The 70,885-nt window shown below is 47.8% G+C and overlaps 2 protein-coding genes across 3 annotated transcripts; one reads left to right on the forward strand and one right to left on the reverse strand.

Annotated features, from left to right (window-relative positions):
* Nucleotides 1–332: 332 nt before the first annotated feature.
* Nucleotides 333–30,866, reverse strand: ZFP91 (ZFP91 zinc finger protein, atypical E3 ubiquitin ligase). Of its 2 annotated transcripts, none has more exons than XM_054025859.1 (11): nucleotides 29,850–30,866; nucleotides 28,768–28,793; nucleotides 14,881–15,096; nucleotides 14,547–14,583; nucleotides 12,015–12,107; nucleotides 10,980–11,108; nucleotides 6,153–6,203; nucleotides 5,593–5,671; nucleotides 4,897–5,011; nucleotides 4,190–4,289; nucleotides 333–3,979 (listed from the first exon to the last, which is right to left on the reverse strand). In XM_054025859.1, the coding sequence occupies exons 1-11, from the start codon at nucleotides 30,200–30,202 to the stop codon at nucleotides 3,469–3,471; spliced, it is 1,710 nt and encodes a 569-aa protein (XP_053881834.1). In that variant the 5' UTR covers nucleotides 30,203–30,866; the 3' UTR covers nucleotides 333–3,468. The 2 variants fall into 2 exon arrangements, with proteins under 2 accessions (XP_053881834.1, XP_053881835.1); XM_054025860.1 differs by having other exon boundaries at nucleotides 12,015–12,104; nucleotides 29,850–30,865.
* A 13,468-nt stretch (nucleotides 30,867–44,334) lies between these two features.
* On the forward strand, nucleotides 44,335–57,267 carry LPXN (leupaxin). Its single transcript, XM_054026696.1, has 9 exons — nucleotides 44,335–44,421; nucleotides 47,732–47,886; nucleotides 48,238–48,293; nucleotides 50,105–50,207; nucleotides 50,725–50,907; nucleotides 51,257–51,430; nucleotides 51,574–51,655; nucleotides 56,029–56,177; nucleotides 56,537–57,267. Exons 1-9 carry the CDS (start codon nucleotides 44,409–44,411, stop codon nucleotides 56,801–56,803), a joined length of 1,182 nt encoding a protein of 393 aa, XP_053882671.1. The 5' UTR covers nucleotides 44,335–44,408; the 3' UTR covers nucleotides 56,804–57,267.
* The last annotated feature ends 13,618 nt before the right edge of the window (nucleotides 57,268–70,885 follow it).

The raw sequence follows: 70,885 nt of genomic DNA on the forward strand, positions 1-70,885 counted from the left end.
TGTCCAGCCAGCTTTCAGGAAGCATCAATGCCAGATGGAGCGGCAGCAGAGTGACACAGTGGGCGGCTGATGCCCCATGCACAAAGCAAAAGCCCCTCTGCACAACTCCCATGCAAGCTTAACCTGGATGGTGGGACGCGAAGAGGCAACTCCAACTGCGGAGAATGCAGCTTACATGGGGAGTTCCCACCCTGAACACTAAAAGGAAGGGGTGGGGAGTGATGTTAAGTCAGTCACCACAAACCAGCCTACGTGAAAGGGGAATAGGAAGCACCCTAAGCCCAGCTCCCCAATGTGCTCCCGCCGCCGGAGAAAAAAATAAATACATGGGGGGAAAAAAATACAAAAATGTTTATTGCAAACGACTACAATAATTTATTGAAGCAAACTGCATGCGAGTGGTGGGAGAGACACGGAGGGGGAGAAGCAGCAGGAAGGCATTGAGTGTCAGTTTTAGCTTTTTAAACCCGAGGCTGGAAGTTACACAGGTCTCTCCTGCCCTGGAGGTTAGAAGGCTGTGTTTAAGGACAGAAACAATTGGATGAGACCAAAGGGGGGAGGGAGGAAGGAAGGTTAAACCAGAAGAGTGTGTGGGACGACGGCAAGGAAGTGACAGGGATAGGAAGGACTTCAGAGCCGAATTACCCACTCATTGCTGCCTGCTGGAAATGGGAGAAACTTTCCCTCTACTGGAGAAGTTGAACAGCCCACATCCTTATTTCCCAGGCGAGGTGACTGGGCTGCATCACTCTGCAGGCAAGTCATGGGGCAGTCTCGCTATTGCACCACCCCAGAGTGAGATTTCCACCCAATAGCATTTTAGTGCCATCCTTAGAAATAAAAGGAAATTGATAAGGCAAAGTTCTCCTTTTAGTGTTCCCTGGAAGGCCCGGTCTGCATCACACTTCAAACCACGTGACGGAGGGTTTCCACAGAGCTCCCACAGAACTGGTCTGGAGCAGCGTCTGGCTGGCTGACCAGCCAGCCAAAACGAACCTGCATCACAATCGCTTTTAATCATGCAAAGTCAGGACCTAGCCTAGAAGAGTTTTAAACACAGGTGTCAGGAGATGGCCACAGCCGTCCTGGCCAGCAAAACCACATATCTAGGGCTAGTTGAAAGCTTTCCAGCAAAACTGGTTTTGAGCAAATTTTATTTAATTCAATTATCTGCAGAACATTTCAGCTTCCTGCCCCAAAGCCAAAATCTTCCATTTGGAAATGTTAAACCGGTTTTGATGTTTGTAAGTGAAACGAGACATTTCAACATTCCAAATGAAAGTCAGTTGTGTCTCATTTCGACATTAAAGCAAATCTTCCTGAGCTGCTGCTGCTGGGAATTGTAGCTCCGATGCCTTAAGACCCCATTCCATTCTTAACAACTTATGTTCTCAGCTGGACTACATCTCCCATGATGCACCACAACCACGTGACTACATGAGACAACCAATCTATCAGAAAGAGGGAAGAACATGGTGCATCCTGGGAGATGCAGTCTGACCAGGGAGCCCACCCCATAGGGTGACCTGCAGCAGCTCAGGTAAACACAGTTTAATGTTGAACTGATCCAAACTGAAGTGAATTGTTTCACAATATGTTTGACAAATGTGGGTCGACCTGACCAGAAACAAGACATTTTGCTGTGATTTTTCCCGAAAGATTTCAGCGGTCAGCCTGTTTCCAGTTTTTAGACCACGTTAAAACATTCTGTGGTAAATTTCCAATGAAAATGACATTCTTCTAGTTTGTCAAACTTTTCTGCAGAAAAATTCCATTTTCCAACCAGCTCTACAACAAACAAGTTTTGCTGGCTCGGTGTTTAAACAGGGTATTGTAACTGCCTCCTGAACCACATGGACACGAGCAAACAGATTATTCCTCGCTTTTTCCAAAAAGCAAACAAATGTAAGGTCACTGCATGAAGTTTCTGACAATGGACAGAGCAAAGATCTGCGCTCAAGACTTAAGATACATTATGTCCTAAACCTTTCTGAGATGTCTTAATTACGAAGCTATGCATGCCCATCTCTCGCTCTCAGGCAAAACCACACCATGTCTCACAGAAACTAGGAACGTTTGCGAAAGCTGGCCTTGTAAGGAGCATGTGTAGGGGAAACACACCCCATGCTCTGTCCCCAGGGGTGTCCGTGCAGGGAGAGAAGTTGCCATTTCCGCAACCAGATGTCAGTCTGCCTGCCTCTATTCAAATCATGAGCCCAGTCTCTTCCCCCCATAGCTGTCTCTCTTTCAGGAAAGGAGAGGCAGAATTGGATGGGGAACGTGATATCCTGCGCCACTTAGTTATACATCTGTCACAAGACTGGAACAAGTTCCTTGGCTATCAGTGCTAATCCTTCCAATGGCAGGGAGTGAGGATGAATCAGTGAGAAAAAAAAGGGTTAATGCAAGGAGCTTGGAATAAACTGGGGAGGGAGAGAGAACACTATAGAAGTTGTTTCTGCAGTTCAGAGCCCTAAACTAAGCTACCCATCCCCCACTGCCTACCCCACCCCAAAGCAAACAATTGCTCCAAAACTCCACAATGCAAATGGAGTTCCTCCCATGGGGCCTGTCACACTGCCCTGTTTACAAACAACTCCTCAGCTTCCGTAGTGCTTTCTTCACCCTGATTCTCTTTGTGGTGGGGATCAGTCCTAGCAGCTGCTGCTCCAGCACGGCTAACCCCGAGGAGTTCCACTGATGTCAAGGAGCCAACCCCCCGCAAATGTCATTAAAAACACCAGACCCTCTGATCAATAAATAAGGACTTTTGTTACCACCACACAAAAACGCAACATGTTCAAAGTGCAAATGACTGTCACCAATCGGAGCCTTCTCACTGCCTCTCCCACACAGGGCTCTCGTACAGAGCCAAGCCCCAGCATCTCAGCAAGCGAGCACCATCTGAGCGCCAGGTCGTGCCCTCTACTTCCCATCAGTGACAGAGGGGAAGGGTGCGAGAGGGGGGACAGGTGCTGTTTTACAGCTCACCCTGCTGAGGGGCCCTAAAGTGCCAAGCCAAACTCCCAGACCCAGGAGGAAGAAGACAAGACTGCAAGGAGCAGAATGCAGCAATGCATAGACGTTGGGCAGAGGGAGTCTTAAGAACGAGAAGCTGGTCCAGAGCCCAAACTCTTTCAAGTTTGCAAACAGGGATTTGTTGAGGAGCAGGGAAGGCGCCTGGGTTTGGGGTGAGTGAGGGCCTCTGGCTGCTTCCCTTCACTCGGAGAATTCCTTTGCTCCGTCTCGCTCTAGTAACTGCAGCATCCCCTTTCTGAAAAGGGGCAGTAGGACAGAGAAGGGGTCAGGAAGCGGGGGGTGCTGTGATCCACGCTGGAGGGGAGCAGGCCCTTCGTTTATTTACTAGTATTTTAAATTTGTTTAACTTCTCTCTTTAATAAGTTTCTCCATTTTTTTCTTTTAAATACAAAGTCCGAGCTGTCCCAACAACCACGTGCTCCCTGCCTGCTAAGGTCCAGTAGAGTCAGAATCTTCAATCAGAACCTCTGTGGTGGCTCCCAGAATCTCCGTGTTCATGACCAGCCCTTCCGTGCTCCCGCTGCTACCGCCGCCAACGAAGATCTTGCCATCGGCCATCAGGCTCATGCGCTCAGCCCCACTGCAGTACGCCTTTGGCATCCCGTCAGGGTTCAGCAGTAGGCACTCGCCAGGGGCAGTGCTTCCCAGGGGGTCAGGGAGGAGGGGAAGGCCCTGGCCATCGGTGGGTGGGGCAATGGACTCTGGACTAGTGCCCAGGATGTCGGTGCTGGTGATTAGGGCGCCTGCATTGGCAGCTAGTGCTTCAGCAATAAGCACCTCTGGGTGGCTCTTGGCCTTATGTGCCACCACGCTGTCCTTCTTCTCAAACTTCTTGCCACAAATGTTGCAGGAGAACTGGTAGAAAGAGTCTGCGTCATGCTTTTTCATGTGCCAGTTCAGAGAGGCCTTCTGCCGGCAGGTGAAGCCGCAGATCTCACACCTGGGGAGTGGGAGGGGAAAAAAGAGGTTAGTAGGGGAACATGGACACAAATAAGGCGATGCAACAGAGAATGCAGGCATATGAAGGCCAGACACAGAATCGCAGACAGGTGCACGAGGCAGAGTCAGCTGTGGCCAGGGAAATGTGGCCAGTTGAAGGAGGTAGAGGCATATTTCAAAAGGCAATGCACGGCAAAGCAGGAGTACTCACTGTAAAGGCTTCTCGCCTGTGTGGATCATTCGGTGCACTGCCAAGTTGTGGGAACTCTTAAATGCCCGGGCACAGTATTCACAGATATAATCCCTTTGATCTGTAAAGCAGCAGACACATCTCAGCTTAACACCTACATCTGGATCAGAACCACATTCTTGGGTTGAAAGTCCCACTCATCTGAAAGTTGCCCTAAGACCCCACTTTTAATTTTGAAGGTTCCTGGGTGAAGCTTCCTGAAAGCAAGGCAGCAATTTAAGAGTTAAGAACTGTCTGATCCCACCAGGACTAATGAAGAAGGAAGCATCTCCGGATGCTCAACAGCAAGCCCTGTGGATTATTGAAGGTAGAGCAGATGGGCTCGAAAGGGAATCCTGACCAATCCCACATGCTTGACAAGGTGAAGCCTGACAAGAGCATCTTAAATGTGGAGAAAACAGGATGACACTGTTGCAAAAAGGCAACCTATGTGCCAAATAAAATAATGCTACAGTACAAACCCAAAGGCTTATTTCCACCTACTCGCACTGTCTAATGGGAGTGCGTGAGCAATTAGGCAGTAGTCCCAGCAGGAAGGGAATAACCACCAGTCATCTGCGCTACCTAGGTTAGACTCTTCCTCACCTCAGGAGAGGTGAGTGTTTTCCCCTCTCCAACCATCCATGGGATGATGGGTTGGATTCAAGTCTCCCCACCTCCCCCAGTACCTGTGTGGTGTTTGGCATGCCGTAGCAGCTGCTTCTGGAGCCGGAAGAGCCGTCCACAGGAGGGATGGGGACACACATATTTCTTCTTCAGCAGATGCTGGTATTTGATGTGATGCTAGGAAAGATGACGAAAAAGTTACAACCTTCTCTCTGTCTGACTAAAGGAACTGCTGAAAATCAGATCCCAGGTGACAAGTTAAGCAACGTGACAGACCATAAGGGCTACAATCAACCTCCTTGTGCATTGCAGGAGAGCTAACAGGATGCAATTATACCAGACTCTGAGATCTGATGAAAAGCAGAAATACAGGTGAAGAGGCACATATGGTACAGTTACAACAGGGCTGGGCTTAGCTTCATTACTTGTTACTGGCTAGTAATAACACCTAGCTTTTCTTTAGTGCTTTTCATCAGTAGATCTCAAAGCACTTTACAAAAGGAGGTCAGCATATTATCCCCATTTTACAGATGGGGAAACAGACACAGGGAGGGAAAGTGACTTGCCCAAGGTCACCCAGTGGGCCTCTTCCAGAGCTAGGAACAGAACTCAAAACTCCTGCGTCCCAGTCCAGTGCACCACCTTCTAAACCAGTGCCTCCCTTACCAAACTGCATTCAAAAGGAATACTGCAGTGAAAGGTGAAAGAGTGGCAGCTCCTTGACCCCAGATCCAAATGAATGGAAGAGCCTGACTGACCTGCAAATAGCGAGGGTGGGCGAGGACTGTGCCACAGCCTTCCATCTCACAGCGTACATACTGTATTGGAGGCTTCTTCCTAAGAAGTACATGGGACAGTAATGCAGAGAGAGGTTAGATGGAAAATATGAAGTAGATGCAGTATAGATTAAACAAGAAAGCCATTGCAGCTCACCAATAATGTGGAAGTGACGAGGTCACCAGATCAACTGTCTTGTGAGTCAGTACATTTCAACTTGTGCTCTCCCCTTTAGCTCTCCACCCCTAGGACTGCTCATGGGTTTTAGCCACGTGTGCTCATCACCCAAGAGATGACAGTGACAGAGCACCTGTAGCCTTATCATTGGCTTCTGCCATGCTACCGACCAACTCAAAAATGACCTGACTGCAAGAATCCATCATGGTGGTTTTAGAGTGAGCTACAATGATTTCTAAACTATGCCCAATAAAATCATGTATGAAGTAGCTGGTTCTTAGGGGATTAAGCTTCTCCATACAAGAAATGGAAAGGATGAAAATCTACAGTAAGGAAGGTGGAGAAAAAGGTAAGTCACACTCACCTTCTTTTAGGCAGCCGTGGGCTCTTGTCATCTTTTCTCCTCCTTCCCCTCCTGTGATAGGATAACAGATAGGATTAAAAATTATGCTCCTTTGCAAGGCATAAGGGCACAACTGAGATGGAATAGGGAAGCCTTCTCCACATGAGCAATCCAGAGCACAGCTCTGGGTCATGGGAGAAATCCACCATTTCAAAGCCTGAGAAAGTCCCAGGCGGGGGGAGCAGGGAATAGCTTCCACAGACCTGATCTAAAGCCCACGAAGGTCAATGAGAGTCTCTGCACTTACCTCCATAGCCTTTGGATCAGGGTCATATAGAGTACATGACCTCAGATAACCAGCATCCATCCAAACGTTAATACACATGTTGCAGCCCCCAGCATGCTACACTAGAGGAACTCCAAGTGACGGGGGGTTTTTCTTTCAGTGGGAATGTGCCACTCACATAGGGATGTTCCTCCATAAGAACTATTAACAAGAATTTTGGTTTTTGTATTCTTATGCCACAAGAGGGTGCCAAACCCACTAATCCAGCTATGCTCAGTCTGTGTAGCTCGCTTCTGTACCCACTGCTCTGGATCTCAAGCAGAATGAAGGGTTGAAAAATCAAAAAAGGTCCTCAGGAAATTGTGCTTTTTCATCTACTGTTTTTCCCTGCAGCCAAGTATTCATGTCATATAGATCAATTATTTGTGTAGCATATCCAGAGGCCATCAAGATGTTAAACACCGTACAAACACAGACAAAAGACTTTGCTTGTACCAAAGAGCTCACAGAGAATCTTTAAAACATATACTAGTAGTCACAAAACATTTCTGTATAGTGAAAAAATGACACTCATAGGGTTGGAAGGGACCTCAGGAGGTCATCTAGTCCAACCCCCTGCTCAAAGCAGGCCCAATCCCCAGACAGATTTTTACCCCAGTTCCTTAAATGGCCCCCTCAAGGATTGAACTCACAACCCTGGGTTTAGCAGACCAATGCTCAAACCACTGACCTATCCCTGTTAACACCCAAGCACCACAGAGAACCAAAGAAAGCAGAGCCCGCACTGACAGCGATGAGGGGTATGGCTTAATAGAAGAGGTCGCTCTGATGTGACAGTACCTGGGACAGTCAAGCTTCTCAATGACACTATCAAGTTTGCTCAGTTTACAGGCCGTGTTTTTGACTGTCTAGAAAACAAGTTGGGATCGGAAAGTTAAGTTGGGTCCCTTTTGGCTCACATATAAGCACAGGAACTTCTGCACTCAGTGAATGTTAATAGTCAAGCTAATATAGAAGCCAGCTCACTCTCCATTGCTATCTGCTCTGCTCAGCTAACAGGCATAACAAAAATAGCAAAAACCTCATGTCAGAAAAGCAGTCAGGTATGACCCGGACACACGAAGATTTGGAGTAAGACAGCTCTTTTGTTAAAAAGATCTATTAAAGGATTGATGTGATGCATGTCATAAGAATCTTTTCAACTCTAATGGTGTTTTGTTGCTTCTCTCAGCGCTCTCTAGTTTGCAACATCGAGCACGCAAGAATTGAACACCGTAGCCCATGTGATTGTCCAACTGTGACAAAGTAGGTTTTATTCACCTTGTTATGTTGTATGTGAGTCTTACTGTCCTATACTAATACCATGTGTACCTTAGTTTCCCTGTGTACTGCACTGATACTTCAGCGGTGGGAATTGGGTGTGTGTGATTTTCGCTGAGCCCCTCAGGGCAGGTGAGGCTGCCCAGCTGTTTGCACCTAGGTAACCTGAGACCCAGGAGGGGGGATGCAACCAGGTGACATCTTTTGCCCAGGAAGTGAGAAAGAAGGAGGAGGAGCAACAAGGGGGGGGTGTTGGGAGGTCGGATCGCTGGAAGCTGGTAGTCTGCATGGGGGGACTGGAAGAGGGGGAGTCCAGGGTGTCTGGCCCAGGATTCCCAAGATGAACTTGGCTGAAAGTCACTGATTTCTGTAATAGCATGCTCTGTTCTATGCTGTGTTCCTGTCGAGTAATAAACCTTCTGTTTTACCAGCTGGCTGAGAGCCATGTCTGACTGCAGAGTTGGGGTGCAGGGCCCTCTAGCTTCCCCAGGAACCCCGCCTGTGCAGACTCGCTGCGGGAAGCGCACGGTGTGGAAGGGGATGCTGAATGCTCTGAGGTCAGACCCAGGAGACAGTATGTTCAGAGACTGGCTTCATACGGAGTAGTTCCAGAGCACTGACCTGGTGACTCCGTGACACCAACACACATCCAGACACAAAAAGCTTTAAGTGTGGTTCTGCTCGGAAGAATAATTGTATAAAAAAAAAAAAAAAAAAAACTTATGCAACAGACCTGCCTAAAGTAACTTGTTACTTCTGTTAACACTGCAACACAAATACATTTATAGCAGAGAGATGGATCCTTTCCTGGCTCACAAAGCAGAATCGTTAACAACACTATTTGCTGAATTTTTATTGTTGGCGATATGTGAGCTAGTAAGAACCCACAGGGACTCTTAGATCTCAAAATGAGCTCACAGGAATGGCATAATTTTAATTCCTCAAACTGAGCATGTTTGATCTGGAGTCACTGAAGACATCAGGGAGCCCCACAAAGCCAGGGTTTAGAAGAGTTACTTTTCTGAGGACTACTGTGCTTTAATATTAGAGTTGCAGAAATATAATCAACTACAGCTGAAGAACAGATACCACAGTTGGGGACTGAACTCCACATACAGCTGATTTTTTGGCAGTGCAGTCCAGCAGAGCGAGACCTGCTCTTCTCCCTCTCCCATCCAGAAGTTCTCTCGAGATTAAAATGCCCCTTTTTACCTCATGCTAGAGTGAGGCCTTGACTTAGACCAGCAGATCCCAAACTTTATTGGTTCGTGCACCACCTTCTTAAATTGTTGGGAAGTGAACTGATGGAACACTATGATCGCATACCTCCAGTGGCAAATGCACCCCAGTTTGGAAACCCCTGAACCTAGATCAGAGGTTTTCAACCTGTGGTCTGTGGACCCCTGGGAGGCTGCAGACTATGTCAAGTTCTAAAGGGGTCTGCACTTCCATTCGACATTTTTTAGGGGGTCTGCAAATGAAAAAAGGTTGAAAACCACAGCCCTAGATGCATCCCAGCTGATTTATCTCCGTTGCTAAAGAGAAGAGCTTAATGTTTAGCTCAAGAAGCCACAGGGCAATGAAAACAATTCTTGAAGCTTTTGAGGTTCCACACAGAATGCCTGCAAGTTACTTTTATGTTTGCTTTTTTTTTTTTTAAACAGGATCCTGCCTGCTTGTTGCAAAATTTTATTTGCCTCAAGACAATTTGGAAAAGTCTAGACAAACAGTGCGTGGCAAGAAGGGGTGTAAATCTACAGCGTACCAGCCTTCTGAGTACTAACTGGCCATAAAGACCCAGCTGCCATGTACTAAAAGTTCCCTAGTGCATTCTGATTTACCCCACTTTGAAACTGGAGTCAATCAAAGTGCACTAGAACTGTTAGTTCATTGCAGCAGGGTCTGTACAGCTGACTAGTGCAAAGGAGATTTATGCCCTAGCTTGATGCGAACTATTTGTTTGTCTAGGGCAGTGGTTTTCAATCTTTTTTCCATTTGAGGACCCCTAAAAAATGTAGACCATGAATACTGCGTGCAGTTCTGATTGCCCCAATTTGAAAATGATACATTAGAAATGGAAAAGGTGCAGAGAAAAGCAACAAAAATGATTAAGGGTATGGCACAGCTTCTGTGTGAAGAAAATTTAAAAAGACTGGGACTATTCAGCTATGAGAGAGGTCTGTGAAACCATGGTGTGGAGAAAGTGAGTAAGGAAACGTTATTTACCCCTTCACAAGAACCAGGGATCACCTAATGAAATTCATAGACAGCAGGTATAAAACAAACAAAAGGAAGCATTTCACATAACACACCATCAACCTGTGGAACTTGTTGCCGGGGATGTTGTGAAGGCCAAAAGTATAACTGGATTAAAAAAAATTAGATAAGTTCATGGAGGACGGATCCATCGATGGCTATTAGCCATGATGGTCAGGGATACAGCCGCATGCTCTGTGTCCCTCTAAGTCTCGGACTGCCTGATGCTGGGACTGGATGACAAAGGATGGATCACCTGATGATTGCCCTGTTCTATTCATTCCCTTTGAAGCACCTGGCATTGGCCACTGTTGGAAGATAGGATACTGGGCTAGATGGACCATTGCTCTGACCCAGTACGGTCATTCTTATGTTCTCTGTTTTCCCACATCCAAGCATGCCTGCCTCAGATATGAAAGAGGGGCACCTCTCCCATGGCAGTGTGTAAACAATACTCATGTCTTCCTGGATGCACGTTACAGAGAAAAATCTGACTCTTCCAGACTAGTTTCTTTAGGCAGTCTCTTCTGCATTGGGCTTAAAAATGAGCACTGTGAATAACTGCTCCATCTAACAAGGCTTCTAATATAGTTTAGATGACCAGCAAAGATGGGGCCAATAGAAATGTGTTTAAAAACCATACACCTTAAAAAAACAATAAGCCATTTTTCACACTATGCTGCCTCATCCAGATTGGCTGGCCACGCCATGTTACAAGACAATTTAGCTTGAACCATACTGAAATAGTGTTCTTTAATGTCTCCTTGCCCAGTAGAGACAGGACCTTAGAAGAGGTGATCTCCAACCAGGGTAAGGAATTTTGATCCTTTCAGCCTACTGATTTCAAATCACTTTTCAGGTGAAGAAGGGGAAAGAACCACTCCTGCCTCCCACAAAAGTGCGAGGGGAAAGCATAAGACACTGTCCAGGATGCCTATGCAAAAACATACATGGAGGAATAGCTGTGCCTGGAATCTTTTACTCACTTCCTGGGTGGCTCCTCATCTCCCCGAAACTCACTTTCTTCTTTCACCTCCACCTCCACTTTAATCTCCTTCTGTTTCTCTTTTTCTTCCTTCCCCTTGCCAGCTTTCCTCCTTGGCTTTGGAGTGTCCCTGCAAAGATACAGATATGATACACTCTAGTACTCAGCAGAAATCCTCCATCTGTCATAGTGCCCTCTGCATTTACACTGCAACACCACTGCTCTCCCCCTCGCCACACATGAGCAATCCCTGGGAACTGCACAACTCTAGTAAAAACAACGAGGAGTCCAGTGGCACCTTAAAGATTAACAGATTTATTTGGGCATAAGCTTTCGTGGGTAAAAAACATGGAATGAAAATTACAGATACAGGCATAAATAGATATTGGCACATCAAGAGAAGGGAGTTACCTTACAAGTAGAGAACCAATGTTGAAGGCCAATTTAGTCAGGGTGGATGTAGTCTACTCCCAATAATTGATGAGGTGTCAATACCAAGAGCGGGGGGGGGGGGGGGGGAGAGAGATTGCTTTTGTAGTGAGCCAGCCATTCCCAGTCCCTATTCAAGCCCAAATTGATGGTGTTATGTTTGCAAATGAATTGTTGTAACCATCCTTACTGCCTCCCCATCATGTTCCTTCTGACCTATGCTTTTAATTAAGGATGATGAGGGGAGGGAGTTCAATAGGCAACTTTGGACTCCTATACAAATGTTACATACACCTCCCTGCAGAGGCAGGGATAGCTCAAACCAAGGTTCAGGGAGAAGCTGGTAGTCAGTGGCACTCAAACCCAAGTCATCTGAGCTGTTAGATAATTGTCCTGTTAGCTCCAAGCAGTGGAGACTCATCAATCTTGACTAATAGAGAACCATGTTTCTTTCAAAATATATGCTATTGCTCAAACAAAGTTCTAGACTTGATGCAGATGCTATGTGGTGAGGTTCTTTGGCCTGTTTTCTGCAGGAGGTCAGAGTAGATGATCATAATGCTCCCTTCTGGTCTTGCAAGCTATGCATGTATATAATCCAGCATACCTTTCTAAGTGGGGCTTGTAGGTTTCGTCTCTTGGGTCATCTTTGAAGGGAATCTCTTCTTCACTGATCAGCATCTCCTCCTCTTCATCACTGCTATGACGGAGAAGGCAAAAAAAAGAGGTAGTAGAACTGCTTATATATCAGTGGTTCTCAAACTTTTGCACTGGTGACCCCTTTCACACAGCAAGCCTCTGAGTGCGACACCCCCCCCAAATTAAAAACACATTTTTGTATATTTAACACCATTATAAATGCTGGAGGCAAAATAGGGTTTGGGGTGAAGGCTGACAGCTGGTGACCCCCTGAGGGATACTGACCCCCAGTTTGAGAACCCTGATATATATGAAATAAGTCACTGCATGACACTCCCTGGAATGGGGAGGATATCCTTCAGCCAAGACTGTTTAGGGAAAATGAACAGACTATACAGAATAAGGAACGGGACATGTGACAGATATGACAATTTCCTCCTATATCCTGGCCAAACCTTATGGAATTAAGTTGAACCATACTGAATTAGGTTTAAGTATTTTAGGAGTTCACAGTGTTGAAAATGCACCTGTTTCTGTATTATTATGGAACGTCTCTAGGGGGGTGAGCCTGACTACTGAAAGCTCTGGGAGGGGTTCTGAGCTTCAAAGGACTATCTGAAATAATGCGCATTTTTTAACGTGGGTTTCCCAGAAGTCTCTAGGGGGAGGTGTGTGCAACTGTAAACTCCTCTGGAGATGCACCGAACTCAGCCTTTGAAGCTTGCTGAGGAGGAGGTGGCCTTTTGTCTGCTGACCACTTGTTATGTGAGGACAGATTAAAAGGCCCCAAAGTGGATAAGAGAATGACTCTTAGATTCATGGGAGTACTTGTTCTGAGTCAATGCGGTTATGAACTTGTAACCGCAGGGAAAAAAAATCCTGGTGAAAAACTGCCAGAGCCCTTGTTGGGGTTGAGGAATCTCTGGTAAGCTTGTTAGCATGCATATAGGTTCTCCTATTGTGTTCATGTTCTAGGTAATGCTTTTACCTGAAGAATGTATGTGGTTGCTTAGAAAGAGCAATGTGGTAACTTAACTCTGGCAGTGACATTGCTTACAGCCTCTGAAGAGAAGGCCAAGAAGGCCTGCTAAGGCAGCCTGCCTTTGGGGAAATTCAGTGTAGTCAGGGAACCGTGCAGCCTGGGAGGGAAAGCAATGTGGGTCTCCTGCAGGAGACAGGACAGATGGGGAGGCAGAAGCCTGAGTGCATGTCCTTGCTGGACCATGGAGGGGGACTAGAGATGCAGTTGCCCTGAACTGTGACAGTATGCATCAGAGACAGCTTCAAAAAAGACCCTCTAGGTACCGCACAGCAGACTCTGACTAACAGCCTCATGGGAACACGACCCTGCTTTACCTTGTCAAGCTTTACTAGGCTCTAGCAACAATGGGCCACCAAGCAACCTGATTATAGGTTCTATTGAAGGAGCCCCATTGCTATGTAATAAGCCTGGATACAATCCACACTGTACTATTTACATTCCCACACCTCTACATCAGTGGTTTTCAAACTGCGGGTCGTGACCTAGTACTGGGTCACAGAATGTAAGGCACTGGGTCATGGCAGCTTTGGTCAGCACCGCCGACCGGGCCTTTAAAAGTCCCGGTCGGTGGTGCTGCCAGGCTAAGGCAGGCTAGTCCCTACCTGTTCTGACACCGTGCTGTGCCCCAGAAGTAGCCAGAAGCAGGTGCGGCTCCTAGGTGGGAGGACCACAGGGCTCCGTGCGCTGCACCGAGCTGGGGGGTGGGGGGAGGAGTGCCTGCGGGCGAGAGCTGCGCGGAGCCGCTTGCGCACCTCCACCTAGAAGCCAGACCTGCTGCTGCTGGAAGCGGCCAGCATTCCAGGGCACAGCATGGTCCGCAGTGCCAGTATTGGTAAGAAGCCTGCCTTAGAACCCCCATGTGCCGCTGACCAGGAGCCACCCAAGGTAACCTCTCCCCACAACCCCATGCCCCAATCCCCTTCCCCAACCCTGAGCTCCACCCCCCAACCTGGAGCCCCTTCCTGCACCCCAAACCCCTCATTCCTGGCCCCATCCTAGAGCCTGCACCCCCAGCCCAGAGCCATGACCCCTTCCTGCAACCCAACCCCTTGCCCCAGCCCAAAGCCCCCTCCCACACCCTGAACCCCTCATTCCCGGCCCCACCCCACAGCCCTCGCCCCCACACCCCAACCCTCTGTCCCAGTCCTGAGCCACTCCCACACCCCAAACCCCTCATCCCCAGCTCCATTGGGTCACAGGCATCAATAATTTTCTCCAACTGGGTTGCCAGACGAAAAGTTTGAAACCCACTGCTCTACATTGTAAGAGGTCACCTCCAATGCATGGCAGGGAGGAAAGACCCAAAACTGAATGAAAATGGAAACTGAACTGGTCCTTCCATGGCAAGCTAGGGATCCATTAGATTGAAGAGTTAACTTTGGAACCATTCCAAGTGATACCACATCTCTTCCCATGGCCCCAACCAAAAAGAAAAAGGCCCAAACCAGAGCTTCCTACCTGATTCCAGTTGGAGACTGACGCTCTTCTGTGACCTCTGAAAAGAAAAGCCACCATTAGGTTTTTAATCACTGTTCCCAAGGGACACAGACCAGACTGCAATGTGCATATCTGGGTGGAAGTATTTCTGCCAATGTTCAGCACTAGGATGTGCTGCAGTTGAGGAGAATATGCTCAGAACAGCGAGGCACCATGCTTTTTGCCAGTGGTCTCTAGCAGATTGTTGGTGTTTTGGCACCAGTCTCCCACACCTAAATTATCAGCCTCAAACTGTTCTGCTGGCATTGTTCACACTTTAATCCCAATATTTCCCACTCCCCTAATTGCTACATACCATACTCAAGCTGATCTGTGTTTGGTTCTGACTTGCAGATGAGCTGCAGGGATCCAGTCTTGGACCTGGAGCTGCGCGAATTTTCTGTGTCACGTTGGCGAGCAGCAGCAGCCGTCCTGCTGCTGCGCCAGCCTCGTCCGGGCCTGGTTGTACTGACAGGAGACCCGTGGGTGAGAATGGTGGAAACCTCTTCCTCCTCCCTCTCTTCTTTGGGATCTATGAGGGAAACACGCAAAGCAATTCCTAGGTTAACAATGAACACAAACCCATCTCTACACTTTGCTGGCCATATCTCCACCAGTGTGTTGCTTATTCAATAATGGAGATGTCCCTCTATGTTCAATAAGTGGGTGGAGGGCTGTGGACCTGGACTATAACACTGCAAAGTGATACAGATAGGCTACAGGCCAGATCCTTCACCTCACAGAGAAGAGCTCTTGGTACAGCATATAAACAGAGTCTTATCACACTTTTACCCATGTATTTTTTCTGGAAGCCATCCTGATCTCTGTAACTCAGACTAAAGATAACAAAATAATCTGATGTTTTTAAAAATTAAAGTTTCTCAGGTGAAGTCTCACATGAAATGGACTTAAAAACACAAACTGCTACACTGGGTCAATAAAATCATCTATCTAGCCTAGTATCCTGTCTCTGACAGTACCAGAGCTTCAAGGCGAGCGTACAGAACAGGGCAATTTTGGAGAGATCCAACCATCTCCCACTCACAGCTTCTGGCAGTCAGAGAGGGTCACCCAAAGCATAGGGTTGGGTACCTGACCATCTTGGCTAATATCCATTGATGGACCTATCCTCCATGAACTTACCTAGTTCTTTTTTTAATCCAGTTATACATTTTGGCCACCACAACATATCCTGGTAATGAGTTCCACAGGGTAACTGTGCATTGTATGAAAAGTACCTCCTCCTGTTTGTATTAAAACCACTGCCTATTAATTTTATTGAGAGACCCGTGGTTTTTGTATTGAGGGAAAGGGTAAACAAAACATCTCTATTCACTTTTTCAACACCATTCTGATGTTAGAAACCTCTATCATATGCCCCCTTAGTTGTGTCTTTTCTAACCTGAACAGCCTTAATATTTTTAGTTTCTCCTCGTATGGAAGCCATTCCATGCCCGTGATCATCTTTGTTGCCCTTTGTCCCCAACCAACCATCATTGTCCTATAACTTATTATAAAGCACCGAAACAGATTTCGGTAAGCAAGTTTTATGAAAGATCTGCAAAAGTTTGGCCCACATTGAATATCTTGTTCATAGAATCGCCAAACACTGCTGTTTAAACTGAAATTTACACATTGCAAAAATCCTGAAGAATCTGAGCTGAGACTTGCTGGTTTCTATGCAAAAGCAAGCAACACAATCACCTGTAACAATTTTAACAAGCCCTTGCATTCTTAACCTGCATTTTCACTTCTTTGTAACTACTAGACGTTGTTCCTTTTGGGCTGATGCATTTCAGATTGATCCCCACGTGTAAATGTTTGGGAAGTCAATAAAACTTCGTGGGAGCAACTTTCAGAAAAATCTTTTGTGCCCCAGTAATGCCAAGATTCCCCCCCCCCCCCCATTTCCCACTTGCCATCAGATTAGCCCTAATGAAGCCAAGTGCTTCTTCACATTTAGTGAATCCTGGTGTGCAGAAGAAACGAATTGTTGGCTATGCTCAGGGATTTTGTTACTGTTTTAGAACAAAGTGCAGCTCTAGGAAAGTCTGGCAAAGCAAGAAAATAACCTAGCTAAGTAAGCATATTAGTTGCCCAACTGTAAATACCTAGAAGAGTTTTTCATTTGGACCTGCAGAAGAGGCAGTCCTAGTTTTGGAAGAATAGGCTGAGACATAGCTATTAAGTGCATCTCTCCGACAGTCACCCTCTCTTGATATTAGGGCTGAATTCTAATAAGAAAACAGCAGCCCAAATGCATGTGGGTGTGAAAACCATCCAAAGCACCATTCTGATACCTTAATTCAGAGTCCCAGAATTAATAAAGTCTGATGGGCAAAGTGAACAAAATCTCATATCATGGTCCCCCCACCTATCATGTATCTTCAATATATTCATGTTCTTCTGCGCTGCTACTGATTGGTTCAATAATTCAAGAGAGCCAAGTCTCCTGTGAGAAACCTGCGTTCCATCAACACCAGCTGGGATTTCTACCAGGATGCAGTCTCTGGAGTCCCTATGTAAGGTCCATCTGTTATATCAGCCTCTGGCTAAGAACGGTCTGATAAAACTTGAAGCTCTACTCCTCTCCAGATATTTGAAAAAGGCACTTACTGATTTCTCCTATTCCAGGGCCTCCTTGTTGTAGAGGAGGTCTGTAGGAGTATTTCTCTACTCTACTAATTTCTCAGTCTCCTTTTTGGAGTCATTCACAGTTACTAGCTCAAATGCTTGCCTCTACTGCTACTCAAAGCTTTCTTGGCAACAGCAGTACTGTGAAAATGACATGATTCTTGACAGTTTCACTGCAGTCCAGAGGTAGGGAATAGCAACTGTGAAACAGACAAGAGGTGGTAATTTTACTCTACTGCTGTTCAAAGTTTAAGCAGCAACACAATGGTTCCCTCTGCAGCCTTAGGATACAGCCCCACAGAGAGTCATATTCAAAAGTCCCCACCTAGCTACCCAAACATAAGGATGAGAAATCATCCTTTTAAGAAAAAAAAAAATTGTAAGATTTGGATTCTGCAGAAATCGTGGCTTAGCACTTCCACCCCAACCAGGCAAAGTTTCCCTTTATCTCTGGTAAGTGGATTTTTCAAGCCCAGCCGCCAATGGTTAGAGTAAGTAATCAATAACTGGGGCTTAGATCTGTATGAAGTATTGCAAGTTCACTGTGAAACACTGAACAAGATTTATCTATGGTTTTACATATATTGAGTAAGCTTTAATTTCAGAGCATGACCTACCCCATTTCCCTGCTGCCCAGTTTACGTTAAGATCTCTAGCCGTATTCTGCTTTACCTCTGTCTCAATTCACACCACACTCATTTGGGTGGATTTACAAATCAGTCCCTTCATTTGAATACTTTATGGCATAATTTGAGATTTCCCTATCAAGTGCCACCTCTATATAAATGTTAACCCTTTTACTGCTGCTCTTGAAAAATGTTTTTAATCACGTTGCAGATTGGACATATGTCCTACATATTTATTTGGCTGGCAAAAACTATTTTAAGGTTTAATTCAGTGAATCAAGTTGAAGCAGGCTTCGGAATTACCATGTATAAAGTACACCCAAAACACCACATGTGGCAATTTCAGGGCACTTGTTCAAAGTAAAAATGTTTAATAAGCCATTTCCCAATTTCTCATTTCCACATGTTCCTCTGCTTTAATATCACTTTGTCTAGCAAATCCATTGCTCTTTGCATGTTAAGCTGGCCTGTGTACAGCCAACACACAAATATTTGATGAATACTGGGAAATTATAAGTCAAATATTGTTTTACATTAAAAGCTGTTATGAACTAATGTACATCTATTAGTTTAAAACCATTACAAACCCCAGAATTCACTACTCTGGGTACATACAGAGCCATGTGTGTAAAAGTCACAGTTGTGTCATGCAAGGTGCAGCTCCAACAAACATTCAGCCTTACTAATAGGTGAACTCAGAACTGATGTTCACTGAAATTCATCATGCTAAAGAAGAGATCCCAATGAACCGCTGTAGGATTAAGCCTTTTCTCCTCACAGTGCTTAGCCATTTCTGCAGAGGAAAAGAGTGGCTCTTTTGAAGAAGCCAGCCTTCCAATTCAGTATTCATGTGTCCCTAACAATTACAACTCTGCAATCAATCTGTGTCTATAGAGCTGAGAATCCTTTAAAGGAAAAAGCAGCACCTTTTCCCACTGTCCTATTCTTGTCTAGCTCATGTAACCCAATGTGTTAGAAGAAGCTATTACCCCTTCCTCTGGAGGTGCTGCAGATATATCACAACTCCACCTGGTGCTCCTTCTCTGCTCCGAGATTCACCTACCCCTACACTGGGCCCTGGGCTACAGGATCCTGCGTATCAACCATGCTTACCAAGCAGGTCTGAGTTTGGCACCCATGGTTCTTCCCTTCTGGAGTCTATGACCATTGATGTTTAGTGACCAAACAGCCTTTTAAAACCAAAAGATTGTTTATTTTATCAGTAGGAACAAATCATTTAGAGAAAAAAGAATTTTAAAATCAGTCTACACTCATGTTTATCTTACCCAAAGGCTTCCCATCTCCTGATGCTGACCTGGGCACGTGGTGATCTTCAGATACCCCCGCAAAAACCTATCTTTGTCTCCTGACAGAGTCCTTTCTTTAAATTCTGTCTCAGTTCTTTTGATCTTCTGGTTTCCAGGTCTTTCCCTATCCTGGTATTGTCTCAAGTGTTTGCTGAGAAGCAGCTTCCATCTTGAGCCATTCCTCCCTTTCCACTTGTTTTCCCTTATAGTCCCCTATTACAAATACATTCACATAGTAAACATCCCAATAATCAGGTCACCATACTGCATTTGTAAATTACTGAGTAACTCACTTCCATCACAATAACCATTAAACTGTTTAAAATATTACTGCAAGCAAAGAAAATACCATCCAATGAAAATAAGGGAGTTAGCCACACAGATTTGTTATGAAATTTTTATTGTTCCATGCCACGCTAACGAAGGGGACAGAGTCTGGATATTCAGTGTTTCACTTCTCTCAACTGAATGCTCTCAAATCATGGAATCATACAATATCAGAGTTGGAAGGGACCTCAGGTCATCTAGTCCAACCCCCTGTTCAAAGCAGGACCAATCCCCAGACAGATTTTTGCCCCAGATCCCTAAATGGCCCCCTCAAGGATTGAACTCACAACCCTGGGTTTAGCAGGCCAATGCTCAAACCACTGAGTTATCCCTCCCCCAAATAACCCTCCATACTCAATATAGCATCTGCTGGGCATCATGAGTCCCAATTCTAGATGCACAAGGTAAACAGTTTTCTCCACTATGCAAGTTTTGATTTGGAAGCATTTTTCACAGAGATCAGGAAGTCCTCTCCTTCAAACCGCAGATCAGAGAGTTATTCATTTTTTTTTAAAATGTAAATGCTGAAGTACTTTTGGCAGCCCTCCACTCTGCTACTGCTTGAGACAACTTTTTCCTTCTGAACCTCAGCTTTCTGCAGCATGGCAAAAAAACCCTCATTCCCACAGCTCTCATGACAATTCACTGGAAGGCAACAGTGAAATTTCCACATTTTTAGTACACTCTCGTCATAGAATATCAGGGTTGGAAGGGACCTCAAGAGGTCATCTAGTCCAACCCCCTCTTATCCATCAGTAGCGTGCCACTGTCCCATACCAGCTTTTTTCCTTAAGAGGAGTTTTCCAGGAGCTTGGTCTACATTCTTGACCTCTTCAACCAAATGAGTTATGTAAGAGTGCCATAGTGCATCTGTACTTTAGCATGCTGGCTGACCAAAGAGTTCCAGCAGAAGTGAAAGACACTCCATAGACAAGCTCTCCTTGAAGTGAAAGCACCAGAACACTGGAGGAAAAGGAAAGTGAAATCCTGGAGAGGAATCAGATACTGGACAGCAAAAATACATAATTCACCATAAAGAGCAAAAATGGGTCAAAACCTTTATTACATTTCTTGTCTTCTGAAAAGCCAATGTAACTTGCTCCATCCATTGTTAAGAGCCACAGTCTCCTGTGGAATCTGCAACTGAAGCTTTAGCTTGACTTCCAAGTGCACCAAAATGTATCATTGCTAAAACCTTTCAGCTGCTGTTAGCCAGTGACAATAAGCAGGTTCAATGAATCATGTGATGAGGGAAGAGTCTAAAATGGTATTTTACAAGTGACTGATTCAAGAAATATTTGCACATTAGAACTGGCTGAGAACAATCAACATGCAAAGTCACATTCTGCTTAGCTTGGTAGGCTATTTTGATGGTGTCACCCCCATGCACCAGTTCCCAAGAGTGCACAGTTGAGATTCCATCAATTAAAAACAAAAATTCTAATCCTCCCATTAAACAAAAGGATGATGGGAGTCAGTGGAGGAGGGACGGGTTAAAGAAACAGGCAGACAGGAAAGAGAAAGAAGGAACGAGGAAAGTGAGTTTTAAGTTGCTCTTTTCCCTCAGTGTTGCATGGTACCTTTTCAGCAGCAGTTTGAGGACCCTTTCAACCACTATCACTGTCAGAACTAAAATGGCAATGGTTTAATTTGCTATATTTAGCTTTTACAACAGTGTTTTTAATTTTGAATTGCTGATTTCACTGCCAGTGGAAGCTATATAAAGTTTGCAGGCCTTCCCATTATAGACCCATTTTTATTTACAATTCCCATTACGACTCAGAACCATTTTATGCTCCACCTCAGCCCAATGGTAATTTTTTGTTGTTGTTAAAGTTGAAACAGTAATACAAATATGCCATTTATATATTCATTTCCCACTTCCCCAGGTACAAAAAACCCCAAATCAACTAAACTTGGTTTTTAAGTGAGGGGCAGGACCTTTGTTAAATTTTAAACATTTCATCTTTAAAATTACGAGTGTTTGAAAGTGGCATTCTACACGGTAGACAGTAGACAATCAGAAATTAATCGTGGACAATTAAGTGAAAAATGATTCACTTGTGCTTTAGAGTTTCAAGTGAGCTACTAATCTGAAGACAAAACTGTATTAACATATGCTAGCTTTCTGGGATGTACGTTTAGACTTAACTAGTTCAATCGCCTGACTACGAAGTCGCATTAAATACAATTTCACCGTTCTGCTGTGGCACAGCTAGGATATAGATATATATTATAGTGGGATGGGGCCCACATAATACATAGCAAGCTGCATATGTGGCCCACAATGATAAATAGAATCATAGAATCATAGAATATCAGAGTTGGAAGGGACCTCAAGAGGTCATCTAGTCCAACCCCCTGCTCAAAGCAGGACCAATCCCCAACTAAATCATCCCAGCCAGGGCTTTGTCAAGCCGGGCCTTAAAAACCTCCAAGGAAGGAGACTCCACCACCTCCCTAGGTAACGCATTCCAGTTTGAGAACCACTGCAATAATGCAATGTGAAGACTGCACAGTTAAACACAAGATATAGGAAACGCAGAGTTAAATGACACATTCAACCATAAAGGTGATCTGCAAAGACAATAAAGTGGTCCGAAGCCCCTTTTTTCTTTTTTGTAATGTATAAGGACTCAAAAAGTTTGCCAAGGCAGCTTTCTGGCTTGTTTTTTCAGTTAGAAATTTAGATCTTGTCCACACTGAAAGACCATGGTAACTGGAGAACTGTTCAACTGAGACAGGAAGGGTTTTTTAGTCAGGTTGTTTTAAAATGTATCATCCCTTTAACTCCAATAAGTAATGAACACTTGGGAGAAAAGATACATTTGTAATAAGATTTGCCATTCTTCAGTGGTAGTAAACAAGAGTCTCATTAACTCCTTAATTCTGGGCCTAGGTCCCCATCCCTCTAGCACTATACCCACCCCTCCAACTAAGACATAAGCATATAATATATATCAGAGCCTCCAGCAAAACACAAGGAGATCAGACGTGATATTTCTGATAGTTCCAAGTTAAAAATCAGACTACACCTTTCTTTCAGGCCTTCATTATACATCATAAGTAAGGCTACGTTTTATTCATGTGTATATTTAGTAAAAGTCATGGACAGGTAATGGGCAGCAAACAAAAATTCATGGCCCATGACATGTCCATGACTTTTACTATATACCCCTAAGTAAAACTTGGGCCAGGGTAGTCCGGGGGTCACCGCGGGTGATGGCCCAGGCCCACCCCCCACCGCAGCTGGCACTGGGAGGGAAGGGGGGCGTGCAGCCTTGGACCCTTGCTGGTGATGGGGGGTGGGGAGGAAAGGGAGGCAGGGCTGGCAGGCTCCCTACCTGGCTCCGACCGGCATGTCCCTACAGCTCCTAGGCAGCGGGACCGGGAGCTCTGCGCGCTGCTCCCGCCACAAACGCTGGCTCCGCAGCTCCCATTAGTTGGGAACCACAGCCAATTGGAGTGGTGCCTGTGAGCACAGGTAGTATGCTGAGCCCCCGGTCCCTAGAACATAAGAACGGCCATACTGGGTCAGACCAAAGGTCCATATTGCCCAGTATCCTTCTGACAGTGGCCAATGCCAGGTGCCCCCAAGGGAATGAACAGAACAGGGAATCATCAAGTGATCCATCCCATGTCGTCCATTCCCAGCTTCTGGCAAACAGAGGCTAGTGACGCCATCCCTGTCCATCCTGGCTAATAGCCACCGATGGACCTATCCTCCATAAACTTATCTAGCTCTTTTTTGAACCCTGTTATAGTCTTGGCCTTCACAACATTCTCTGGCAAGAAGTTCCACAGGTTGACTGGGTATTGTGTGAAAAAATACTTACGTTTGTTTTAAACCTGCTGCTTATTAATTTCATTAATAGGAGCTGCAGGAACATACTGGTAGGAGCCCTGCCCCTCCCCCCCCCCCCCCACCGCCCAAGGTAAGTGCCGCCCCGCACCCCAACCCCCTGCCCCAACCCTGAGCCCGCTCCCACACCGGCTGCTGCAGAAGTTACTGAGGTCACGGTAAGTCATGAAATCCTTGATCATAGGTAAAAAAAAGGACAAACCCAGTTTTTAAAAATATCCTACAGGTCATCTTTAACTATTCCCTCTTGTTTCTAGCACTGTCTTTTGTAGCCCCATTCTATTTCTCAAACAGAATAAATCTTCTCTTTGCAACTTTAGAAACACAGACGTAGCAAGTTGTAGTACTGTACTGTAGTAATAAAATTAGGAAGTATCCGGACACAAAGTAATTTCTGTATTAAATGCAAAAAAGTAACAATGTGAAATTAAAGTTGCAATATCAGGGCACTCAAGTCACACTCTGGAAAAGTTAACTGCCATATTAAACATCTTGTATATTTCATGGTATACCTTAAGAATGCTATCTTTAGGGGGTTGCAATGAATAACTGTACAAACTTTGAATGTGGTTGTGTTAACATTGGCAGAGCAACATTAACTTGGGGGATTTTGTGACTCGAGTGACTGATCTTCCAAACTTAATATTGAAGGCCAGTTTCTTTTTCAAAAGGCAAAAAGAAAAGTAGGCTTCTTGTACAGCTTACAAGCACTAATGACTGAAGGCAAAGCATATGTATTTTGTGAACCAGTAACTGAAACCTTAGGCTACACACAAATGCAGAGAATCAATCATTAAATGCAAAGTTCGCATCTTCACACATTTCCACTGCAAGTTTCAGATATTCATGTCTTTTTCCCAAACTTAGCAAAGCACTTCCTGCTCATTTAAGGCCTTATTTACACATCAAGTTTTAGAGTTCAGCTGCTATCTCCCCTCTCCTTCCCAAAGTTAGCCCACTCAGAAGTATCTTTTTTTAAAGATAAAAAAGGACTTAAAAACAAAAAACTTTCATAACTTCTTACTGGTGAAAGGATTTTAGTCTAACTTTCCAAAAACGTTCAGCTTCTGGCAGAAACCAGAGGTAAAATTTTAGCTCAAAATATATCCATGACTAATGTCAGATGAATGGTGGGATGGGATTTAGAAAGAAAGCTACTTTGTAGCTTTAAAGGGCTCAGTACCTGCAGGACTGACAGGTTCAATTTATAAGGTCAATTTTCAATTCAGAGATAATGGAAAAGCAAGAATCAAAATTTAACCATTAAATCTACAACCCAGTAGTTTCCAACACTAGCATTTTAGTTAGAACTGCAGTTTTAACATTTTTTTCATGAGAACAATATCTAAACCCGTGTGAAACTGCACATTAGGTTGGACATTAGGAAAAAGTTCCTAACTGTCAGGGTGGTTAAACACTGGAATAAATTGCCTAGCGAGGTTGTGGAATCTCCATCTCTGGAGATATTTAAGAGTAGGTTAGATAAATGTCTATCAGGGATGGTCTAGACAGTATTTGGTCCTGCCATGAGGGCAGGGGACTGGACTCGATGACCTCTCAAGGTCCCTTCCAGTCCTAGAGTCTATGAATCTATGAACTATAGTACACAGTTTGTCTAGAACTTTATGGATATTAGGATGAAAACTGACAGAATTAAACAGCGATATAAAAGGACTTACTAATTATACTGAAAAATATAGTTAATAAAAAGCAAGAAGTACTTGTACAAGAACATCTGAAAATACAATCATCCCCTAAAATATATTAGGATTCTATTACAGTTGCATGATAAAGCACACAAGCCAGGAAATACAATAATTAAGGCTGACTTTGTAACTTTAATTGTCTCCTTATGTGCTAGTTTTCTATTTGTGATTGATATCAATCATGAAATACAATACACACCTTCTTCAACCTTAACCTTCCCACAATCTTGCTATCAGACGCACAAAGGCAGACCTTTGTGCCTATGCACTGAAGTCAATGATCCGGTGAGCCCTTAGATACACATTACACTAACTATTTTTATTCTTTACACAATACTAGTTATACTGGCATAGCAATTCCTTATGGTTTTTATTGATAGAGTTAACCATGGGATGGCAGAATTATTAAAATAAAACAAGTGCTTACACTGTTGGTGTGTTATACCCCTTCTCCCACCCTTTGTAAACTCTGTAGGGTAGCAGCCACTCTATGTTTGTGCAATGCTGAGCACAAATGGGGCCCCTCTCTTGGTTGGCCTGGAGGCACTATTGTAATAAACCTATTAAATAATAGGTAATTCTGTCTGCACTCAAACTATACATTTTCTTTGCAAGCTGCAGCACAGATGCTTGCACCTCTAAGTACAATTCCAAATATGAAGAGCTTGAGCTAAAAATTTTGGTGACCTATATACTGCAGAAAATGTACACTCTGCTCAGCTGAATACCTAAGATGCATGTTGTATACATATGGTTTACTGCAGGGGTCTGCAACCTTTCAGAAGTGGTGTGCCAAGTCTTCATTTATTCACTCTAATTTAAGGTTTCGTGTCCCAGTCATACATTTTAATGTTTTTAGAAGGTCTCTTTCTATAAGTCTATAATATAGAACTAAACTATTGTTGTATGTAAAGTAAACAAGGTTTTAAAAATGTTTAAGAAGCTTCATTTAAAATTAAATTAAAATGCAGAGCCCCGTGGACCGATGGCCAGGACCCAGGCAGTGAGAGTGCCACTGAAAATCAGCTTGCATGCCACCTTCGGCACACGTGCCATAGGTGGCCTACCCCTGGTTTACTGTGTACTTTTCAACTAAGTGATTTTCATGAACTGTTTGTCTGCCCTACACAGACAAGCAGTCATTACAAGATGCTGTAGCTAAATCAGTAGTTTTCAACCTGTGGCCCGCAGACCCCCGGGGATACAGACTATGTGTAAGATTTCCAAAGGGGTCTGCACCTCTATTTGAAATTTTTATAAGGGTCTGCAAATGAAAAATGGTTGAAAACAACTGATCTAAATAAAAAACTGTATACAGTATTGTATTTAATATTATGTGATAATTAAATACCATCATAATGACAGGTTTCAAAGTAGCAGCCGTGTTAGTCTGTATCCGCAAAAAGAACAGGAGTACTTGTGGCACCTTAGAGTAACAAATTTATTAGAGCATAAGCTTTCGTGGACTACAGCCCACTTCTTTGGATGCATATGCTCTAATAAATTTGTTAGTCTCTAAGGTGCCACAAGTACTCCTGTTCTTTTTAAAGACCACCATAACTCAAGTACATAAGGATGCACAGTTAAATTCCACATATAAACTTAATGTTGGCATTTATTGACTTAAATCTTTAAACATGCAGCAGCTTCACCCTCCAGGACTTCAAAGGTCTGCTGGCTAGCAAAAACTGCCACTATACCATGTAAGTTACACAATCTGATACTATTTGAATAGATGCCACCAAAATATTCTAGCCTCTCTCCTGCACACCATGAGCTGTGTGGCTGAGAAGGATGCTGGCATCTTCCTATACGATAAAGCTAAGGTGAACCAGACTATGGGTAATTTCTGTACACCTTTAACTTTTCCCCAGCTCCAAGCATCCCTGTCCATGAACAGTAATATAGCTAACTGGATATTTTCATGTACTCCCAGGTTCACTCAGTACAAACGTGCAAGTGTATAATATTTGTACTATCGGTGTCTGGGGTCCCAGCCCTGCAGTAGAAACCCATTATGCTAGGTGCTGTACAATCATTGAACATAGTTACTTTCATGCACACTTTGAGCTACAAAAGGCTCTTACTTGGTATGGAATTTTAAGAGGTGAAAAACTCAAAGCAAGTTTCCCTATTAAACAAGGCTAGGCATGGCTCTTCAGTTAGCTTGAAATTTGGCATTGAAGTAAAGCTATCTATTTTGGCTTTAGGGCTGGTTTATAAAGAAAAAGCACAAGAATTTCAATGTGGAGAATTTTTTCCATGTTTTCACATTCAAGGACAGCTAAAGCATTCATTGCTCAAAGTTTTAAAAAATTAAACTTGTAATTTCCCAAGCTTAGTCTTTTTCTAATCTGAAACATGAGAAGTTTTAAGCAACTGAAAAAAGTGGAATCATTAGGCCAACTTAGTAGCATGATCGCTTAAAAAAGCCTAAGCATTTAATAGATTGGGAGTGACTAGAGAAAATGATTTACATAAATATTCAAGTATGCTTCATACATTCAGAAAACAGCATTGATATTCCCCTTACACATTCCAGCAACCTTAACTCTAACCTAGAAGGCACTAACTCAACACACATCACTAATTATGTTCTTTACATAGTAAAATGTGAATATATACTAGCGGTGTATAAGCTAAATGAATTCATAAGCAGGCATTGCAAATCAGCACAGAATTAAATTATCACATGGTAGGTAGAAGAGTGACATTTTAACACCCAGCTGGATTGAACTCTGAAGAGGCCCCTGGTTTCTCCCTTCTTAAGGTCTCACTATAGGTCTGGGATTCAAGGCTCAAATTGCTTGTTAACAACATTGCAGCCTACAAATCCTTCCTTTTCCTCCTTGGCTATTTATTTGTCTGTCTACAAATGGCAACACAGATTAGTGCCAACAGGAAGTTACAGCACATCATTTGACTAGAGATGCCCCAAGGTTTTTGGGCACAAATGCCTACAAATCAAAATTAAACTGAACACTGCAGCAGAGAAAAGTGAGCTGTTTGTGTATGCATACAGTCTCTGCATTCTGAGTTTGCTGGGAGATTTCCCATTCTGTGAGGCTCTGTCTATTTCAGCCTGCCAAACACTACATAATACTTTGTTTTGTAAACTGCTGCAGGAGGAGGCCTCTATCATCCCCCTGCTCCACCATTGTCAGCCCTGTGTATCCATCTGTCAGCTTTTTGCACATAATGTTTCTACTCCTCCCATGCTGCCCCTTACACACTAAATGCTCTCCATGATTTGATCCACAAGGCCACTACCTTCTCCTCCAAATCTCTCCTCAGTCACCTCTGCTGCAGCACCTAGAAGAAATCTACTGCCATCCATGGAGAGGCAGATGGGGCTAGATGACATCATTTACAGTAGAAAGCAAAACCATATGCATATACAAATGTATATATTGGAATGCATCCCTCTCCCTGTACCTTTCATATGTCACACTAGGGCCTGATCCTGTAATATGATGTTCACAGAGACTGTTGAGAACCAGGGCCTTGTAGCTCTTCAGGTCCAGGATTACGTTTATATGGAGCCTAGCACAATGGGACCCCAATCTTGAGTGGAGCTTTGGGGCACTATTGCAATATTAAACACCAAACAAACATGAGATGCTATCTTAAAATGGAAGATGCATCAGGTGGAAGGCTGCCTTAGAAAAAGTCTCCCTTTCCCTGATGCCACATGTTAATCATAAAGAACAAATCAGAATGAAGGAGGCATTCCAATCTTACCTTTACCAGCTGCTTTATGCGCATATCTGAAAGAAATATAAAAGTAAATATAAGTAACAGATTGATGCTGCCATATTAAACAAACTAACATTTAACTCCATTAAACTGTAATTGTGTGGGCAGCTCCTGCAAAGTAAACAAACAAATAAAGGTTCCCTTATCTTGAAAGGCTGTTTTTTAACTACTTTCAAATAAAACTGGCAGTTTCTCCATGGCGTCCCTCCCTCACTGAATAAAATCTATGGCTTTCTTAGGGTGAGACAAAAATGCTTTCTGAAATGCATCCTAACAAGAGAAATCTTACGGCTATAAGGACTTGTCTACATGAAAAAGTCATACAGTTCTACCCAGGACATGACCTGAAGCCTCAACCGGTGCAATTTTCTAACATAGACAAGTTCCAAGAGTCTTCATGCACCTTTCAAGCCAGTGGACCCCCGCCCCCATCCCCACTCAAGTAGCTGCCAAATTATCACGATATTCATTCAATGCCTTTGACTAGCAAAAAGAAGAACAGGAGTACTTGTGGCACCTTAGAGACTAACAAATTTATTAGAGCATAAGCTTTCGTGGACGAAAGCTTATGCTCTAATAAATTTGTTAGTCTCTAAGGTGCCACAAGTACTCCTGTTCTTCTTTTTGCAGATACAGACTAACACCGCTGTTACTCTGAAATTTGACTAGCAATTCAGTTTTTGCAGAATGGAAAAGGTTGCACTCTTCTGAGAAGACCCTCTTGTACTGTGAGTGCATATGAACATAGAGAAGTAAAGTACAAGTAGATTCTGATAAGGCTAAAGAACAGAGTATCCCCTCTCTCCCCCCTCCCCCAGTGTCCGTGTGAAAAGGGGAGACGCAGAATCCCGCCCCCCCAAGTGTTTGTGTGTGTGTGAGAGAGAGAGAGAGAAGGGGAGACCCAGAACACCCCCCCCCCCATGTCTGTGTGAAAACTTTAAGGGGAGAACCCCGCCCCCAGTGTCTGTGTGTGTGGAGGTCCCAAGTCTCCCCCGCTCACTGTGTGTGTGTGTGTGGGGGGGGGGGGGGGGCGATGTCCCGGTTTCTCCTCCGGGCCCGGTACTCACACGGGGCGCGAGGTCCCCTTCTTGCCCCCGGCTCCCGGCGGGGCGGCAGCTGCCGGCGGCGGCTCGGACTCCTCGGGCGGGCGGGCGCCGAGGCTGCTCCTCCGGCGGCGGGGGTACTCAGCCTTCCTGCGGCGGGACGCGGCGGCGGCTCCCCCCGCAGCCTCCCCGGCGGCGGCGGCGGCGGCGGCCCGGCTCCGCTCCCGGCCTCCCCTCAGCACCCGGCTGCCCCCGGACTCCTCCCCCTGCTCGGGGGCGGGGGCGGGGGCGCGGCGGCGGCCGGCGGCGGCGGAGGGCGGCCCCTGGGTCTCCCCCTGCTCCGCGGCGCCCCCCGACAGCTCGGTCCCCCCCGGCATCGGGGCGGCGAGCGGAGGGGGCCGCGGCGGTTGCTCCTCCTTGCTCTTCCCCGACGGCGCCCCGCCCTACGCAGTCGCGCCCGCTCACCAGCAGCCAATTAGGAGCCGGCGTCGGCTTCAGACCGGGCGCAAGCGTCTCCCCCCCTTGCCCCGTCCGCCACCAATCAAGCAGCACGGGCTGGGACACGCCACGCCCCTCTCCAGAGCCGGCCAATCAGCAGCCTCCCCTAGCTGAGTCCGCGCGCCGCTCCGTGTACCAATCGGCGAGCGCAGCTCCCCGGGAGCGCGCGCGCGCTGTCGGTGTTCCCAACCCGTGGCGCGCGCCCCTACCCCCTCCCCCTAGCCGATTAACAGTCGCGTCTCGCGCCCGACTCGGTGACCTTTTCACCCCCCTCTGCCCTGGAGCCCCCTGTCCCGCGCGGCTCGGGGGAGGGTGGGCACGCACCGCGCAGGCGTAATCGCTTCGCCCAGCCTCTGCTGTTACGATCGTGGTTCCTACCGCCCCCGCCGCAGCCTGGGCCCCGCTGGTCCCCCCGAGTCCCTGGTCCGTGGGAGAGGCCGCCAGGGAGCCGGTAGCCCCCGCGACCCTCCCTCTCTGGTTCTCGCACCGCCCCCGCCACTCGCGGCGCCGGAGCGGGGGAGGAGTTTTTTTGGCTGTCGCTTCTCCTTTAAGAAAAAAAAAAAAAAAAGCCCTGTCGGGCGGCGGGTGAAAGTCGGTTACAAAATGGCGGCCAGCGCAGGGGGGCGCGGCTTGTGGAACGTTTGCCCACTTCCGCTCCTGCTCGCGCAGGCGCTCTGGCTCCGGCGCAGCGCATGGTGGGAGTTGTAGTCTCAGAGTTCAAAGGCTGGGAGTTGGCGCGTAGGAGAAATTAACCTGGAAGCTGCCCCGAAGGCAGCTGGGAAATGCCCCTTCTAAGGCCAACCTTGCGCAAGGTCTCGCCTAACCTCCTTTGGCTGCGGTGCCTGGGGCCTCCCACCTGGTATCCTCCTGGGCGCAGAGTTCATGGTGGAGCTGGGCCCAATGCCTCCTGCTGCTGCCCCCCCAACCCTTCCCTCTGGCCCTATGGGGGAGGGGGACAGCAGCAGGAGGCATTGGGCCCAGCTCCCTTCCCCTGGCAGTGCCTGTGCGACGGGAACACCTTGGTGACAGATGAGCACGGTGCATGGTGCCATGCCCCGGCACCGTGCACTTTGATGCTTGGATCCGTTTGGATAAAGGGTGTACCCTTCTGCAGCCGCAACTCTTCGTTTTGTTAGGGTTACCATACATCCGGTTTTTCCCGGACATGTCCGGCTTTTTGGTAATCAAACCCCCGTCCGGGGGGAATTTACAAAAAGCCGAACGTGTCCGGGAAAAATACTCCCTGGCTTACCTTAGAGCGGGTGTCGGGGGCTGCTGTGCTCCCTGACTCCTGGGCACTGTAAGAGCCGAGCTCCCCGAGCGCTACTGGCTTCGGGCAGCCCCCATGCCTCCGAACCCTGCGCCGCCAGCCGGGCACTTCCCCTCCGGGGGCGCAGGGTCCAGAGGCATGGGGGCTGCCTGAAGCCGGTAGCATTTGGACAGCTCGGCGCTTACAGAGCCCAGGAGTTCAGGGAGCACAGCAGCCACCGGAGCCCGGGAGGGGAAGTGCCCGGCTGGGGGCGCAGAGTCCGGAGGCATGGGGGCTGCCCGAAGCCCGAGCGCTACTGGCTTCACGGTTTGCTGGGCAGCCTCCAGACCCTGCGCCCCAGGCTGGGCGCTTCCCCTCCCGGGCTCCAGCTGCGCTGGGGAAGCGCCGGCCAGGGGGCGCAGGGTCTGGGGGCTGCCCCGCAAACCGTGAAGCCGGTAGCGCTTGGGCAGCCCTTTTCGCGTGGCTGGGAGGGAGGAGGGGGAATGTGGGTGCTCAGGGGAGGGGGCGGGGTCAGGGTGGGAAAGGGGCGGGGCCAGGGCCCCGTGGAGTGTCCTCTTTTTTTATGTTTTAAATATGGTAACCCTAGTTTTGTGAATTACCAGGTAAACACGGCCATAGGGCAAGTTGAGCTTTGGAAAAAGGCTTCTTCCCTGGCTAAGTCCCTTCTCCCGGATCAACACCAGGAATTCCAAAATGAGGGCATGGACCTGAGTTGGCATCAGGTCTGAGCAGCCTTTGATACGGGCAATACAATAGCGAGAGCTGCTGCCTCTGGAGTGGCCACTCATCGATCTGCTTGGCTCCAGGCCTCTGGCTTCCACCAGGAGATTCAGAAAAAGCACAAGAACCTACTTACCCTACACAGGAGAGAACTTTTCTGGGGAACAGGTGGAGGCCACTTTACAAAAGGCAAAGGAGAGGCAGGCCACCCTGCAGTTTCTTAGGTTTGGGTACTGCTCCTGAGGCCCCGCCTCCCTCCATGGAGGTCGGAAAGGGGAGGCTCCTCTTTGTAAGCCAGTTTTTACTTACACATTTGGTTTCAAGGGTGTGCAGTACCCCTCTATGCAGGGTGCCTCACCTCAATAGTAGAATTTGTAAGGTACAGCATCCCCTTTCTACAGACATCAAAAACCAATGGAAATTTGAAGAATTCCAGAGCATTTAGCCAGCTAATCACTTTCAATAGCCTGGTAGGATCTTTGATTGGTGGCAGTAAAGTTGATAGCCTTTATTCTCAAAGGCCTCTGGTCACTTTGGATCCATAGATCCTGTTCTGTTCATTCCCTCTGAAGCACCTGACATGATACTAAGCTAGTTGGACCACTGGTCTGACCGTTTTTATGTCCTGAGCATTGTATGGTGAAGCTACATAGTCAGGTTTTCAAAAACCCTCCAGTTGTCTTCCCTTGAGAATGCTCTGGGGTACCATCTTATTATGAAGAGCTGCTGCATAAAATCCAGTCCCTCCTGGAAAAGAGAGCTCTCGAAGCCATGCCACAGTATGAAAGAGGGAAGGGGCTTTATTCCTTGTGTTCCTGGAATATCAAAAAGTACATCTGGGGACCCAAATCTGTATCGGGCCAAAAGACTTCAAGATGGTCATCCTGGAAACCATCCCACTACTTACAACCAGTTGCCTTCCGTTAGATGATCAGAACCTTGCAGAAGCTCTGGCTCTGTCTATGCCAGGGCAATTTTCTGGCTCCACTCCTGTCAGCAATGTTGGGAGCCCTAATGTAGAGGATGGGTCACTGGCATTTTTATAAGTAATATGCAAAGTTTTTTCTTAGTTTGTTTATGCTTTCAGTTTGAGACTCGTGGGCCATAAAGATCGACTTCTGTACTCATTTTTTTAACAAAATCCTTCCTGTCACACATTTTGAAATTAAAAATTTTTCTCCCTCTCAAGGAAAATCTTAAGTGATAAGCACTTAAGTTACAGTTATCTCTGGCATTACTGCTGTTTTCCAAGCAGATACAAATAACATGTCTTTCTCTAGTCTAAAGGTTTGTGGGGGAAATTGACCAGTACAGCTATTTTAAAATAATATTCTGCTATAGTTAGTCTGAAATAACTCCCCCATGTGAATACTCTCTATACCAAAATAAGTGACTTCTAGAATAATTACTCTGTTCTGGTTGCAGAGTAATTATTCCAGAATAAAATCACTCATTTCAGAATAGTGTCTACAAAGGGGTGTTATTCCAGAATAGCTAAATAATACTGGACTAGGTCTGCCGATCAATTTCCCCTACCTAGACAAGATCTAGGAACACTCTTTCTACTTAACACACAAGCTACATTGTCCTGCTTAAAGCTGTTACAATGCTGCCTCTCAGCAGATTGGGGGAGGAAAAAAGATTCAAATTGCAGCTCAGTAATTCACATGTCCATAGGATCTGTGATGTCTTTATTTTGCGGTAAACCAAGTTGCATGAACTGCTGAGGGCAAAAGAGGGTATCAAAAGGCAAACTTCAAGGAGGAATAAAAAACAGACTGAACTTCTTTTTGTCTTGTTTTTAATTTATTAGGACTTTAACACGGGCTAATGTATGAGAGTTAGAAACATTCCAAAGAGCTTTGTGTGTCACCTTTAACACTGTTTTGAATGTCAATTAAACATACCTATGCTCGGTTTCATAACATTCATCATTCCAAGACCAACCAGATGTGCTAGGTGTGTTGCTTGGGATTCTCAGAAAAGATGAGGATATCGTCTAGATAGACTACGATGTATTGGTCTAGGATGTCATTCATAAAGTGCTGGAACATTGCAGGGGCGTTTGTGAGGACAAAAGCCATTGCCAGGTAATTGTAGTGGCTGTACCGGGTTCAAAAAGCTGTCTTCCACTCATCCCCAGTTAGGGTCCAAACCAGGTTGCAAGCTCCCCACAGGTCAAGTTTTGTGAATCTGGTCCAAGCGTACACAGTCCAGTAGTTCCAGGATGAGAGAAAGGGGGTATCGATTCCTGATTGTTGCCTGATTGAGGGCCCAGTAATCCACACATAGGCGCAAGATTCGTTGACAAAAAGAATCAGAGCCCCATCAGGAGAGGTAGATGGCTGGATGAAACCCTTGGCCAGGTTCTCCTGGAGATAGGAACACAGGGCAGTCAGTTCAGGTTCCATCATTGTGTAGATACAGCCAAATGGCACCTTGGCAGTCATGTTCTCATTGTGATGGTAGGGTATCAGCATTCGTCTCGAAGATGTCATTGTACTCGCTGTACTTGGGGACACTGTCAAAGTCTACTATGGTCTCACCTTTCCCGTGGCCAGGGCCTGGTGTGTAGTGTCTTGGTTCTGGGGTTTGTTAGGTGATGCACGTAGGCAGACTTGCTGGCAGAACTTGGAGCAGAAGCTAACCTGGCGCTCACACTGAAGGATGTGCAGATCATGAGCTTCCAGCCACAAAATGCCTAGGATTATGGGGAAGTGTGGCAAGCGAATCATCCCAAACAGAAGCATTTCCCAATGGTTCCAAATGGCAACTTCCAGAGGAACTGTCTTCTGTGTTACTGGCCCCATTGACAGGAGTGAGCAATCGATAGTGTCCACTAGGTTGGGGACTGTTAGCGTCACTAGGCATAGCTACCAGGTAACTCGGGGGGGTGGAAGGCCATAAGTGCCAATAAAACTCCCCTGCGCTGGGTCTAAGTAAGCCACAGTAACTCCATCTTGTAAACTTTAACCAGCCTCCATGCTAGCAGCCTAATGCTAAAGCAAAATATGTAATGGTCAGCTTTTTTAGCAGACAGCTGCAGTTTTGCTCGCACTAGCAAAAGCAGTAGTAATAAAAAAAAGGGGGGGGAAAAAAAGCCTACTACGTCTTAGCTTGCAAGGTCAAAAATAAGCATGCAAACGGGAACTTTTCTAACATGCCACAATGTATGCCTGCTGTACCTGCTCAGGACGGAAGGGGTAAAAAAAAGAAACAAAACAAAAGGCTTACTCAAAACCGCTTGGAATATAAAATGGAACACTTGCTTGTATTTGCTGCGCTTCTCATTTAAAACATGCTGGTCTCCTGAGTGCCTTTTCAAGATCTCAAATAAATTTGGTTTGCTTCTCCACCCTGGTGTGTCTTTTGGTGCGGCGCACACCGGGCAACAAACCCTGTTGCCCCCTCGGGGCCGGCAACAGGACCATTTTTTGTTGTACCAGAATAGCCAAGGCTTAGAATCATAGAATCATAGAATATCAGAGTTGGAAGGGACCTCAAGAGGTCATCTAGTCCAACCCCCTGCTCAAAGCAGGACCAGTTCCCAGCTAAATCATCCCAGCCAGGGCTTTGTCAAGCCGGTCCTTAAAAACCTCCAAGCTTGGGCTGTATTGGCATCTGTGAAGTTGTCTGCTGCACCAGAATCCACCAGTGCCCACTGTGGGGGAATTCAGTAATGCTCCCGTGGAACATGGAGGTAGACCTGGACTTTGAGGCATGGGAAATGTTCACCGTGCCTGGGGCGTGCCTTGGTGAGCCATGAGGCTGCAGCCTGTTGGACCCCTTGAGTTGGGGCTTCCTGGGGTCTGTGTTCTCAGTGGGCTATGGGTGGTGAAGCTGATTACGGCAGCTGTCGGGTGGCAGTGTGGAGGTGTTCCCTGCCTGGTAGCTCGGTAGGCCTGGGTTTGAGTCCTGCTGGGCCTTGTACCATTGGGGATGACAGTTGACTGGAGCTATGACGTGAGCAGCAATGAAAAGGGGGGGCTATCCCAGGGGTGGGGTGGGGATGCCCGAGAGTGACAGCTGAGCAGGGGTGGGAATGGAACACTGAGGCTGTGGTGAGGGCAGCTCCCTTGAGGTGTTGAATGGTTTGTGGTGGGAATGACAATTCTCTGCTCCAAGTTCCATTTTCTCCTCCCCTGTTCCGCCCCTAGTTGCTGTGCATCTTAAGGGGTTACCTTTCCCCCACATAAAACCCTGGTCTTTCCCTGGCTGGGAACTTGATTAGGAGCTCAAGCCTGGGATCTCATGGGGGAGAGAAACTCATTGCTTTAGACTGGGGTGAAAAGTGTAGAGCAGGGGATTGGGTGGCATTTGATCTGGGACCGAGGAGTGCTGATTGTGCTTCAATGGACCATTCATGCATTGGGTTTTGAGGGGGTTGCCGGGTTGTTGTACGCAGTTGTGGATGATTCTAGCACTAGAATTCAGGCAAGGACGGTCATGACACGAGATTAGGAGTGACCTTGATCTTGAGGGACCCAGGGTGTAGGATTAGGTGTGCCTTTGGCCCTGGAACTTGAGGTTTGGAGTACTGATTCAGCAAGCACTCTATCATTGTATCGGAGGGGATCTGGGCCTTGGAGGGTGGAGGCTTAAGCTCCAGGTTTAATGTAAAATGACTAGATAAGTTTGAGATACATTTAATAAAGTCTCACTGAGTGTTGGGGTGATGTTTGAGGTGTATTCACTGGGTTCAGGGCAGAATTTGGTTACAAGAGTGATGAATTTGACATTCCTTCATGCCCCTTTCTTATCCACAGTCTCAGCTCATTATCTATTAGTCCCCATTACAGCAAATTGTACACACAGCTCTGCGTTGATGAGGGAGTAAAATCAGGAAAGCATTTTTCTGAGATCCTGGTCTCTTGTGGTGCTACCCTGACACCCAGTGGCTAGTTCAGGTAATGCAAAGTGCCTTCCCTATTAAAATGCAATAAATACAATAAATAGTATGCACTCCTCCTGACTGGGAACAATAACATGAAGCAACACTTAGGGGGAGGGAGATAAATTGTTCTTGTTAACCTCTGATGATAGGACAAGAAGCAATGGGCTTAAATTGAAGCAAGGGCGGTTTAGGTTGGATATTAGGAAAAACTTTCTACTTGTCAGGGTAGTTAAGCACTGGAATAAATTGCCTAGGGAGGTTGTGGAATCTCTGTCATTGGAGATTTTTAAAAGCAGGTTAGATAAACACCTGTCAAGGATGGTCTAGATGATACATAGTCCTGGCATGAGTGCAGGGGGCGGGATTAGATGACTTCTTAAGGTCCCTTCCAGTCCTGCGATTCTAATGTAAGCAGGGTCTGAATGAGCTCTCCCCTGACAGCTAGCTGGGGAGGGGAAAGACTTCAGGATCACATGAATGCACCCACTCTGCCTAGGTATGCAGCAGACAGAGCTGTGTTGCCCACACTTTGGCTGGTGTTGGGTTACAAATCACCTAAGTACTGAATGCAGGGGTAGTGAAATGTTATCCGTGTTGTTATCTTTATTGTATGAGTAAAGGGGAGCAGAACTGTGCTTAGCCTGTCCTGATTGAGCGGGTCATCCTCAACTGAAATGATCTTGCTAAGCCAGGGGCTCGAATGCCCGACCCCTGTGAAGGTAAGAAAGGGTGGGGACAGAGGTCCCTGCCAGGAGGCGTGGGCTCTATCTCATAGTTCCAGGCATGGGTTTAACCTGCCTCTCCCAAAGATAGAGCTAATTAAGGCTTCATGAGTTTTTTGTTTTGTAAAGTGATCACTAGAGCTGATTTACTAGAGTAAATCACTTGTTGTGGGACAGCGTTTTTGTCCAGCCTGCTTCAGCAAGGCAGTTCTCCCACTAAGAGATGACAGTCACTAGGAGCTGGGTGAAACCTCAGAAGACTGACCTCCAGAGGTCACAGCAGAGAGGTGGGAGCAGAAGGTGACAGACAGGTGGAGTGGCCAGCAAGGGTGGCCGGTGGAACAGCAGCTGGCGGGGTGGCCAGCGGAGCAGCTGGCGGGGTGGCCAGGGGAGCAGCGAGCGGCTGGTGGGGTGGCCAGTGGAGGGAATGGCAGCTGGTGGGGCGGCCAGCCAGAGCAAGTGAAGGTGGATGGACAGCGTCCCGATGCTACCAGAAAGGATCAGAGACTCATCCACTTCTGCTAAATCCCACAGGCTTGTCAGCAACACGTGGTGTTGAATGGTATCAAAGGCTGAGACGAGCAAGGAGCAGCAAGTCAAAGCATGGTATGACTTGCCCGGGGAGCATAATCTACCCACAGTGAGACATCTAGTGATGTACAAGATTGCAGGTCAACACCATCCATTCCCAGCTCCTAAATGGAAGGGCCCCTATCTTGTCCTTGACCAATTAGGGCCCAGTCTGCTATTATTGGGTACAGAGAATGGAATGGGTTCACTGCACAAAAATAAAAAGGTACAAACGGGATTGGGAAAGGGGACGTGTAAATTTTGTTATGTGTGTATGGCTTCCTCCACCCATTAACATGGGGAGAAGTGTGTGTAGGTATTCAAAATGCTCAGTTATTAATGTTAATGGATATTATGAGAGATGCTTGGTCAGAACAATGGCCTTCAGTATTAAATCGGGAGGCTAGCCCATATTCATCCACAATTGCAAAAACATACCCATCTACCTGGAAAATAACATCCCGACCTGTGGGGACAGTTCTTGTGTAATTGTTACTATGATACCATGGGAAGGAAATGCAAATAAGGTAGTCCCTTGAACCCTATGGGAGTAACTAGGGAAGGGGGAGCGCGTTGGGAGCCACTAGGAAATAGGTGTGAGTGTGGAGGGGTGGAATGGGGTAAATTGGACTGTCATCACATTAAGCAGTTGTATATCCAGAGGAGGAGTATGGATGTGCCCCTCTCCTATGACTACGGAGGTGCAGGATCAATGGCCTATTGCAAAGGGGGGGCCTTTTTGGGTAATGTATATGGGGTCGGTGTATTCTGTTGGCAATGTATGCAATCCTGCAATGTAACACTAGGAGGCAAAATCCTTCCAGTATATGACCAAAGTATGAACTTTTATACACTGCCACCTGGACTACGGTGCACCAATGGATCAGTGGACTTACTCATTGTAAACAATCGGACCTACTACCCCATGCTGTACCAAGCAGTTGAATTGGTTTGGACAATACCAAATTTCACTGTGGATATTCGATGGACACGCAAAATGGACAAGAGTACACAAAGATCAGAAGAGCAATTTGCTGCACGCGTCAACTGTTGGACACACTTACAATACACTACAGGATGGCGCTGACAAAATTTTAACCCTATCAAAGGAGGAGGAGCAGTGTTTTTGGTGGTGGCCAGGATGTTGGACCATACTGCAGTGGTCAGGACTCTCGGCGTTGCTGTGGATTATCATAGCAGCTGGTGTATTGTTAACTGTATTTGTGTTATGTTGCATATGGAAACGATCAAGGGGGGCACAACCCCCTAGAGAACAACCACTAATTATAACCTATAAGTAATGTAGTAAGCCCTCCCCCCCCCCCCCCAGTGTACTAGACAACCCGGACCCAACCTTCTCGGGCCCACTATAACGGGAAGTCTGTAACGCTAATTGGAATAGGTGTGGTGTGCCCGTACGAGAGAAGGTGCAGGGCACGGTACTACACAAGGGGCAGTGGGACAGATGGAATATTGACAACTTCCACCTTGATGCCTGGCCCTATCAGGAAGTGTGTCACCATATGTCCTACGCTTTTCCAGGGATACCTGGGCAGGAGGATTTTAAAAGAAAAAAAAATGGGGGGATGGAGTGTTAGGATACAGATATTCAGGCCTGTCTGTAAAGGCCTATACTTTAAGAATTTAGGTACATGTTTATCATTTAGCTAGTTATAGAGGTATAAAAGAAAGAATCAAAATCACTGTCTGCCTGTGTAAGGGCCTTCTCTCACTGTGACAGTCTGAGACCCTGTTCCTAGGCTAAGGGCCTTTGGCTAAGCAGTGGGAGCAGCCATAAACCGGAAAGCGTATGATCACATCCTCACACATTTCAAACCAGTCATATTGAAATTGGGCAATCTGGAGCTGTTAGAAAGGTCATCCGATCTACCACCTCCAGACAGGGCCGGTGCAACCACTTAAACAAACTAGGCGGCCGCCTATGACGCCTAGTGGTTGGGGGCGCCTAAAAGCCCGCTCAGGCGAGAAGGTGGAGTGGAGGTGAGCTGGGGTGGGGAGGGCCGCCCGCAGTAACGGGGGGGGTGTGCACAGGGGAACCGCTCCCCGCCCCAGCTCACCTCCACTCTGCCTCCTCTGCTGAGCAAACAGCCCCCGCTCTAATTCTCCTCCAATCGGTGCCGCAAGCCTGGGAGGGGAGGAGAATTAGAGCAGCAGCGTCGTGCTCTGCAGAGGAGAGCTGGGGCGGGGTTAGCTGCCGTGGGGGGGGGCCTCCCCAGGCGGGGTTAGCTGCCATGGAGGGGGACAGGGTTAGCTTCCGCGGGGGGGGCTCCCCGGGTGGGGTTACCTGTTGTGGAGGGGAGAGGGGTTAGCTTCCGTGGGGGGGGCTCCCCGGGTGGGGTTAGCTGCCATGGAGGGGCGCGGGGTTAGCTTCCGCGGGGGGGGGGGGGGGGGGCTCCCTGGGTGGGGTTAGCTGCTGTGGAGGGGGGCGGGGTTAGCTTCCGCGGGGGGGGCGCTCCTCGGGCCGGGTTAGCTGCTGTGGAGGGGGGGTTTGCAAGGGAGGGGTAGCTACCGTGAGGTGAGGCTCCCTGGGTGGGGTTAGCTGCCGCGGGGGGGGGGGGGGGGGGTGGCACAAGGTGGAAGTTTCGCCTAGGGAGCAAACTTCCTTGCACCAGCCCTGCCTCCAGAGAAAGGGAAGAGCCTAGAAGATGTAAAAGGAAATTTAGTTTGATCGTTTTCTGCTTGGCGAGAACTCACATATCAATCAACATAGTTGGGAAACTCTTATGTCTTTATAGATGTAGTTGTGAAATCCTCACTTCTGTATTGTTTTGTCATTATAGTTCCCACTTTGCTGTTGTTTATTTGCATAGTCTGTGTCTGGTTCTGTGATTGTTTCTGTCTGCTGTATAATTAATTTTGCTGGGTGTAAACTAATTAAGGTGGGATATTATTGGTTAGCTAATCATGTTACAAAATGTTAGGATTGGTTAGGTAAATTTCAGTAAAATGATTGGTTAAGGTATAGCTGAGAATATTACTATATAAATTAGGGGCAAACAGGAAGTAAGTTGGGATTCAAAAATAAGGAAAAAGGAACTTGGATTTAAGCTTGCTGGAAGTTCACCCCCAATAAACATTGAATTGAATTGTTTGCACCTTTGGACTTCGGGTATTGTTGCTCTCTGTTCATGTGAGAAGGACCAGCGAAGTGGGAGGGTGAAGGAATAAGCCCTCTAACACCCCAGCCCCCTAATCATTTTCATTGCCCTCCACTGGACTCTCTCCATTTTGTCCACATCCCTTCTGTACTGGCAAGACCAATACTGGACGCAATACTCCAGGTGTGGCCACACCAGTGCCGAATAGAGGGGAATAATCACTTCCCTCCATCTGCCAATGCTCCTACTAATACAGCCCAATATGCTGTTGGCCTTCTTGGCAACAAGGGCACACTGCTGACTCATGGAGACCCTACTCCATTGAGAAATCAGGCTACTCCTGCTACAATTTCTGCATGGCTTTGAAGAGCAGCCCTAAGTGGAGCATGATACAGCAATCTAACCTGGACGTGACAAAGGCCTCGCATGGCTGTGGAGATATTTGCATTCTTAAGAAAAGGCTGCATCTTTTAACTACATGAAGGTGGATTCACTGGTACCTGGTGTGACGGATCCCCTCCCGCTTCCCGGTGCCAGCTGATGTACTGGGGTACCACTGAGCCTGCCTGCTCCACCAGCCTGAGCGCCCTGACGCTGTCCTGCTGAGCCAGGCCCTCAAGCCTCCTCCAGCCCACACACAGGTAGGGCCACACCCAGCCGCAGAAAGACACAGACGCTGAAATCAGCTCTGCGTGGGAAAGCTCAGCTAGGGAATCGCCCAGCGCTCAAGTGCACACCCCCTCTAAAGTGTAAACCACGAATTGTATCGTCATGTGCTGCACAGAGAACTGTACAGCGTAAGCTCATGAAATTCACCCCCTCCCTCACTGTGGAGGGAGATCTGCACGGCTTCTGCCCCCAGTTACCAATTCCACAAACTGGTTTTAGAGCAAACGAAAACAAGTTTATTAACTACAAAAGATAGATTTTTAAATGAATATAAGGGATAGCGAACAGATCAAAGCAGATTACCCAGCAAATGAAAAAATGTGTCAGCTAAACTTAATACTAAAGAAACTGGTTATAACTAGGTTTCAGAGGGGTAGCCGTGTTAGTCTGTATCAGCAAAAACAACGAGGAATCCTTGTGGCACCTTAGAGACTAACAAATGTAAGTCATTTTCCCTCTGTTGATATTCACCCCTTCTTGTCAATTGTTGAGAATAGGCCACTTCCACCTTGATTGAAGTGGCCTCGTTAGCACTGACCCCCCCACACACTTGGTAAGGCAACTCCCATCTTTTCATGTGCTGTAATACATATACTGCCTACTGTATTTTTCACTCCATGCATCTGATGAAGTGGGTTCTAGCCCACAAAAGCTTATGCCCAAATAAATTTGTTAGTCTCTAAGGTGCCACAAGGTCTCCTTGTTGTTTTTGGGTATAACTAAAAATTTCTCACCCTAAATGTTGTTTTAGGCAGAGTGCAGAGTATCTTGAAGGCAAGCTGCCTTTGCTTGCAGCTTAAAACTCCAGGTATTTCTTTCACAGGCCAGACACCCTCTCGCCTGGGCTCAGTCCTTCTCCCCTCCACCTTTGTCTTTGTTTCTTATATGTTTTCAGAAGTCATCCTGGGCGGGGATTCAGTGAATAACGAACTCCAATCATCTCACTCCCAGTCTTAAAAGTTAGGAATATTGACTATGCATCTGAACTACAAAAGTGTTTGCATCTGGGGAACACCCACCAGACAGAATCCTGTGGTGTCAAAGCGGCCATGAGTCAAAGAAAGGTGGAAGATTAGCGTCTTCAAAGACCTATTGTTCTCCTTAATGGTTCATTGATTTGTCCCCAGCTAACCAGCCAGACTGATTGCATTCTCTATGTGTCCTTTCCATCAGATCTGGACCATGCAGTTTCCTTGCTTTCCCAGTGCCTTGCTATCTATCAGATGCTAGATGCCACAGGCTTGTCAGCAACACCACAGACTGAAAGGTATCAAAGGCTGATGCTAGATCTATTATAATCTACATGGCCCCATGACCATTGTTCATCTCCAGAAGGAAATCGGCAATGAAGAATGCTGATGCTGCCTCTGCACCATGTGTAGGCTGGAAACTAGTTTGGTGCAGATTCCTCCAGCGTTCTGAATGCTGTGAAGCTGGAACTTCCGTCCCATGACCTATGCGGTGAACTTCCCCAGAAAGGGAAGGCTTGGGACAAAATGGTAACAGATAAAGATATTAACATTATAGGGTGGTTTCTTGAGCAATTTACAATCCCCATCAATAATGGATCTTTGCTAGCTTTCAACAGACATGGGTTTTTTTCACCCATTAACTCCCACCAGAATGGGTTCAGAGATAGAGTCACTGTGTAAAATTGCTCTCCGTCAGCAGAGTGCCCTGAACACATGGAAGAAAGCACCCGGATTACCTTTGTGGTAGAACTGTAAGACTCTACCTGGGCCAGTCCTCCCCACTTTCCCTTCTCAGTGATTTGACAGGTTTCAGAGTAGCAGCCGTGTTAGTCTGTATCCGCAAAAAGAACAGGAGTACTTGTGGCACCTTAGAGACTAACAAATTTATTAGAGCATAAGCTTTCGTATGCTCAAATAAATTTGTTAGTCTCTAAGGTGCCACAAGTACTCCTGTTCTTTCAGTGATTTGAGTTCATCATGCTTTAGTTGAAACATGTGACCCATGAAAAAAGTCCCCAGCCTCTAAAGAGAGGAAGTGCGGCTGAAGAGAGGAACTGAAAGTTGTTCTCGCTCATTTCCCCTGTGATCGTGCCATCAGACACATCTTGGCTCTCCTCCTTGGACCAAAGGGGAGAGAGGGTTCTGTGCCATGGACGACTTGGGTAAGTGCACCTCCCTTTGAATGGAAGAGCAAGGAGTGGACTCTTGAGTTAGGCCCCCAAATTGGGTTTGATACTGACACCACAGCATCCAGGCTACCAGGAGGGCATGAGGATTTCTATCTTCCATCTTCTCTTCTTCTCTTTGTTCCTTCCCTGAATTGCAAATTTAGACGATGAAATAGAAGGGGCTGTAACTCTAATATACCCTTTGCAGCATGACCCCTCTCTTCCCAGTTAAAGCAGTGCCTGGAGGGTGGTTACAATGAAGTTGTGTGCTACTAAGGGCATTGGAGAGGCGGGCAGACTGCACCAGAGTCTGGAACTAACAGTTGCTACTGAGTTTCAGGAAATGCAGAGAGTTAGCAAAGGCTAACTGGAGATGGAGGTGTGATACCAAAGGCTGGGTGATGACTGAGAGGGAGATGTCTGATAATGATGTATCAAGAGGACATGATAATGAGATAGAGAGACTGGTGTGGAGGGTTGCTAATCTCAACAAGGGACGGTCATCACACAGATGGAAAGAAAAGGGCGGGAGGTGATGATTCAGAGGCTCTGTTGGGTGTGGTTTCTGCCCACCCCCACGCCGACTCATAATGGAAGGACAAGGGGACAGTGAGTGAAATTTAAAAAGTGGCAAGTTCAAAATGGTTACAAGAAAATCTTTTCCCACGCAGACTGTGGAACTCCTTGCCACAAGATGTAAGTGAGGCCAAGAACTTAGCAGGACTCAAAAAGGGATTGGACACAGATCGATAACTGGATGTTCTGCTTATAATGGTGCTTGCATACATTTTTGGAAGCGATATTAAACCTCAAGCTTCTGTATTTAGGCCAGCCTCTAACCACTAGGGATTAAGAAGTTTCTTGCACCTTCCTGTTAAGTGCCTAGTGCTGGCCTAGATTGTTGTCCGGTCTGATCCAGCCTGGCAGTAGCAATGTTTCAGAAGTGCCTGTCAGCACCCGGGGCCTGTTTCCAGATTAGGAAGATCGATCTTATTGGCTTTGCACAACCCAGCAGTCTGATGGGTTTTACTATCTCTCTGAGTCCTTATTTGACTCCCACCACTGTAGTATTCGAGCACCTCACGGATACGTGATTTATCTTCAAAACACCCCTGGTAGGTAGGGGAGTATTATTACAAGGGGGCATTGAGTGAAATTAAAAGTTGGCAAGTTCAAAATGGATAAAAGGAAATACTTTCCCGCACAGGGCCTAATTAGACTGTGGAACTCCTTGCCACAAAATGAAACAGACAGAAAGCTGAGGCACCTTCATGTCTCTTCTTAAATCTCCTGCCGCGATGCCTAAGAAACAATTGACCCACAGCTGGTGTGCTGGGACTTCTGCTTATTACACCGATCGCAAGAATAATACCAAACTTGTCTATCTCAGTTCTCATCAGTAGATCTCAAAATGATTTATGATGGCAAGCAGTATAATTTCCCCCATTTTAAAGATGGAGAAAGTGAGGCATAGAGAGGGAAAGTGACTTGCCAAAGGTCATCCAGTGGGCCAGTGGCAGAAGATCCTGGGTCAGCACATGCGCCACCTGTTGGCTATATCCACCAGATGTCTTGACTGAAAGCATCTTGAGTCTTTTCATTATCTGAGTGTTCAGCATCTAGCACAAAGTTTCCCTGATTGGGGCCACTAGCTGTATGCCCAATATAAAGAAGAGTGACGGGAGGGTGAGGTGACTTCTCTAAGGTCACACTGGATGGTGGTAGTGCTGGGAATCAAACCCACCTGTCCTGAACTATAAGTTGGTACCTTAGCCACAAGACTGGCTGTCTTGTTATTGCAGGAGCACTGAGAAACCACAGACTTGAAAAGGAGGCCCCGTTGTGCTAGCCCTGGTATAAACAAAGCATTGGTCCCTGCTCCAAAGATCTTACCAGCTAAGGAGAAAAAGGACACATGGCCCAAACGTTTAACCAATATTCCGGGCCTTGCTGACTTGTTTCCGTTAGGATGAGAAATCAGAGCTGTGAATCAGGTCTGTTGTTTGGTGCAATCCTGTTCATTTACATAGAATGGACACAAAGTCCCATTTCCCTGCACATTATAGAAAAACAACAATGAGAAACTGTTTCCTTGCTCAGAAATCCAAGTCTACATTTCCAGGGAGTACTCCAAACAAGCGCTGTCTTTTGCCTTCCTCCCAGGGCTATGTTCATGCTGGCTTCTCTCGCTTATTGCCTCTCTTCTCTCGCTCACACACACAGCTTGCCAAACAATTCCCTGGTCCTTTTGTTTTCAGTCAGTCCCAGGGAAACCATTTTCTTTCTCCCTAACTTAGTTCTGGCTCAAGCCTTTTCCTGCAGCCTTGGATGGTGGCTTCTACTGTTTCCCACTATCACTACATAGAAAGGCCTTAATTGCTCCTTCCATCTAGCCTGAATGAAGGGTAATGAACACAGCCATCAGCCTCAACCTGGTCTATGATTTATGGCTGCCATTGACACCCTCTTGCATAACATACACACAGGATGGGGAAAAGAGAGGCGGTGGAATACATGCAATTTGTTGTGTACATTTTGATAGTAAGATCATTTAGCTGACTGTCTACATCAATACATCAGTAATATCTACTTTCTCGGGTTGCCCCTCAACCTAGGTATTTTAGGCTGGGATTTCCAAAGGACCCTTAGGGTTTCAGGTGCCAGACTCACATTCACTTTCAGTGGCAGTTGGGTGCCGAACATCCATAGGCTCTCTGGCAAACACCAACCTAAATGTTGGGTGATTCTTATGGGTGTTGTGGCAGATACAGCATCAGAAGAGAGAGAGAAGAATGATTCAAGGTCTGGAAAACCTTAATGAAAGACTTAAGAAGCTCAATCAAATTAGCTTATCCAAGAGAAGGTTAGGAGGAGACTTGATCATGGTCTATAGCAAAATTCCCTGTAAGCCACGCAGCTGTGCAGCAATCTATTTAGTGCCACCCACCCGGGGACTCCCCTGGCCCCCACTTAGCCCAGCCCTGGACCTGACACAGCCAGAGCGGCCCGGCCCCAGGTGCAGCTGGTGTGGTGCAGCGCGGCCTGACCCTGGAGCAGCCCAGACCCAAGTGTGGCTGGAGCAGGCCAGCCATGTCTGGGGCCACGTTGCTCCAGCCACAGCAGGTCCAGGCCACAGGCTGAGTTGGGTCCGGAGGAGGGGCACTCCTCCTGCGGCAGGTTGGGGCCCAGGTGCTAGTGTGGGGAGAGAGCGCTGGGGGGAGAACGCTGGGGGAAGTGTTATGTGTCCGGTGTGGAGGGCGCAGTTTATATTGTTTGTCTCTAACTGTTTTTTGTTGTTGTTCAGATGCTTTGCTGGAAGAACTGGAACAAAGCTCTAAGGAGCCCAAAGGGGGCTATTGCCTTCTGACACACAGCTCCAGTGAGCAGAGACCGGCCGCAGCAGTGCCCGAGACAGGCACTGTCCAGAACGAGAAGCTAGTCAACTCAGGGACCCGTAAGGTATTCCCATCAGTGCCTGCAAGGGCTGCCTACACACAAAGTACCCGGCAGAAATCCATCCTCTACAACAGGAAGGCTGAGACCCTGCAGAACTCAGCACATGAAGGTTGTCCCATGCAGACAGTTGCATCTGTGCCCTAGAGATGTTACGGGCCCATCCAGCCCCTCCTGCCTATAATTTAGGAGAATGCCCAGAGTGAAGGAGGGATTTCCAGATGATCAGTTAGCCACTAATTCTCCTTAATTAGCCATGTTCACAGTGAGGCAGGATCTGGAAATACAGTATAGCTGGACTGGGTGTAGGGAAAGAGGCTGCTTTATTTGTATATCCCTTGCTCTTTGTGTTTCCAGGTACAGCCTGCATTAAATACTCGGCTCCAGGAATCAGATGGCAAAAATGTCTACAGGTAAATGCTGTATCAGGGGGGAAAGCTGTTTTATTGATCCTTCCAGGACACCCACCTGTATCTCCTCACCACTGCTTAATGCTTAATGAAAAAGTAACCCACCCTGCTCCCCTGCCATGGCCGGACAGAGCCGATTTGCAGTGGTACTGCCCATACCAGCCCTTCTCTGGTGGCCTCGTCAGTTTCTGCAGGGTCTAAGCATGGGTCAAAAAAGTTTCCAACCCTTCTGGTTGTGCCCATCTCAGTCTGAACAGGACCCAATTCAGGGCTGAGTCTGCAGGCAGGCAGGGGGACACACCGAATGATGCCCCATTCCAGGGCATAGACGGGTCTAAACATGGCAGAACTGCCAGCGTGGAGGAGGGGTTTGGTGACACGGTGGTGCAGAGGAGTTACCAGTGGATCTGCCATTATGCAAATCAACAGGCTTAACACCCCCCACAGAAGGTGGAGAGAATCCACAAGCTCTGCTTACTACCAGTGGACTGGTAGTAGTGACCACAGAGCAGCAAAACTGAACCAAGCTACCAGTTGGTACCTGTGTGCCCAAGCCTCCTCGGCTCCCTGTGCTGCCCGGTGTGAAGCCTACAGGATGGGCTAGGAGGGAGCTGTACTAGTGGGTTAATTATTTATTTGTATTGGGGTAGCAGAGGCTTCAATCAGGATCACCCCCTTGCACTAACTGCTGTACACATGGCAAAAAGGCCTCTAGCCTGAAGGCCTTGCACTCTTTGATTAAAATAGTTGAATCAGGAGCTTAGTAATGATTTAAATATCACATTGTTCTTTAAGTCGTTGCTGACCGTTGTACAAGAAATAGCCAGTTACTGGAAGTCTGTGACTGGTACTTGGGGTGTGAGAGGGGTTTGGTTAAGGGGCTGGGGAGTCTGTAGGCCAGCTTGGGTAAGGGGATGGTCTCTAGATTGGTAAGGGGGTGGTATCTGGGTGTGTGGGTGTGGCTTGGCTAAGAGGATGGTACATGGGTGGGTGGGTGTGCATTAGCTAAGGGGATGGTACCTGGGTGTGTGGGAGTGGCTTGGCTAAGGGGATGGTACCTGGGTGTGTGGGAGTGGCTTGGCTAAGGGGGTCGTATCTAGGTGTATGGGTATGACTTGGCTAAGGGGTGGTACCTGGGTAGAATACCCCCCCCACCTCTCCACTGACCCTCTCCCCAGTTACTAATCCTTTCCTCTCCTTCCTCCTCCACTAGTTGCTGGTTATACTCCTCCCGCTCCAAGCACCCAGAACTGACTCCACCCCTCCCCCCCTGCTACTAGTTCAGTGGGCCATTGCTTGCTGACTGGCTATTGGGGGAAGCCTTCCCTAAACTCCACAGCTCCCTCCCCAGATATATCCCCACCTGTCCTGCCCTCCACTCACAAGTCCCTGACTGTATTTAGTGCCTGTCTACATGGGGACACTCAGGAAAGCTCATCTAAATGACCTTTTAAAGGGGGTTAGTTAAACCTCATTAAACCCCTGTGTGGATGCTCTCGTTCAGAATTAAAGTGCCCTCAATTCAGCTTATCTTAATTCTGTTCCTGAACAGGAACACCCAGCATCTGCTCTGGGGGTCAGACGATCACTGATGATGGGGAGATGCGTTTGTTTCCCTTCTCTAGGGGTGTCCCTCACACCCTGCTCTACTTCCATGCTCACTGGGGTGGGCACCGTGCTTCCAGTGAACGCTTTGGTGTTCCTGATGGTGGCAGGGAGGGTCTGGCTGCTGGGAGCTGGGTAAAGGAGGCTCCTGGTGGGGTTGAAGCCGTGACCTGCTCTCTTTGACACGGATGTCTCTCTTCCCCCCGCAGTGAGGTTCCAACTCCGCAGCTGTCACTTCCTTCCCCTCCTCCCCCGACGGCCGCTCAACAACTGGATGAGCTCTTATCCCATTTGGGCCAGATGCAGTCCAAGGTGAGTCCTGGCCACGCAACCCCCTCCTCCAGAAGAACCAGGGGCACCACTTCGCAAAGCTTCATGGCCCCACCCTCCCGTTCTGCACCTGCTCTGCCCTGAGACCACACCCCCGCTCAGGCCTCGTCCCCTGAGGTCCTGCCCACCACTTGCACGGGGCCGGAAGGGGTGGAGAGGAGTGAGTGGCGGGCGGGGCCTTCGCGGGGGAAGAGACTCAGTGGGGCTGGGGCCTCGGGATGGCACGCAGGTGGAGTGGGGGAGCAGGGCCATGGTCTGGGCGCCGGGGCCCCTTCTGAGTGTGGGCCCGGCACTATGGCGCCATTGGTGGCATTGGCAACCTGGTATTGCCCCTGTCCCACATTCCAGACGGCAATGGCAAAGCCTGGCGTTGGGGGGTCCCATGTGCAGTAGAAACAGCTCCCTAGGTGAGGGGAAAAGGCGGGAGCTGTAGGGCACAGCTCCTGGCGGGAACATGAAGCTGAACATTCTCACGGCCTCGTCTCCTCCTTTGTGGCAGATCTCAGCGGTGGGTTCTGCCGCGGAGCCGGAACGTGCCAAGGGGCCGTCCGCAGTGGGGCCAAGTACCGGCAGCACCCTTGAGAGCATGCTGGGGGACCTGACGCAAGAGCTGCAGGACCTCGGCATCACTGCTGTGCCTAAGGGCGACTGCGCTTCCTGCCGCAAACCCATTGCTGGAAAGGTGAGAGGGGATGGCATGGAGCCTGCGGCTGTCTGTCCGTCTCTCTGCGTGTCCCTCTGTCTCACCGGGGTTGGATCCTTCCACTCTTGATTGCTCAGAGCTATAAGATCTGCTTGGTCGGACAGTATGTTTCCCCCAGTCCCTCCTTTAGGGGAGGGGATCTCTTTCCCCCAAAAAAGTCCTATAACAGCTGAGTCTCCTGCTGTCTCAGCCACCACCTCTAGGACCATGCGAGGGTCCCTATTCCTATCATGGCTTCCCCAGACTGCTGGGTCCCCCGTGAATTTGAATGGGCTCAGTGGCGGAGATTCTCTGGGCAAAGACTTCCTGGGTTTTGTCCTGTCTCTAGATGATCACTGCTCTGGGGAAGACGTGGCATCCCGAGCACTTCACCTGCACCCAGTGTGGACAGGAGATCGGCTCCACCGCTTTCTACGAGCGAGGCGGACTGGCGTACTGCCGGGAGGATTATCACCAGCTCTTCTCCCCCCGCTGTGCCTACTGTGCCGCGCCCATCCTGGAGGTAAATAGAGCTGGCTCTGCCCTCCTGGTTCTAACTCCTGCCAGGGGAGGTTCCTGGTTGGATTAGCCAGGAGGCTGCTTTTCCTCGCCCCTCGTAGCTCTCTGCCCATAGCGCACACCCCAGTCACCTCATTCTCTTTGCAGAAAGTCCTGACGGCCATGGACAAGACTTGGCACCCGGAGCACTTCTTCTGTGCTCACTGTGGGAAGGTGTTCAGCAATGATGGTGCGTCCCCTGCTCTTCTCCTGCCATACGTAGAAAGTTGGGATTCCATGGGGATCTAGGCCTCTGTCTTGACCCACAGTCCCCCTGCTATTCCAGCCCTGGCCTCCCCCCGAAAGCTTTGCTTATGCCCTCAATCCTGACCCGCAGGCCCCTGTTATCCCCGCCCCTGCTCTGCCCATGCCCCTCAAGCCCGACTGCAACCGCCTGCTATCTTAGCTCTAGGCTTCCTCCTACACCTCTGCCAGTTCCCCATATTCCTTACTTGGGTTCCCCACCCTCCCGCCTCCTGCTATTCCAACTCTGGGCCTCCGGTCATGAGTCGCGATTCTGCCAGGTGCACAGATCAGGGACAGTTCTGGAAGGGACCAGTCATTTCGCTGGACACTCGCTGCTAAAGAGCTTAGTCATATGAGTAGATTCCCTCCCTCTGAGGCCCTACGGGATGCAGACTTTGGGGCCAGAGCTCCGGACGTTAGCACCAGTGTGGAGTGCTGGTTACCATTTCCCATAGGTATCACACAGACATTGTTTAACTGTGTCATGGTGGCACAGCGGAACCTGTAACAACCCCGGTGACCACTTGCTCACCGCCCAGTCAGTGGCACGAAATCCCCACAGCAGCAGCAGTTGTCCATCCATACATTTTGCCATCAGTTCCCCTTTAAGGCCCCATCTCCCTCTCCCTGCAGTGTGCATGTGTGTTAATTGCTTGCTTGCTGTAGCGTCCCTGGTAGATGCTCGTTAATTTCCCCAGGTGGCCAGAGCAAAAACACTCCGTTCCTGCCAAGGGATTGGTTTTCTAGGTAGGCGCTCAGCGGCTGTGTTCCCGCCAGCCCTGCTCAGTAATTGGCACCTGAGAGAGAGCCGTTGCCGAGGGCCTCGCTCATTCCCACTTGCTCATTCCCACGCTGCTAATTACAGCAGTGTTGTGGAAAGTTTAACTGATGCGTTCAGGCCCCAGCTCCTCTTGGGGCTGGTTCTTTCTTTGTCCCCTCCTGCATCCTGTCTTTGTTCTCCAGGGGACCTCTCTCCCCACATCAGCGACTTCTTGTTAGTGCTAAGTTTGAGGAGTTTGGCTAGCGATAGGCTGCTTATTCACTGGAGCAGGGACTGTGCACAGTATTGTACAATGCCCAGTACAATGGGGCCATGATCCTAACTCGGACCTCTTCCATGATCCCAATCCTATTCCTGGCACAGTGATCTTGCCTTATCCCAGCTCAGTCCCTACAGGTCTCAGCCAGTTCTGCCTGTACCCATCTCTTGTAGCACACTCCATTGTCATGAAATTATCTAACTCAGCTCATTGGCTGGTGGGTTGAATTTGAATTCCTGCTTGTTCTAGAATCCACCTTCTGCCTTTACTATTATTTATTATTATGGTAACACCTAGAGATTCCAGCTGAGATCAGGACCCCATTGTGCCAGGCACTGCACAGACACACAGCGAGAGACAGGCCCTGCCCCAGCTGAGATCAGCGCCCCATCGTGCCAGATGCTGCCCAGACACACAGCGAGAGACAGGCCCTGCCCCAGCTGAGATCAGGGCCCCATTGTGTTGGGCACTGCATGGACACGGTGAGAGAAAGTCCTGGCCCTAAAGAGCTTCTCGGCTAAGTAGACAAGATGAAGGTTGGGAGAATGGAAGGATTGTTATCTTCATTTTATAGAAGGGAAACTCAGGTCCGTAGAGAAGTAGCTTGTCAAGGTCACACAGGGAGTCTGTGACAGAGCTGGGCACTGGATCCAAATTTGAGGGCCCAGTGCAAGGCTGTAAGCACAAACCCAGCCTTTCTCTGCAAGGCAGGGCAATTATCTGAGAGAGTTCTCAGCAACGACTGGGAAAGTCATAAAGCAACATCCAATGGGCTCAGATTTTTAAAGGTATTTCAGGCATTGCTGTGCTCAGCATTCATAGAATCGTAGAAGATTATGGTTGGAAGAGACCTCAGGAGGTCATCTAGTCCAACCCCCTGCTCAAAGCAGGACCAATTCCCAACTAAATCATCCCAGCCAGGGCTTTGTCAAACCGGGCCTTAAAAACTGATAAGGATGGAGATTCCACCATCTCCTTAGGTAACCCATTCCAGTGCTTCACCAGCCTTCTAGTGAAATAGTGTTTCCTAATATCCAACCTAGACCTCCCCCACTGCAACTTGAGACCATTGCTCCTTGTTCTGTCATCTGCTACCACTGAGAATAGTCTAGATCCGTCCTCTTTGGAACCCCCCTTCATGTAGTTGAAGGCTGCTATCAAATCTCCTCTTACTCTTCTGCAGACCAAACAAGCCCAGTTCCCCCAGCCTCTCCTCATAAGTCATGTGCCCCAACCCCTCTAATCATTTTCGTTGCCCTCCGCTGGACTCTCTCCAATTTGTCCACATCCTTTCTGTAGTGGGGGGCCCAAAACTGGACACAATACTCCAGATGTGGCCTCACCATTGCCGAATACAGGGGAATAATCACTTCCCTCGATCTGCTGGCAATGCTCCTACTAATGCAGCCCAATATGCCATTAGCCTTCTTGACAACAAGGGCACACTGCTGACTCACATCCAGCTTCTCATCCACTGTAACCCCTAGGTCCTTTTCTGCAGAACTGCTGCTTAGCCTGTAGCAGTGCATGGGATTCTTCCATCCTAAGTGCAGGACTCTGCACTTGTCCTTGTTGAACCTCATCAGATTTCTTTTGGCCCAATCCTCCAATTTGTCTAGGTCATTCTGGACCCTATCCCTACCCTCCAGTGTATCTACTTCTCCCCCCAGCTTAGTGTCATCTCTGACCTTGCTGAGAGTGTAGTCCACGCCATCCTCCAGATCATTAATGAAGATATTGAACAAAACCGGCCCCAGGACCGACCCTGGGGGCACTCCGCTTGATACTGGCTGCCAGCTAGACATGGAGTCCATTCATCCAATCCACACCTTTTTAACTTGCTGGGAAGAATACTGTGGGAGACCATAACAAAAGCTTTGCTAAAGTCAAGGTATATCACGTCCACTGCTTTCCCCATATCCACAGTGCCAGTTATCTCATCATAGAAGGCAATCAGGTTGGTCAGGCATGACTTGCCCTTGGTGAATCCATGTTGACTGTTCCTGATCACCTTCCTCTCCTCCAAGTGCTTCAAAATGGTTTCCTTGAGGACCTGCTCCATGATTTTTCCAGGGTCTGAGGTGAGGCTGACCGGTCTGTAGTTCCCCAGGTTCTCCTTCTTCCCTTTTTTAAAGATGGGCACTATATTTGCCCTTTTCCAATTGTCTGGGACCTCCCCCGATCGCCACAAGTTTTCAAAGATAATGGCCAATGGCTCTGCAATCACATCAGCCAATTCCCTCAGCACCCTCAGACGCATTAGATCCGGACCCATGGACTTGTGCATGTCCAGCTTTTCTAAATAGTTCTTAACTTGTTCTTTCACCACTGAGGGCTGCTCACCTCCTCCCCATGCTGTGTTGCCCAGGACAGCAGTCTGGGAGCTGACCTTGTCTGTGAAGACTGAAGCAAAAAAAGCATTGAGTACTTTAGCTTTTTCCACATCATCTGTCATTAGGTTGCCTCCCCCATTCAGTAAGGGTCCCACACTTTCCCTGACCTTTTTCTTGCTGCTAACATACCTGTAGAAACCTTTCTTGTTACCCTTCACATCCCTTGCTAGCTGCAACTCCAATTGTGCCTTGGCCTTCCTGATTACACTCCTGCATGCTCTAACAATATTTTTATACTCCTCCCTAGTCATCTATCCAAGTGTCCACTTCTTGTAAGCTTCCCTTTTGTGCTTAAGCTCACCGAAGATTTCACTGTTAAGCCAAGCTGGTCGCTGCCCTATTTGCTATTCTTTCTGCACATCGGGATGGTTTGTTCCTGTGCTCTCAATAAGGCTTCGTTAAAATACAACCAGCTCTCCTGGACTCCTTTCCCCCTCATATTAGCTCCATAACATTGCCATGCCTGACTGATTTAGGAGCTAAACTCTCATTTTCAAAAGGGATTTAGGCACTTTCTGCGACTTAGGCTCCTAAATCAGTTAGTCGTCACAACACTGAGGACAGCAATGTCTAAATGCCCTTGAAAATCTGGGCCATAGGAACTAGTGAGTATCTCTCCCTGTAATTCCTGAGTTTGGCAACAGGGAGCAAATGAGAAGGAAAGCAGGAGTGTGGCTGTGAGATATTTGCATCTGAAAGGGGAATATCCCTGCGCAGTGTTTGTTGCCCAGGCCCAGCATGAATCAGAGTGGGCAGTGTATCTCGGGTACATTCTCCGGCTCCCTGGGGTAGGTTTGGAGCTTGGCAGGAAGGGTCCCTCTCTGTGTCCTCCCATGGGATTCAGGTGCACTTCATGGATGTTTTCTCCCTGCTGGCCTCCGCAGGTTTCCATGAGAAGAACGGGAAGCCATACTGCCAGAAGGACTTCCTGGCCATGTTCTCTCCTAAATGCAGAGCCTGTGAGCGGCCCGTGATGGAGAACTACCTGTCCGCACTCCAGGGCGTCTGGCACCCCGAGTGCTTTGTGTGTGGGGTGAGTGTGCGGAGTCCCACACAGGGGGTTGGAGGGACGCCTGGGCTTTCATCTTCAGGAAGGTGATGCAGGGCATGGCCAGGTGAGGGTCAGGAGGTTCTTCCCTATGGAGCACTAAGAACCTCTATAGCAGCTGAGTGTGATCCCAGCTCCCTTATGGGGGATGGCTGCATGAAGCACCAGGGTAGAGGGGCCAGGGGCTAGATGGGTGAGGGGACTGGGTCCCATATGGGGGCTGGATGGGCAAGGGAGCAGGACCCATATGGGGGCCAGATGGGTGAGGGGGCAGAATACCAAATGCAAGTTGGCGAGGTGCTTAGTTAGAGATGAGGTCTCAATGCTCCCTCCCCCTCCCTCAGGACTGTTTCAGCAGCTTCACCACCGGCTCCTTCTTTGAGCTAGACGGCCGCCCCTACTGCGAGCTTCACTTCCACGAGCGCCAGGGCTCGGTGTGCCACGGCTGTGGGAAGCCCATCACTGGGCGCTGCATCAGCGCCATGGGGCGCCGGTTCCACCCCGAGCACTTCATCTGCGCCTTCTGTCTGAGCCAGCTGCAGAAGGGCACCTTCCAGGACCACGGCGACAAAGCCTACTGCCACGCTTGCTACAGCAAGCTCTTCGTGTGACTCCTGCGCTGGCCCGAGCGGAGGGGGCTACGTCCCGAAACTGGCTCTGTGGGACAGCCCCCTCTGGCATCCTTAGCCAGGGTCTGAGATACAGGGAGAGGGACCACAGGCCAGCGTCAACAAAGAGCAGCCTCCTTCAACGGGCCCGAACCACTGATTGTTTAAATCAATAGCGCTCCATTGATGTCCTTGCTGGTAAATATTAGCTGAAGGTCTGGCCCAATATGGTTGGGCGGGGGTTTCCCTCCCCAACGACAGCCATAGCGGTCTCCTTCCCAGGAACCTACCCCTGCCCCTTGATCATCCCTTCCTGGACCTTCTGCTCCTTCAGGCTGTGCTCTGCGTCTCTCCCCTCCAATGCACGACTTCACCTGCTCCTCTGTTCTCACCTTTGCGCTATACTTCTGGTCTATGTAAACGGATGAGGGCGCTGCCCAGAAATAAACATCTCGGCATTCGCTGTGGTTGGTTCTGCATATCGGTTTGGGCAGGGATGTGGGGGGAGGGGAGGGGAGGGATTGATTCTGAGACTTCCAAAGCTGCCCCCCTGGATTTCACCTCAGAGGGGAACGATAAGGATAAAGAACACAGTGGGGTCAAGAGGTGGGATAGCACTTTTTGGTTTTGGGGGAGCAGGTTAACATAAAACAAGCTCATTGCTCCATGTAAAGATCTGGGTCCCTCCAGCAGCTGACATGTCCCTTTCATTAGCAAAATCCTTCTTTATTTTCTGTTCCCGTGCCATCACAGCCACGTTTCCATTTTGGGCTCCTCTAGGAACAGACTCCCACATCCATCCAGCCCAGTCTCCTGTCTCCGGCATTGGTAGTACTAGATACTGCAAAGGGAAGTGTAAGAACATGGCAGTAGAAGATGTGGGATAATCTGCCCCTTGCATTAGGTTGCATTCTGTTCTCTAATAGTCAGAGATCGGCTTAAACCAATGGGTTCCACAATATTTTTGTAATCATGTATTAGTCTAACTCTGGATATTCTTGTTATCTGTGTAAATATCCACTCCCTTTTTGAATCTTATTATGTTCTTGGTATCAGTGACTTCCTGTGGCACTGAGTTCCACAGTCTAATTCCGCATTGTATGAAAAAGTATTTCCCTTTTGAATTTCCCAGTTTTCAATTTCACTGACTGTCCCTTTGTTCTTGTTAATCTGCCTTCTCCAAACCATTCATTATTTTATACAGTTCCATCCAGTCCCCTCTTACCTGGCTCCTCATTAAAGTAACACTCCCCATCTTTTCAATCTCCCTTCATAAGAGATTGTTTCCAGGCCCTTGATCATTCTTGTCACCCTTCTCTGAATCCCTCTAGTTCGGCAACATCCTTCTGGAGATGGGTTGCCCAGTGCTGCACACAGTAATCAGATGAGACCACCCCAGGGCTTTATAGAATGGCGTTATAACGTTCGCCACACAGGGAAAGACAGAGGTATGGCTTGCATGTGAGCTTTTTGGGGATATTAAAACAAAACATCCACCTACCAGAATAAACAGTAAACAGGGTCCGTCAGCTTCTTCCATCATTGTCTTTCCATCTTTGGAGAGGTTAATGCTTGACTCCAGCACCAACTGAACACCTCATCCTGCTCCCAGTGAAGCCACAGTGTCTCATGGGATCTGTAGTTCAGGGTGTCTCCTGCTCCCATCCTCTTCTACAGGCTAGGCTTCTGGTTGGACTACATCTCCCAAGAGCTCCACAATCTCCCCTCTTGGTGAGGGGAGGAGGTTGCATCCTAGCAGTTGCGTTGCCATGGTGCATCATGGGAGATGAAGTCCTGCTCTGAGGTCCTGCTTTGAGCAGGGGGTTGGACTAGATGACCTCCTGAGGTCTCTTCCAACCCTAATCTATGATTCTATGAAGTCCAACTGGGAAGCCCAACCTGCAGAGAATGGTGGCATGAGGTACTCACTCCACGACTCCCATGAGGCACCGCAGCGGCTTTTCAGAATCAAATTATTTGGGGGATTGGAAGGTTTTGGACAAAAAATGATGAAGAGAGCAAACCCTTTGGGGGTGGGGGAAGTCTAGTTAAAAACCCAAATTTTCACGTTGATGGAAAATTTCTGCCTGTCGTAACTGCCCTGAGTATCAAAGTTCTCTGTAACTATGTCTTTCTCGCAGGCACAAACTGGCCAGCTGCCATCCCACAGGCCTATGCTGCTCGTATAAACAGGATATGCCTTGGTAGGTGTTATCGGCGGGAGCTTGCTGCACCAAACCACGGCAGGCTGCCTCCTCCTTGCTGCTAGCCACTTTGCATGCCTCAGAACAACTGTTGTAGCTAGCTGCTCTCCTGGAAGGTGCTGTTTGTGGTCTGGCATGATTAATCCATTCCGGCTGATGGTAATTTAGCAGAATGCAGTCAGCAGCTGCGGAAGGAGATTGCCGCCAAAATCACTTCTCCACTTGCCATGCCCCCTGCATGAGCAGTTAGGCGCCAGATCCTCCCATGGGAGCTAAATGCCTTTGAAGATCTGGGCCTCTCCTTGTTGCCATTCTGCTCTGGTGGCTTCTCAGCCCTCCTTTGCAGAAGGCTTGGGAGTGGAGAATCAGGCCGGATCTAGGCTTGCCCAGTTGGACTAACCATGCTGTGGAGAGAGAAGAACACCTGTAGGTCCAATATCCTGAGCAAGGCTGGTAATGGCCGTTCTGGTTATGGACAGGCCACCTGCCAGTCTTACAGCTTCTCAGCACCAGGGCCCCATACCCTCCCTCCGTGAGAACAGTGCTTACTGCTTAGACTGCAGTAGAACCTCCAGTGGGGGAAGGGATGGTGCTCTGGGGAAGAGGCGCGGTTCCATCACAGCAGGGATGGTTCAGGCTTTTAATGAGATTAGGGATTGAGCGCTCAGGCTGGGGATGGGGGCATGGGCCTTGGCCCACCATGGCAGGGTCTGGGAGACAAAGCTGGTGGCCACCACGGCTGGGTGGTCAACTCCTCTAGGAGCTACACAAAGTCCCTGTCATTGGTTACATCTCCAGCCCTCCTTCCCTGGGTACCCTGAGTGCCATCCTAGCTGCTGTGAACGTGCTGCCAGACGCAGACCGGCAATAAGCACTGGGGCCTCTGCCCATGTGTATACACTGCCTAGCTGCCCTGCAGGTGTAGTCAAACACAAATCCCTGCTTGTGCCTCTCTGGGTCAGGTCACACAGCTCCGCGGTTATCGACTGTTCGTGCACAAGTGACCATGCCTCAGGGAGGAATCCTGCAGGCAGCCCTGAGCTACCATGGGCTGGATTTGAGATTTGGCAGCCTGAGAGGTAGCCAAATTAGAAGGTATGGTTCTGATAGGGGCAGCAGATGAGAGATCTGGGTTCTAGTCCAGCTCTGCTGCTGACCTGCTGGGTGACCATGGGCAAGTCGTTGCATTGCCCTCTGCCTCAGTTTCCCTTTTGTCTGTTTAGATTGTAAGCTCTTCAGGGCAGGGAGAGCCTCTTACTATGTGTCTGCACAGCACCTGGCACAACCGGGGTTTGTGCAGTGTCTGGCATAATGGGGGTCCCCGAGCGGGTCTGTCCAGCACCTAGTGAAATAGGGCCCCAGCCTTGGTGGGGATCTGTGCAGCGCCTGGCACAGTGGGATCTGGATCTCAGCTGGGGCCTTTAGGTGTCCTGTGCTGCAAACAATAAAGGCTGTTAGTTCATTCCTTCACTGATTGCTGCAGGGGAGCTGGATCTGGGCTATAAAGGCACTGGCCCAGCCAGCCATACTGAAATGAGGGCAGTGAGCCCATGGCTGTTCAGAGATCATCTTGAGAGGAGCATTGCTATGAGCTTCTCATCTGCTAATCGGCATCACAGCGGAGTCTGATACCCTCGCATCTGCTTCCTGCTCCCAGCTAAGGGGACACAGCTGGTGGGAGCCTCAGTAGAAGGTGGGGTGTGACTTGTATCACAGTGCCCGCAGTGCTGAAGCTCCCCGCCCCACTAGCAGGGAAAGACATGCCCTTTCTGTAGCCTGCTGTCTACGCTCATCTGTGCTTTCGCCAATATAGGACAATAAGCAGCATGCAGCAACCGCCACGGAGATGTACATAACGGGGAGGGGGTGGGGGCATCTCCATTGTCCCTGTGTTCCTAAGGCAGATCCCACCACGCGTAGCTGCTGTGGCAGTCAATGAAAAGTCGTTAGCCAGGACTAATATTCAGCATCACAACAGAAACAGCACCCCTGGTGACATAGGGAAAGGACCCCTTTCGGCCTCTCTGAGATTATTGAGCATTACCCATCATGCATGTCGCTGGACCAAGATCAGCACCCCGGGACAACCTGCATGACATTATATAAGAGCATCTTTAATGGGAATGCTGCTGGACAGGTCACGGGAATGTGAGATCAAGGGCAGCCATGTGGATAGGGGACTGGCCCAAGAGGCAGAAGAGCTGGCTTCATTTCTGGGCTCTGCCACAGACTCTCTGTATGTCCTCGGTCAAATCCCTTAGCCTCAGCTTCCAATCTGTAACTGGGGATAATGATCCTTCCATTGTATATTTAGAGTGTGAGCTCCTTGGCAAAGGGATTTTCATGTGCTCTGGGTATGTCTAGACTGCAATCATAGCATGTGATGGCACTTGAGCTAACGTACCTGAGTTAGTTTTAATCTGGATTGTCTAGATTGCAATCACTGGGTGTGACTGCCACTCGAGCTAGCTTGGGTCCCAGGGCAGCGAAGGTGCAGCAGTGTGGGCTGGGCATACCGCCTGGACCTCTGGGTAATTACACATGAGGCCAGCCCATTGCTTGTATGATACTGTGACGAAGTGTGACTATTCTTAATGTTTCCTCTGAATACTTTGTGGGTGTCTCAGTTTCTGGCCGACACTCTGTCTCCTGGCAACTAATGACCAGAGCCCTTCCCCCCTGCAAGGGGATAGCTAAAGGTGTGGGAGAACAAAGAGGTCAGGTGACCTCCTGGCCCAGGAAAGAGACAAAGGCCAGAGAGGAGGGACTGGGGAGGTTTCAGCTGAGAGCTGGCGGGGGACGGGAAGTGAGTGCTGGACCCCAGAATGGACCTGGCTGAGGGGTCCTGTTCTCTGTACCTACAAGCTCTGTTTTAGACTGTGTTCCTGTCATCTAATAAACCTCTGTTTTACTGGGTGGCTAAGAGTCATGTCTGACTGCGAAGTGGGGGCGCAGGACCCTCTGGCTTCCCCAGGACCCCACCTGGGCGGACTTGCTGTGGGAAGCACACAGAGGGGCATATGCTGAATGCTCCAAGGTCAGACCCAGGAAGGTGAAGCCGTGTGAGCTTCTTACCCTGAAGACAGTCTGCTCCAAGGGAGAGGAGGCTCCCCAAAGTCCTGACTGGCATTGTGGGGAGCAGTTCCAGAGCATTGCCCGGGGACTCCGTGACAGATGCTGTATAGAAAAGAATGATGACCAGGTGCACACTAATGCTCCACCACTGTTGCACAATTGCACTAAATCTGATACAAAGTATGTCTTGTAAGGTAGGGCGGCAAACACCGAAGCGCGTCTTTACCTTGAGGTGCCCACGCTCCGACCGTCCAGTGCTGGCGGGAGAGCGGGAACAGGGAGGAGAGGGAGGCAGCTGCAGCAAATCCCCTGTTTGTGACCAGGCTTCCCGCAGCAGCCGTGTGGGGCGCGTTTGCCCCACGTGGCAGCGCGCAGCCCTCCTGGCCAGGCGTGGGCGGCTGCACTGGAGTCCTGCAACGCACGGCTCTGGCTGCGCCCGTGGAGAGGAGCTGGAAGGGAGACTCGCCGCTCGCACACCCCCACCCGTGTGTGCACGTTAGTGCTGCTGGGTTGAGGGGGTGGAGCCCTGCGCTCCCAACACAGCGGTCGCTGCAGCCTTCACTGCTGCTGGCCCCTGCACCCGCGAAGCAGCCGGTACATCCCCTTGCGGGCGGTGCTGCTCAGGGAGCACTTTGCACCCCACTGCCCGGAGAGCTGGAGCAGCAGCAGCACCTGTGCCCGGGCAGCGGCAGTGCCTCCTCCCGTCCCTCACTTTCTTCTCATGCGCTCTGAGCCGGGCGCCCCACTGCAGCCCGTCCACGCCGCGAAGCCGCCGGCGCTCTGCCTGGTGCCAGAATGTCTTGAGCTGCCGCCACAGCAGCTTCCCCCCTCCCGCCGCCGCGCCGCGCAGGGACCCAGAGCTCCGGCAGCTCCCAGGCACCCTGCTCAGGTGCCGCTTTCGAAAAATGTGCTGAGGGGAAGCGCCTGCTTCCCCTGCACCCCCCTAGCTACGCTACTGCTATCCTGACCTGCAAACTGCTCAATGGACTTACAATGATAGCACCACTTGGGCTCCTCTGCTTGTACAGGAGATGTGGGACAAGTAACAGGGGAATGGGGAGGTGAACGCCCAGCCTCCTTTTTCCCAGGGGTAAAACAGTGATTCTGCTTTCTACCAACCCTGTACCCCTCTGCCAGTGGTTTATGTTTAATTGCAGCGTGTGACTGCTCGAAAGAGTCTGCAAACTCAGCCAATCCATCCACTGTATCCACCTTTTTGTCCCACAAATACTGTTTTACATCATCACTGCACATATTCAGGAATTGTTCCTGAGTAACCAAATCGCACATTCCTTCAAAGCTTGTAATGCCTTTTCCCTTCACCCACTTATCTAACAAATCTCTCATTTCATTTTCATAAGCCACATTACTTAATCCAGTCTCTTAAGACTCCTGAATTTAACCCTGTAGGTTTCACGTGTAATCTGAAACTGTTTCAAAACCAGTTCCTTAAATTTACCATAGTTTGAAGCCTCATCAATAGACATCTTATTGAATATGTCCAGAGCTCTTTCAGTCAATTTTGTCATCAGCGTAGTCATTTTTTGATCCTCAGGAATTGCATGGAGGGTGCACAGTCTCTCAAAGGTGATGAAATATTCGGCAATATCACTGGATTCATCATACTGTGGACATAGTCGCTCCCATTTGTGGATTTTTGGGGAAGTGGAGCCAGCTGCTGAAGGGTTTTGTCTCTTCCACTCCATAACAGTCAGTTCATGCTTCTGGGCCTCAATCTGGGCCTGTATTTCTCTGTCTTTTAACTGCAGGGTTAACCTCTGGGTTTCCATGACTCTTTTGTGAGCAGCTCCCTCCCTGGCTGCCTCTGCTTCTTTGAGCTTCATTTGAAACTCGCGGTCCTTTGCCTTCTCTTCTGCTTCCAGTTTGGTCAGCTCTAGTTTTGTAGCTGCCTCACTAGTATCATTTTCCTGCTTTCTTGTGCTTATTCCCTCACCCAAAATAAACAAACAGAAAATAACAAACCAGTAAGCACTTTGTTTGTTCTCCAGCCACCACACTTAAAACTCACTTAAAATCACTACCAGCATCTCAAAGCCATCAGCTGTGCACAGATCCTGCTCGACTACACCACTGTGATGGGTTGGGTCATAGAGACCCCCTTGGGACTGCCACCTGATGTGCTGAGTACCTCTGAGCCCGTTTTCCCTGGCAGCTTGGGACTTCCGTATCCTGTCTTGTTGAGCCAGACAAGCTAGCCTGCTGCAAACACAGACCCAGGTCTGAACCACATCCTGCAAAAGCTGCAGACTTAACTAAAAACTGCTTCAGAAGTGCTCCTGTCTCTAGCACCCAGACTCCCAGTTCCCAATGGGATCCAAACCCCAAATAAATCTGTTTTACTCTGTCTAAAGCTTATACAGGGTAAACTCATAAATTGTCCACCCACTATAACACTGATAGAGAGATATGCACAGCTGTTTGCTCCCCCAGGTATTAATTACTTACTCTGGGTCAATTATTAAGCAAAAAGTGATTTTATTAAGTATAAAAAGTACGATTTAAGTGGTTCCAAGTAATAACAGACAGAACAAAGTAAATAAAACTAAAAACACACACGTCTAAGCCTAATACAGTAGGAAACTAAATGCAGGTAAATCTCACCCTCAGAGATGATCCAATAAGCTTCTTTCACAGATAGACTCCTTCCTAGTCTGGGTCCAGCAATCACTCACACCCATGTAGTTATTGTCCTTTGTTCCAGTTTCTTTCAGGCATCTCTTTGGGGAGGAGAGGCTATCTTTTGAGCCAGCTGAAGACAAAATGGAGGGGTTTCCAGGGCCTTTTATATTCTTTCTCTTGTGGGCAGAAACCCCTTTGTTCTCTTGTGCAAAATCACAGTAACAAAATGGAGCCTGTAGCCACCTGGGCAAGTCACATGTCCATGAATGATTCAGCTTTTTGCAGGCCGATGCCATTGTTTACATAAAATGCAATCTAGAGCCTGTACTTATTAACAAATGACTTTCCTGTATACAGTGTTGGTGTAGCCACTTCACCTTGATTGGTCCCTTGAAATGTGTGTTAACTACTTATGCTAAACAATCTCTCCCACCTTGTATTTAGCTGGAACATTGAGTACCTCTCCCACACGTGAAGAAGAGCTTGGTGTAAGCTCGAAAGCTTGTCTCCCTCACCAACAAAAGTTGGTCCAACAAAAGATATTACTTCACCCACCTCGTCGTTAAGTGACCTTCACATCTACTAAGGTATTTCTCATTCAGTGGTTAGTTCTGGCAGCTCTCGACCAGGGGTGCTAGAACAATTTGTATAGTGGGGGTGCTGAGAGCCACTGAACCAAACTGTCCTGTGGCACCTTTGAGACTAACAGAAGTATTGGGAGCATAAGCTTTCGTGGGTAAGAACCTCACTTCTTCAGATGCAAGTGAGGTTCTTACCCACGAAAGCTTATGCTCCCAATACTTCTGTTAATCTCAAAGGTGCCACAGGACCCTCTGTTGCTTTTTACAGATTCAGACTAACATGGCTACCCCTCTGATACTTGAACCAAACTGTAAATCTTGTATATAATGGAAACCACTTCAAGCCAGGGGGTGTGGCAGCACCCCTAGTTCCAGCACCTATGCTCTTCACCAACCCAAAAAGCGGGGACCCACTGCTGCTGACAGAGAGCCCCCTCCACGAACGGATCACCAACCTTTTGCTCCCGTGCAATCCTAGAATGCTTGGGTTTGTCTTTGTAACTCTCCCGCCTGCATCTACTCCAAACAGTAAACAGCAGCTGTCTCCAGGGGTGTCCCTGTTATCAGATAGATTGGATCAGTTCTCAGACCTCCCCTCTTCAGGTGCTAGTGTAACCCACTTGCCCAATACGGAGATAATTCTTCAAGAGACCCACTTGGGGGGTAAGAGTGAGTTGCGTCTGGGTCATTGTTGCTAGGCAGATTTAGCACGCCACATCCAGAAGCTTCTGGATTTTGGGTGTGGTAGTTTTGGGTCTGCTCCACTAGGTTCCCTGTTGCTGGGGTCAGACTCCATGAGGGCAAGCAGTCAGGGCAGCTGCTTTGCAAAAGGGCATGTGCCCTGGGTGAGTTGGGAGAAGCTGAACCTGGGAGCAGAAAGCAGGCTCTTTCCCCTAACTCTGAAGCATTTTGCAGCAGGTTCGTGATATTGTTACCCTTCAACAGGGAAGCCCGGGCAGTGTTAATTATAGCCAGGGGAAATTGGGAGGGAAAATAACTTCTTCTATTTTCATTGTATGCTTTGAATGTGGTTTTGATTTTAGCCGAACGGTTTTAGTTAAATTGTAGTGCGATTCACCAACTTTTCTTTAAATGTAGTAATGAGGAAAGAGTCATTTCTATTTTGCTAGTCCCCATTCTTGTATTTTCTCGTAAGAGGGTTTTTAAAAAATCTATATACTTAACTTAGCGGTTGGTTAATCAGTTACAGTAGCTGGCTAACAGTGATTTCACCAGAGGAGGAGGAAGAGTCTTCATGGATTCCAACCGAAGATTCCTACAAGAAAGTGGAGGGAAGATGTTGTTTTAGACGCAGAAGACTGTATAGATTTGGTGATCAAAGACTCCAACTGAGACTCAGGTGAACTCAACCTAAGCTTTTGGGAACTTTGAGTTTCTTCTCATTGTGTTTCTGTGGGGACTGACCTGTTTAGATTTAATTTGTTTTCTTTATTTGTGTATAACCATGAAGATAATGTATGTGGATTATAAGGTAGCCATATTATGTTGTAAACATAAGAACGGCCATACTGGGTCAGACCAAAGGTCCATCTAGCCCAGTATCCGGTCTTCTGACAGTGGCCAATGCCAGGTACTTCAGAGGGAATGAACAGAACAGGTAAAATCATCAAGTGATCCATCTCCTGTCGCCCATTCCCGGCTTCTGGCAACAGAGGCTAGGGACACCATCCCTGCCCATCCTGGCTAATAATCATTGATGGACATATTCTCCATGAACTTATCTAGTTCCTTTTTGAACCCTGTTATAGTCTTAGCCTTCACAACATCCTCTGGCAAAGAGTTCCAGAGGTTGACTGTGCATTGTGTGAAGAAATACTTCTTTTTGTTTGTTTTAAATGTGCTGCCTATAATTTCATTTGGTGACCCCTAGTTCTTGTGTTATGAGAAGGAGTAAATAACACTTCCTTACTTACTTTCTCCACACCAGTCATGATTTTATAGACCTCTATCATATCCCCCCTTAGTTGTCTCTTTTCTAAACTGAAAAGTCCCAGTCTTCTAATTTCTCCTCATAGGGAAGCTGTTCCAGACCCCTAATCATTTTTGCTAAAAATTAAATGATCACACTTTATTTTTCTTTATCATAAGATTTTATAAAGTTGTTACTTGATTAAATTCATTGCTTTCATTCCTTTGGGGACTTGAATGTGGGGAGGTTGACCCTATTCAATCCTTGCTGAAAATCCTTAGAGACGAAATTCTGGGTCTCCGGTTGCTTTTCTATGGGAGTTGGGTGGTTTGGGGTTTTTTGGAGGGCACTGGAGAAGGGTAATTTAGCGAATTCTAGCCCACCCAAAGGTTACACTGGGTTTCACTGCCAGGAGTCCAGATTTGGAACACAAGACCCTATGTGTTCCATAACTCTACAGTTCTTGCAATACATCTTACAATAACCATGGCAATCAGCTCGACCATCACTTTCGGCAGAGACCCCACATGAGCTCCTTTGGGATAACAGCGAGAAAATGGTCGGACACAGACATAATATTCCTGCCAGCACATGCCTAGGCATGTTTGGGCATGTCTAGCCCGCACAGTATCATGGATAGTCGTTCTTTTCTCAGTTTCCCCACCAGCCAGTGTGAACAACCAATGGACAAACATCCCTTTTTTAACACCCCTTTCCTCTTCGGCACACCCTTACACATGGTGTGGTGTCAGTAGTAGGTGAAGTGTTAAAGTTTAGGAGTACACATGGTCAGATCCATCTCCTGCCCCTAGGGGAAGTGTTGCTCCTCTTCCATGAAAAGACAACTGATCACTGCCTCTATATTGTCTTCTATCGCCAGACTGCCTCTATATTGTCTTCTATTACCAGACTGCCCTCTCTCACTGCGCTGTCACATCTTATTAAAATACCCGGCCCAGGTTTTCAGGTTCTTTAGTAAGTGAGACAACTCTAGAACTGTTGGATATGGACTAGATCTAATTCCCTATTGAAGTTCACTCAGTTATCCCCTGACATTGTCAAGAGAACTCAACAGTAGATTGCAACATGAAACAGAATCCTTACCTCTATAATCATATTCCTTTCCAAGAAGCAGCTTTTTCATTTTTCTGGTTGTCCCAGTTCCATTACCCAGTGGTGCCAGAGGGAGGTATCGATTTGGGTGACTCTTCTCTTAGGGAATATTAGGTACAGTCCTGAGGCCCTTTTGTCTTACAACCAGGCTAATAACATTTCATTACCCCTACACCCAAAATGTAAATGAATTTTAACCAAAATGCTCCCACTGGGGGGCAAGGAGGTGGATAACAAACACGCAACTAAGGCTTTCTAATTCTGTCTCTTCCTCCAGTTTCACCAACAGATGGCAGCAGAGAGCTCCTTCCCTAGAGCTCCCACAAGTTGACAACCATATAAATATATTGTTGATTTATTGTTGCTGTGATTCCCCAAAATAATGCCTTTTTCTCTTAGTAACATTTCCTTGTTTTGTACACAGACCCAGTGCTTGTGATAGGGGAAGTAGTGCCTGTTAAAGGCATCCAGGGAAAGTAAGTGGTGCGTTCGCTAATTTTAAGAGGAACCTCTAGATATTTGAACCTGAAAATGTCATCTTTTTGGTGAAAAATCAAAAATTTAGAGCCAAAGCAGTTCCCCCCCCCCCAAAAAATGGAAAACTTAGGGCTGAAAACCAAAAATTTAATTTAGAAATGAAACTTCAGTGTTCCATGGGAGCTGGTTTGAGTGCCTCATGCCCATTTGCCCATTTTCCCCATTCCCAGTCTCCTTGGCTGGACTACATCTCCTATAATGCATCATGGTTTCCCCTGTTGCTGAGATACCGTGGAGCATCATGGGAGCTACATTGCTGTGACACATCATGGGAGATGTAGTCCAGCAGGGGAGCCCAGCCCAAAGAAGAGAAAAAAATTGATTTTCAGCCAAAATTGCTCAGGTTTTGCAAAAATATTTTGTTTAGATAAACCAAAGTTGCCTTCAAAACCAGTTTTGATAGAATTTTGTTGATATTTCTATGGCTATTGAGAATATTATCATAGTTAATACTAAAAAACTTGTGGCAGGATAGTAAACCTACTGCTTCAGGGCTTACGCTGATCTCTACAAGACACCAGGATGAGACTTGATGCGGGCTGATTAGTGTTGCCCCTCAATCTGAGCAGTTTGCCACTATTTCGGATCTTGCTGCATTGTTTCCCTCCTCCTTGTAGTTGTAACAAGCTTTTATGTACTTGAAAACTGTTGTCATGTCCCCTCTCAGTCTTCTCTTCTCCAGACTTAACAAACCCAATTTTTTCAATCTTCCCTCATGGGTCACGTTCTAGACCTTTAATCATTTTTGTTGCTCTTCTCTGAACTTTCTCCAATTTGTCCACATCTTTCCTGAAATGTGGAGCCCAGAACGGAACACAATACTCAAGTTGAGGCTTAATCAGCGCAGAGTAGAGTGGAAGAATTACTTCTCGTGTCTTGCTTGCAACACTTCTGCTAATACATCCCAGAATGATGTTTGCTTTTTTTGCAACAGGGTTACACTGTTGACTCATATTTGGCTTGTGGTCCACTCTGACCCCCAGATCCCTTTCCACAGTACTCCTTCCTAGGCAGTCATTTCCCATTTTGTATGCGTGCAACTGATTGTTCCTTCCTATGTGGAGTACTTTGCATTTGTCCTATTGAATTTTATCCTATTTACTTCAAACCATTTCTCCAGTTTGTCCAGATCATTTTGAATTTTAATCCTATCCTCCAAAGCACTTGCAACCCCTCCCTGCGTCGTACTGTCCACAAACTTTATAAGTGTACTCTCTATGTCATTGGTGAAGGTATTAAGCCGAATGCAGAACTGATCCCTGTGGGACCCCACTCGATATGTCCTTCCAGCTTGACTGTGAACCACTGATAATTACTCTCTGTTTTCCACTCAGTTATGCACCCACCTTATAGTAGCTCCATTCGTCTGTCCGTCCAGTGGTTGGTCCATCCAGTGGTCCATCCATCCATCCACTGGTCCACCCATCCATATTCAGTGGTTACAATGCTTACAGTCATACATTTTAAGACCAGAAGGGAACCTTCCTTTGTATCCATCATTTCATCCATACTTATTCACCCATAACAATGATTTATCCTCTCTCCTTCCAGTCCATTGCTTCTGTCTTCTAGAGTTGTTTGGAAAATGGGGTTTTATTCCCCAAGAAAATTTCAAGGAAAATGGAAAAAAATTGTTGAAAATTTCAACTTTTTGGTGACCCCTGTCCCCCCCCCAAAAATCCTTCCAAACTGAATTTTTAGAAAATTGCAGACCCACTTCCCTGGACTCCCAGGCTCCATGGCTGCCCACCCAATGAGCTGGAGAGGAGTTAGGGCTTCCAGGCTGTCAGCTCCTGGGACAGTCTTGGCCTCACCTGTCTGATAGCAGCATGGTTTTTCATGCAGACCCCTTTCCATCATTCTGGTAGAGTAGAGGGGCCTTAAAGTCTCTCTGAGAATCGCCCAGAGCAGGGGCCTCTCTGGCTGGTGTGGAACTGGCATAAGAACCTGCATCAGCCCTGTTCTCAGTCTACGTCATAGGGGATGGATCAGTGGCATGGCCGGA

Source organism: Malaclemys terrapin, chromosome 4 (genome assembly GCF_027887155.1).
Source record: "Malaclemys terrapin pileata isolate rMalTer1 chromosome 4, rMalTer1.hap1, whole genome shotgun sequence".
Lineage (NCBI taxonomy): Eukaryota > Metazoa > Chordata > Testudines > Emydidae > Malaclemys > Malaclemys terrapin.

Bases quoted from the DNA above. Each gene is read 5' to 3' on its own strand.
- ZFP91 (XM_054025859.1), bottom strand. From the start codon at position 30,202: ATGCCGGGGGGGACCGAGCTGTCGGGGGGCGCCGCGGAGCAGGGGGAG. The intron at 14,584-14,880 runs GTATGTAGCAAT...TTTTCTTTTCAG, and splicing joins CACAGATCAGCTTGAGTATG to AGGTCACAGAAGAGCGTCAG. The intron at 11,109-12,014 runs GTATGCTGGATT...GTATCTTTGCAG, and splicing joins TACAAGCCCCACTTAGAAAG to GGACACTCCAAAGCCAAGGA.
- LPXN (XM_054026696.1), top strand. The intron at 50,908-51,256 runs GTGAGAGGGGAT...TCCTGTCTCTAG, and splicing joins GCAAACCCATTGCTGGAAAG to ATGATCACTGCTCTGGGGAA. The intron at 56,178-56,536 runs GTGAGTGTGCGG...CCCCTCCCTCAG, and splicing joins CCGAGTGCTTTGTGTGTGGG to GACTGTTTCAGCAGCTTCAC.